The following is a 72089-nucleotide window of genomic DNA, read 5'->3' as shown; positions in this document are numbered from 1 at the left end:
ACATATCCTGTTTTAAGTGCAAGTGTTAATGAAATTGTTTATTCACACTAGTTTTGCATTCATTGTTGTGTAATAACAGCCAACTAGACCATAACATTGATTAGGGGACTGCGTTATAAACGTGGTCGGTATGAAGTTAACAGCTTCTTTAACTTTCTCCTGTTCTTTTTCCCTGTTTATCGGGGCCAGGGCTTGATGTCGATTTGCCCTAGTTTTACGACTACGTATTTCCGTGGTTAGTGGAAGTGTTTTGTGGTGCGTTCTTGTATGTAGACGATGCGAAATGTATTAATAGGAACACCAACATCCAGTTCCCGAAACAGAGGATTTAACCATACCTAGTTAAAATCACTGAACTGGTTGGGATCGAACTCAGGATGCTCATAACCGAAGACCAGTATGCTGACAATTGAGCCAATGATCGGACGCTAATTCCTCTATACAATTTATTGCTGCGATTATGGACAGCCTTCTCCTTCCACGGTCGCCTTCTCCGATACAAAACTCATGGACTTGGAGACGGCGTCACGGTCTAGGAAGCCTGCCTCCTTCAGGGGAGGAATAAAAATATTTAGTAGTAGTACGAGAAATATTATTAAGAATAATGCATGTTTCAGGCTTTTGAATATATTCACACAATCTGTTTGAACTTTTCTCCTTCCTAGTGCCTTAGCGTTGCACTAATGCATCGAAGGTTTTTTTGACGTAAGGATTAGAAAGGGGTAGGACTGGGAATGTATCAGCCGTCCCTTCTTTTCATGTACAGTTCCAGCACTTTTCTGGTGTGAACATGGGAAAATAGCGGGAAAATATCTTCAGGCGTACTGAAATTGGGCTTCGAACCCACCATCTCCCGAATGTAGGCTCACAGATACATGACTGAAACTACAAAGTAAAGTTGATTTTAATAAGGTTAAACTGTTAGACAACGAAGGCCAACGTATTTAGAACAACGGAGTTTAAATGTTAGAACAGTTGCTGGAAGATACCATAAACACTGCTGAATTTCACTAAATAGTAATATGGTTATTATTTTAATTCATTTTGTTGATTTCTAAATGATGTATGACCCTTCTAGTTCGGTGTCTCAAGTAAGGTATCAGAAACATGCATAGAAAGAAACCTGAGGCTCATACAGGTCACTAACAGTCATCGTTAAACTTCAAATTAGAATGCAACCATACTGAAGCCGGTAACAGTTATACGTAACTGCCTCCACAACAGTTATGCTACGAGTTGACATAAACGTTACGGGTACGGTCCATCAGAACCCCTTGAATTTATGTTACACGCTCTACATCGCGGAGGAACGGGTAGACGACACTTGCTTATAACCAAAAGAGTTTGTATTCTAACCTATTACAGCCTGAAAATTCGGCGTCTATCATCGGCATCCCAAGAAGGCTAAATCATTCAGATATCGACGTACATTCATATTTGTACACCCCGTTAGCAGATATACTGTACAATGCCTGTATAATGTCTATATACACATAAACAATGCACGAGACGTGGATACGTTATTGCACAAGGTGTTAAGAAGGGGATGTTAACGACTAAAAGCCTCGGTATAATTGTGAAAGAATGGGAGGGAAATATGTTGTGTACTTCCCTATTTTCTTGCAACAGTCTTGTTTGTACATGCGAGGTAATGACCAGGAAATTGAGAACGTAAATAAACGTCGTGCGCATTCCGCCGGACTGCGCGGCCGATGGGGGATGTCCTTGTTCGGTCAGTTGCGTACACGACGGGTAGGGCAAAGAGTTAAGCACTGATTTGAAATAAGCTGTCGTTAAACTAGAGCTTAATCCCTTAGACAGACTGGACGAGAAATAAACAAACCACAATCTACAGTGAATTGTGTGCTTAACATATTTCAGTACCAAGGCACAACAAAGAATTTGCCGAGAAGAACTAAGAAGAAAAAACTAAATGACAAATAAGGGCGTTTCATTGTTAAAAGAGGGAGGCAACATCCCACAATAAGTGCTCCAGGAATACTCCAGTTAATAGACCTAGAAAATGTGTCGAGAAAGAATATTTCCAGCCATACTGTTCGCAGAATACTTTCGAAGTATGGATATCACGGATGACGCGCAAGAAAGAGGCCGTTTGTAAGTCGAAAAAATTGAGTCACTCTAATAAAGTTTGCCAAGACGCATGAAAATAGCAGCCAACTCTCGCGGAACCAAGTTATTCGATCTGATGAGACCAAAGTTAACATTTTAAGACCAGATGGGAACAGCAGAATATGAAGGAAGGCAAATATTGTACGTGTTTTTAGTACTGAGCAGGGAGAATAAGATGAAGTAGTTTGATAACGATGCTCAGAACCAGTATCAAATAATTATTGTAGAAATTTATGACTTTCCCAAATGTAAGTGAAAATTCATAGTCAACATAAATTTGGTTGCAAAATGAACAACTTATTGAAACACGAAATTCAATTTCTCTTTTTTCCACTTTCAATTCACAGAGCAATCACTTGATTTGAGTTCTTTTATTACGGGCGACAGCAGAAAGATAATTACTGTGGCCTGTGGATTGGGGGATGCAGCTGTGCTACGGTAAAATAGGCTATTTTGTGAAAGTTAGCCACGCGCAGGGGTAGCTCTAATTAAAACTCAGGAGAAAGAGACACTCATATTCATTGCCTTTATTACAAATCAACACAGAAATATCGGCCTTTCAAATAATTTTCGTTCTTCCAACTTCGTTTTATTTTTCTGTTTTCGTTTGGAACAATCAAAGAGAAATGTACAGCCTCTGCGTCATTTCTGTCACATGTTCGTATCGGAATACGTTACGACAGTGGCAGTGTATATTTATTGTCAGCTTGTAATCGCTCGCTTCCAGGCATACAAACTGGCCAATAGTTTGTAGTAATGGGTTCGATTCTCTCTCTCAGTTAATGAAATATGGTTCACGCAGTCCAGTATTCTCTTACTGGGAAATTAGTGGTTTGGTGTAGTTAAATTATAACACAAATGTCAGTGTTTTAAGTGTACTTTCAGTTTGAAATACCGACATGTTGGACAATTATTAATATAATAGTAATGTTGAGGGGCTGCCTGGCCGAGGCAGTAAAGGTGTGCTCGGTTCGCCCGGAAGGACGTGGGTTCGAATCCCCGTCAGGAAGTCGTAAAATTTAAGAAACGAGATTTCCACCTCCGGAGGTGCACATGGCCCTGAGGTTCACTTAGCCTACACCAAAAATTAGTATCAGGTTAATTCCTGGGGGGGGGGCAAAGGCGACCGGGCGTAGAGCTTACCACTCTACCCCATCACGTGCCGAGGTTAACAATGGTGGAAGCCTTTACCTTCCACTCCTCCAAAGGCCTTCATGGCCTGTACGGAGGTGACTTTGCTTAATAGTAATGTTCCCTTATATTTGGTGACATCCTTTGATTAGCTGAGTCAAAACCATGATTGGGATTTATTTATTTATTTATCGTCTGACTTGAGAGATACAATACATAAGTACATGAATTCGGAAAGCAAATTGTATCTTAATATCCGGGATGTTTATATAAGTAATTGTTTCAGAAAACGCATGAGAAAAATCACTGATGTCGCCACTGTACTCGGTAATAATATAATATGTCCGATGGTCTACTTGAAGGCACTGCAATCGCAGTTAGGTATAGAAATTCTCTTCCACTTGTAGTGGAAATGTGCCCATCGTATCCTGTTAAGATTAGAGCAGGTCGTACGAGGAATCTCGTTTCCAGGTGGCGGCGGCGAACTAATATTTAGATATAAAGGCGAAATCTAACAGCACCATCCAAATCCTATGTTATTAACGAATACATCGCAATTGGGAAATATTCTGATGGCAATGATCACTTACAGGTCTGTGATAATAAACTAATAACCAAACATCAACAAGAATAAACAAGCAATTCCATGGGAAGAAAATATTACAAGATATACAACCAGTTCAACATTCTAAATCCAGTATCATCTTACACAAATTCACACACAACTCCCAGTGGTTAACACTATGGCAGGGCCTTTCAGGGGGCATGCACCGATGTATTGCGCGGCGCAAGGTGCATAAGACGACTTCGCTAGGTTGAGCAGAGTGCAGACCACCACTCCTCGATTTTGAGCAATAGCGCTGTCTCTGTCTTTCCCTACGCCTGTCTCGATCGCTCCACATGTCTTCCCCTTCCTCACATTCTCCACAGCGCTCCACATCCGAGCCGTATTGATCCGAGCTTAGTCGAGCCGTCCAGAAACAAAACGCTGGTCCGAGCTCAGGCGAGTCGGACCGATGCACGCTGCAGAGAACCTCTGCGCCTCGGTTTGCGTCCGTGAGATTTTGGGCGTTTGTGAGACCCTGCACTACGACTTACAGTACTACAGGTTGAGCTTACTACTAGCTTTACAACTCTATCATATACAAATTCATATGTAACTTAAGTATTTCAAAATGTTATACTATGACTTTATTTTTTTTTGGTAAAGTTGACTCAGGCCTAGTATCGTGTCATCCATTTCATTCTTTAGTTATGCTGAAGTAAGTATTGTTAAATTCTATTATTAAATTCTATTGATGGACTTGGAGACCTTAGACGATTCAGATGGTCTTCTGCGATGCTGCCATGCATTGACAATTGGGTATTATTAATTGCTTTCTTGCACTCTCTGAGGAGAGCGTTTTTAAGTCGAAGATCTGATGGGGAGATATGGCTGAGAATAGGTAGAAAATATGTGGGTGTAGACCTTACTGTGCTGCTTATGGAACTCGTCTTGTTGTTGAGGTTGGTGTGAGGGCTACTCAACCAAACAGGAACACAGTAATCGGCAGTCGAAAACACAAATCACAAGGCTGTGCTGTGCAAAGTAAAGTTGCCGTTGAACTACAAGTTGCACCCCAAAATTCTTTATTACATTGTTGCGAGTTCTTACATTGGATTGGATGTTATGAAGGTGTTCTAGAGTGTTCTATTTAAAGTGACATCTAGATATTTCTCTCCTGGTCAAGATATCATATTAATGATTGGGATGATAGTTTAGAGCAAACACCCTTCAGGTTCTTCAGTATGGAGCAGAATGAATGAATCAATGAATGAAGAATGAATGTAGGCATGAATACTCTTCGTTCTCAGTCACGGATGACCTCCAACTGGGGGAGCGTGTTCATTCATCGTAATCATAATTGATGCATGCAGTTAGATTTTCACACTACACAATATTAAAGATAATTCAACTAACAAAAATATTTAAGAACACAGTGAAAATCCACAGCCTGTTTCCAGTCATTTGCCCGGATCAGGAATGTAATGAATGAAGCTCCCATCTAGCGGCGAGGGTAGGAATTATGCCGGCTGCCGAAGCCTGTCGCACTCTTCTGGGGCAATGAATAATGGCTGACATATGAAATGAAATTATATTGGAGAGTGTTTCTGTAATGAAATATGACAGGGAAAACCGGAGTACCCGGAGAAGAACCTGTCCCGCCTCCGCTTTGTCGAGCGCAAATCTCACATGGAGTGGCCGGTATTTGAACCACGGTATCCAGCGGTGATAGGCCGACGCGCTGCCGCCTGAGCCACGGAGGCTTGAATTTAAGTACACAGTATTGCCCATAAATAGTAGCTGGACGTACGATTATATACACTTAGCATTTGAGGTACTTCCTAGACTTTAGCTTCGTCATAGTGTCTAGGTTACCTGCGCAAGCATATTATTACTACTACTACATGAATATTCTCTGTTTTCATCTTCTTCTAATTTCTTTCCCCACACTCATATTATAATATAGTTCTCCTGTTCCATTCTCTGTTTAACATCTTAAATGTAGTGTAATGTTCAGATTCATTTTAGACTTTACCCATCTCCTTCCCATCTCTCCCATATTTCTGTCTGCCCTTCCTTCTTTCCTTACGGTACAGCCCTTTACTAGGTGGTCCACTTATATACCTTTATTGCATAAATTGAATTTATTTTCCTCATCTTTTGTGATATTCTTATGTACTCCCACCAGCCATCAATTTATACCGCTCATTTCCCTCTTTGTGAATATTTCAGACTTATTGCCATATATTTTACTTATTTTACAAAATTCAGCACGTGCTCTGGTGATATTATATTCTTTCCTTATGGTTTGTCTCTCAATGTCTTTCACTCTTTGAACCACAGTTTTACACAATCCCTTGATACATTTATTTTCCAATAGTACCCCCTGTCATCCAGTAGTTTCTTCACTCCATCCACCCAATAAACCTAACTTGGATGTTTCAGCATTAAGGAGTAAAGTACGATAAGTAACTTTATTTCACACTGTGAGCACGTTTTCCAAATAAATGTGGAACTTCATGATACTGTAGTTACTTGCCGCACTCAGCGTCTAGCAACTTGATTCGGAAAGTGGTAGAGTGCTGGCCTTCTGAGATGAAGTTGGCGAAGAAAACTTACTTACTTATTTTTTATGACATCTAGCTCTTTAGTTAAATGGTCAGTGTAGTGGCCTTCGGTTCAGATGTTCTTGGGTTCCATTCACAGCCGGGCAGAATATTTTAGCCATGTCTGGTTAATACTTCTTGCTCGGGGACTAAGTCGTTGAGCTACTCCTAATACACGCCTCTTCTAACGCAACACAATAGTAACCACCAGAGAAACACGCGATAGTGAATATATCGCTCCATATGTGGTTGCCGTCAAAGAAGGGCATCCGACAGAAAAACATTATAGTGGACCTCAAGTTATCAAAAAAATGCAATGAATGTCACGTATTCATTTACTTTTTTATTTATTTATTTTAAAGTGGCGAATTTTCAACAAGTAATGTCTGATTCCATGGCTAACTTGTTATTACGGCCGAGATTCGAACCGCTGGAAAGTCACTCCCAATCTCACTCGCTTATCGCGGCAACATAAACCACTCTAAACATTCAATTCACAGCCCGGAATCGAATCCGGTTCAATAAAGCGGGAAATTACCAGTTCTTAGATTATGATGATGAACGACAAACGTTTAAATAATCTGTGATATACGTTAAAATATTACCAAGATTTTTGTACGAATGGAATATCATGTCTGTTCGTTAAATATATCTCCTGATATTTGATAGGTTAAATCGATGAACTCAAGACCATTCATTATGTCATAACAAGGGAAATACGTTCGGAACATTATTAAGTCCTTTAATTAATGATCAGCGCAACTCATTAATCAATAGAACTGTTATAATATGCACTAATTATTTCGAAATTGATGAGCTTTGGATGCATTCACTAATTCATGGAAACACAGGTATCTGGTGTCAAACTATATTGGCATATTAACAATAAAATGCTTAATTAATGTACATTCCAGCAGCCCCCACCGGTGTAAAATATTAACATTAATACGGAAGTTATTACTGGCTCTCATGTTATGGTCCACTGTTCACACTAGTCCCTGCTGGGTGAATACCCTCTAAAAAATGTTATCATTCGCGGAAATATGTTTATTTATAACGTCCATAGGCTTAACGCTTTCCAAGTAATGATTTTAAAATATTAGTCAATATCAACATCAGAGAACTTCGCTACACCTGTAAATCTCAATGAGTTCTAATAAAAATGCGGTGAAAATAATAATAATAATAATAATAATAATAATAATAATAATAATAATAATAATAATAATAATAATAATACTTTCTTAATCTGTTTACACTCCAGGGTTTGTTTTCCCCTCGGACTCAGCGAGGGATCCCACCTCTGCTGCCTCAAGTGCAGTGTCCTGGAGCGTGAGAGTGTGGGTTGGGGGATACGACTGGGGAGTAGGATCAGTACCTCCCCCAGGCGGCCTCACCTGCTATGCCAAACAGGGGCCTTGTGGGGGATGGTAAGATTGGAAGGGATAGACAAGGAAGAGTGAAGGATGCGGCCGTGGCCTTAAGTTAGGTACCATCCCGGCATTTGCCTGGAGGAGAAATGAGAATCTACGAAATTCACTTCCTGGATGGCTGAGATGAGAATCGAAGCCCCCTCTACTCATTTGACATCCCGAGGTTGAGTGGACCCCGTTCCAGCCCTCGTACTACTTTTCAAATTTTGTGGCAGAGCCGGAAATCGAACTCGGGCCTCCGGAGGTGGCAGCTAATCTTGCTAACCACTACAGCACAGAGGCGTACAATAGTAATAATAATATTAATAAAGTTATTGGCTCTTCGTTCCACTAACTACTTTCACGGTTTTCGGAGGCTCTGAGGTGCCGGAATGTAGTCCCGCAGGAGTTATTTTACGTGCCAGTAAATCTACCGACACGAGGCTGACGTATTTGGCACCTTTAAATACCACCGGACTGAGCGAAGATCAAACCTGTCAAGTAGGGACTCGGAAGGCCAGCGCCTCAACCGTCAGAGCCACTCAGCGCAGCATGCGAGATCTCCGTTGTTAAGCAACAACAGGTGTGGTCATCAATTGGATGAGTAGCCACGTGCTTTTGACTAGAGGACGGGTGGATAGGATCTGGCCACACTACCGCAAGGAAAATCGCTCCTTAACCCATCTGGGGCAATGCCTTATGTCACCAACCTCCAGATGTACGTATTTACCGTTCTTATTTCTTCAAGTGAAAATGCAGGTGTTTTGTTCTCCTCCCACTCCCCAAGTCGCTCAGCCCGTCATATCCCATTCTCTGGTGCCACGTTCCAAGTTTCTAGGGTGCTGAGTGTGTGAGTCACTAACAGAGGGTACCCGAGCCCGCATGGTTAGAATCCTGGTGACTTTTGCATGGAATTTTCAATAGGCATAACGCGTTGCAAAAGGGAGTACATCCGGCATAAAATCCTAGGAAGGTGGTAGTGTAATAGAAAACGTATTTTTTATGGGATTTACGACATTCTCCCTTGAATATTCGTGCTGTTATGAGATACTTCCTTGTGCATTCAACTATATTCCTATAATCTTAATCTATAAACATTTCTGGGATTAACAAGTTTTGGATGAATCATCTAACTAGACAAAACACATTCAATCCAGTTCCATGCAGAAGACAACGATAATCCCTTCTTCTCGTATTTCTGTTTTATTCGTGTACAATACATCTCTATTAGTCACAAGATTCCTTTTTCCTTAATTTCTGTTATTAATCTATCAGGGCTTATTTACCAAATCTCGTTTCTTTTGTATTTATGTGATTTGTATTACAGGTTAGGTTTTCGTACCTACGGTGTGTTTTGTGATATTATTTTCCGCTTGTATCTAATTGAAACATAATATAGAATTGGTGTACCTGAGCGGAAAGGAGAATATTAAAAAATTTTAACGAAAAGAAATAATTTTGGACGGACTGTTTTGTGATGTACAAACCCCTTAGAGAGAATATGCCCAGCCTTTATTACATTTAATTGGAGGAATACAATACGGCTCGACTGCGTTTCGTTGGATTCGTTTGGATAATCCCCACATTAAATGAAAATAATAACTGGAGGCTATTACCAATAAAGGAAAAACAATTCTACTCTAGCTTCAATTAAAAAGGACGAAAGAAAGCTCGCATGGTGCAACTGAGTGAATTAAAAGAGAAAAATAAATGAATGTCACGTATTTATATTGACTTACCGCCATTCCGCGGTCACATCTATGGGCTAACGAGAGAGATGAACTCAGATCAGTTGCTAGTTATCTGGTGAATGTCTTTTGTGGTCTTTCCATTTCAACTACTGGATTATTCACCTTTCCTCGGCCGGCTCAAGCAAATCACTTGGTTATGTTCTTCTCGCTGTACTTGATCAAGGATTCAGGTTAATTTCCTACCCGACCAGCGCTCGCAGTTATCTGAATGAGTGTGGAGGAATTCAGTCAGCGGTTTAATAGGCTGAAGTATAATTTCCTAAGGTGACCTTGGTAATTTCCGACTTCCTTTCCTTCTATCCTTGCCTACAATACTTCATTATATCTATCTTCTTCCATGGTCCGTACATGGGTAAACCGTCGGAGTGAATACCATTTTGTGCATTCCAGTAGAAAGTTCACTGTTAAGTAAGTCGTAGTGGTTAACGATATCGATTACTTCCTAGTAGTCTACAAATTATTCCCAGGGGAAATGAGGAGAGGTCAAGTAAGAACGTAGGCCTGCATGGTTCTTTTAAGAAAATCTGGTGACGGTAGTTTTTTCTGTAATACTCGTCCCTAATTCTGGTGGCTCATCACGCAGACGTCGAAAGGATAAAATGACATCTTACTCCTCGAAATAACGCTTATTGTATAATCCAGACATTACTGCTCCTAGTAGTAACCCTCGACCAGTCTTTGTACTGAAATTAATAAATATGAATAATTTCATTATTTATCCACTAAGGAATAAAAGTATCGCGTTAACGAGAAACTAATGTCTTCTTCTTCCTCGTCTGATTCTTCTTCTTCTTTTGTAGGACCATGGGCAGTTTTTCATAGTTTGGGTTTTCTTCTCGTCCTACCATAACCTCTTCATCGTCTCGTTCTCTCCCGTTCTACAGCTGATATTTTCAGTGTCCTTTCCTCCTGTCTACCCCACTGGTGCTTCTCTATCCTTTCCCTGTAATTGAGCTCTGGCATTTTGGTTTGTGTATATTTATTTCTTCAGTTTTCTGTCCATTCCACTTTGATCCCCATCTCAGTCTAGACAACTCACTTAGTTCCCTACTTATCTCTCGTCCTACCCCTTGTCTCCCATACCCTTCTAGTCATTCTCTCCTAATCACATGTAAAGGAAATCTTGCTCTTTTGAGTCTTATTTGATCGTCCTCATGTTTCGGTTCAGTTTGTACCTTGATCTTTGTTCCCAACTTTCACCTCTTCTTTTTGGTCCCAGTATATTTCTCAGAATGTTTCTTTCTTCATTCACCAGTTGCACTGCCCCATGTCTTCCTCGGCCGCGTACAGTACCTCGTTCCTTTCTGTTGCCTTGTGGTACCTGATCTTTGCATCTGTTGATAAGTTTCTTTCACTGAACACTTCTCTGGTCGCTAGATTCTCATTTTTTCCACACTCTTTTATTATTATTATTATTATTATTATTATTATTATTATTATTATTATTATTATTGTTATTATTATTATCTGTATAGTGAAAGAGTTTACGAAAAGAGTTTTGGTGAATCCGTTCGTCCATTCTCCTCGACCGATTTACTTCATTTTTGTTTTATTCTCTCCGAAATTACCTGCTGGTGAATCATGAGACTTTGATAGTTCTCTAAGTTGAGATAACGTTGAATAATCATAAAATCAAATCATTAAATGATTACGCCAATAACTGCAGACGATGGCTTAGCCTAACTCGTACACATTCTGTACTTAGCGCGTTGCTAAGCGACTTACACCTTCATTAACCGATTGGAGACGTAAGCCGAGCACTGCCTGTCCTCAGCTCCTAACTGTCGTAATGACGATAGACGGGCGCTGCCCGTACGCCATTTAAATCTCGAATTTCTTGTTGATAAATGTAGATAGTGCTGACTTCTAATATCTGTAGTTCCGTAGCCACTATCGATTATTTCACGTAAGTATTTAATCTTCGGTGGATATATTTTCAGGTACGGGTGTGGGGCGGCGCCAAGGCCTGAATGCAAGAAAGTCTATCGAAGCTAATAAATTTTATGAGTGGATGAACGAAGGTCTAAATGAAATAGACTGTTATATAAATGATTATGAAATCAGTAAGGATAATTTTGATGACAATTTGAACGAAAGTTAGTGCCGAGTGTGTAAACGAAAGCAATGTATGCGCGAGAGATTGGGCCTGGATTCACGAGCGGAATAATCGAGTAAAATTCCGTTTCATCAGTCAAAGCAGAGTCAATGATTTTTACCAGACAGACGGCATGATGACGTCAGAATGGATGAATTCTTACTACGATCTGCGGCATACCGTAAGGCGCTCCTTGTTAAATGTTCACAAGACCATTGAGAAGAGCAGGCAGAACAATATGACTATGACAGGCACATCAAGATGAGTTATCTGACCTATATATAACGCATTCTCCGGCGCAGCACTGATCGTCTAGTTATTATTATTATTATTATTATTATTATTATTATTATTATTATTATTATCTAAGTAAAATATTCCAAGCCTCAATTCACCGTGTGTTGGCAGGGTATAAGGGAAAGGTTCATAGTTCAGTCCACGGGCGAAGTCCGTTGGAGGGTTAACCGAGTGAACGATTCTCCTTGTTGGCTTATTGTATAACATGATCACCTCTTCACTCAACATGTGTGAATTGAGTTGATATTCGGGAGGATAGAAGGGGTTATGAAATTCATTAAAGGACTGTGAAAAATCTGTCACATGGGTTGCACTATACAGCGTTTACAAAATAAATATTGAAATTGCAGGGAAGTGAAATATTCCGTCTAATCAATCATCATATGTATAAGGCTTGCGAAGTAACGTCCGTTCCATTACATGTCTCGAATTAAGCATGCGATGATATCATTAATCAAGAGGGTTGACCATATGAATGGCCACAAGGTGACAGATGATCAATAATCGACTTTTAGAATCGTTTAATACCGCTCTCGATATATGAATATTTCAATGGTCCTTCTCCTGGTCGTGAGAGGGGACCAATATTTTTTAAAATTATTTTTGGACGTCACGTTGTAATATTGTGCTACCTGGCAGAATATGACGTCAGTGTAATCCGCCTCTACGTATACACCCTCACTTCGTCCCAAAATACCACATGATATTGTTAAAATTTAAGTTGTTTTACGTGGGATGGATCGTTCAGCTGTAACCTTGCATTCAGGGGATAGTGGAATTAAACTCCACCGCCACAGACCAGATAATGCTTTACTGTGATTCTGTGTTTTCACATCAGGCAAATGTAGAGACTCCATCTTAATTACAGGAACGTGGAAGAATTCCTGTGAGACCAAATTCCAACACCTTGGCTTCTTCGGAAAGCATAATTGTAGTAAGTGAGACGTAAAACTATTGTTGTTAATTTAGAATATATCATGAAATGTAATTTTCTTTTCTTGTCTTTTCTTTTCTTTTCTTTTCTTTTCTTTTCTTTTCTTTCCTTGCCTTGTCTTGTCTTGTCTTGTCTTGTCTTGTCTTGTCTTGTCTTGTCTTGTCTTGTCTTGTCTTGTCCTTTGCAAATATTTTCAAAGCAACAACACTAAACGGCAGAAACAACTTTCATCAAGTAGAATTTAGAAGGCCCTGTACAACTAATGATAGGGGATATGTTTACAATTAAAATTCGCGTTTACATTTCTCTATTTTCTTGCGTAGTTGAGGAGGTAAGGACGTGATAGTTTTGTCCGGCTCCATGGCTAAATGGTTAGCGCGCTGGCCTTTGTTTCAAGGGGACCCGGGTTCGATTTCCGGCCGGGTCGGGGATTTTAACCTTAATTGGTTATTTCCATTGGCTCGGGGGACAAACAAAGAGAGAATTAGAAAAATAAGAACGTATATCAGTAAACAAGTCTAAAAATATAATATATGAAAAATATTTTTAACAAAAAAGAATGTCCACGAGGAAGGGTATCGATTCTCTGCCCAGAAGTCGGAAAATTTGGAAAAAGCGTTTTCGACTTTTGGAGAAGCATATATTTCTCAGGCTCATATAATCGACACTAAAGATGAGTTTCCACTTAATTTCTCGAAGATACATACACAGACATGGACCTAACCGCTTCTGCCCACTTACTGCCGAGTTTATGAATAATGGAAGCCTTTACCTTCCAGTCCCGCAAAGACCTTTTCGCCCTGTGTTCTGCTTTAACTTCATTTTTGTATGCCGTATTTAATTATAAGTTTTAAATATTAACTTTTTATCGAACGAGTTGCTTTTCAGTTGAAAGATGTTCTAAGTTTTTAGGAATAGTAGGCTTTTGAGTCTACGGTGAAGATGGTGAGCAATCCACTTTTTACTTACCCCTTCCTCTTTCGCAACTGTTAGCTGCAGTCCCTTAAGTGCGGTCAGTATCCAGTATTCGAGAGGTAGTAGGTTAGAGCCCATAATATGGTTTTCCATGGTTTCCCATTTTCACACAGGCAAATGCTGAGGCTGTACCTTAATTAAGGCCACGGTCGCTTCCTTCCCACTCCTAGCACTTTGCTGTCCCTTCGTCGCCATAATACCGTATCTGTGTTGATGTGACGTAAAGCAACTTGTAAGAAAAAATGCCATCTCTCTCTTCTGGACAAGTGGTGGAGAGGAGGACAACGTAGCTTCACTGTGGGAGAGTAGCTTCTCCATTTTCGATTCCGCGTGGCGTCTGTCAGACAATTAACTGTCATTGTGTTTTTATTAGGCCGACAGATATTGTTGTAGGATTTACGATTGAACTGTTGAGTTTCAAATAAATAATTGCACTATCCCATGAGGAAGAATATCACCATCCTCAGAGAAATATTGAAGCTAATAGGTTCTGATTGCAGAGAGAAGATACCTTTGACCATAACATCAGGGAATTGCACAAATGATCCTTACCTCATGAAGATGACGTGTACAAACTCTAGTGATGATACTAACTATGCGGTTGAGAGGTTCGTGTGGTGTTCACGAAACCACAGATAACAAAACATTGAAAAATTATTTATAATATAAATCTGGTGTAGGCTTTATTTTTAAACACTGAAACAGAACACTTTTGCAGATAACTTTCTACTTTATTTATTTTGTAAGGGGCTGTAATATATGACACAGGGTACTATACTTCACACAATTATCTTGTAGATGTTTAGATTCGGAAAACGTTGCTGAATTTCATGCTGGCACGAACTGCGGAGATTGACGAAGTAAGCAATCCCAGTATGCAAATAGCCGGGATTATGTTCATGTGCTGCACCCATTATCACTCCCTTTCGCGCCGTGTACAGCTCTTTGGTGCATGCAATCTCATAATTGTGTCCTGAGTGCTGAGGTATGTATTCAAATCCCTGGTCGCATGCTCTTCTACTTAAGTAGGACACTACATACTTTTCTCCATTGTAGATTCCAGACGTGAGATGTGCATGGAATTACGACCCCTGCTTTACATTATATTATTCTAAACATATATCCTATTATTTACCACAAATATGTTAATATTGTGAAGGGGATTTGAAGGAGGGTCATTTTACAATAATGATATAATAAATGTATAATAAGATTAAAATCGGTATAAACAACAATATTAAGTATCAACATTAAATTAATAACAATGTAACAAGAAAGGCAAGGATAACTGGCAAAGGTCGGATACAGATATAGCAAGAAAAATGATCATGGGTTGGAAGAGTGGAAGAAAATTGAAGTCTTTTAATTTTGTGTTTGAAGGTTGGGAAGTATGTGAATTTGTTAATATCAGGTAGTGAGTTACTTAGAGTTGTGAGACGGTGGAAGTTAGAGCGTTGCTGTAAGGTTAGACGCGGACGGGCCCCATGATGGGTATGCGGGTTGCGTGTTGGGCGGGCGAGAAGGTGTAGAGGGAAGTACAGTATATTGCAAGATATTGCATTTGGTATAGCCGTTGATTATTTTATGAAGGTAACATAGATCGGAGAACTGTAAACAACTTCTCAGGTTAAGTATACCCAGGTAGTTCACAATGTCAGATTTAGTTTTTTTCTTAAAAACAGGATTGCTAGTCGTAACAATGAAAGTGAAAAAGATAAATACTGTTTAGTTGAGATATATTTGTGATAGCACATGAGTACCAAATAGTGAACAAAAGTCAATAGGAGAACATAGGAGACAGAGTATAATTTTAAGGCTTCAATATCATTAATTTCAGTGAAGCGGTAAATAATGGCTACGCTACGCATAGTTCGAGATTTCATTGATTCAGTATGAGCATAGCAGGTCAGTTTACAGTCGATTATAACACCTGGGTCTCTTACCTGAGAAGCTCAGTGCATTGTATTTCCCTGGGTGGTACAGGCAGTGTTCATTCCTTTCTTTAGCAGTGAAAAAAGACATTGTGTTACAATTCTTAATATTGGGAGAAAAATTCAGTTTCTTAAACCGGTCACTGCACGAATTCAAAAGTGTGTAATTTCTAGAAAATTTGTGAGCATGTCTACGTAGTGAAGTTGTGAGCATGTCTACGTAGTGAAGTTTTAAGAAACTCGTGTCATCCTACAGCCGATAATCCATCGCTATTGCATTCAAGGAGAAACGTGTTCACCATAATGAAGAGCGTCGTTTTCCATGTCTATCATGAAAACCTATTTGATGTAGTTTTCTGCTTTTATAAAAGAGCTTGGAATATCGTGTTTAAATTCGTGGCCAACCGGCTGAAAAACAATGAAATTAATGATGTATTACTACTGAGCGCCTGGGGTGGTAGGTAGAATGCAAAATGCAGAATGTTTTCGTCTTGTGGGCTGCATAAATTATTGCTCGACGATTAATCGAGCCGTATCTAGCTTTTACGAGTAGTCTGTACTATCGTATTACAATTATGAAATATTAGCAGGAAATATTTATACATTTGTGGATCGCGAGAAATGAGGAAATTCATCATCAGGTTACATAAAAATTAAGAATAAATATTTGCGAATTCTTATTTATTCGTTGAGTTCATACTAGGATTGTTTCACTGCAATGCAATTTTCACTCCTCAAATTAATTATTGAAAATATATTATTTCCGCCCCTGTGGTGTAGTGGTTAGTGTGATTAGCTGCCACCCCCGCAGGCACGGGTTCGATTTCCGGCTCTGCCACGAAGTTTGAAAAGTGGTACGAGGTTTGGAATTGGGTCCATTCAGCCTCGGGAGGTCAACTGAGTTGATGGGGGTTCGTTACCACCTCACCCATATTCGAAATGGTTTTCCGTGGTTTCCCACTTCTCCTCCAAGCAAGTGCCGGGATGGCACCTAACTTAAGAACACGGACGCTCCTTTCCTTCTTCCATACCTATCCTTTCCCATCTTTCTGTCCCGCACAAGACCCCTGTTCATCATAGCAGGTGAGGCCTCCTAGGCGCGGTACTTGGCCTCCTCCCCAGTTGCATTCTATCAAGCGAAAGTCTCACGCTCCAGGACACTGCCCTTGAGGCGGTAGAGATGGGTTTCCTCGCTGATTCCTGAGGATATTTATTTCATAACATTGATTTAACGATTTCTATATTAGCAATGCTGAATATTTAACATTGTGGCTTCATTTAGAACACCATTGAAATTCTGTTATATTGTATTTGTTAAACCTCAGGAAATCCATCTCAGTTCTATACTCCGCACCAAAATAAAAACAGACCAACTGATGACATATACGGCCTCCTCTGAATGGGGCAGTAGAATAACCACAGTATCCCCTGCCTGTCATTAGAGGTGACCACAGTTTCCCTAGCTGAGTGCGTGATTACTTCCATGTACTTGTAGCTGGCTCCTCGCTTTCATCTTTCCTGGCTGACCTCACTTGTACAACTCTCATTCTTTTCCGACCTCGACGGTACTTTACCAATAACTTCTTTTTACGAACTGCTGGACCCCTTGCATCATTTTCCCTCCAATTAGTGTTAATAGAGGACGGCTACATAGTAGTATTTCTTCTAAAACAATAAACACCACCACTACTATAACCACCCATGAAGCCACCGTCATTTTGGGTCTTGGTGTACCAAGTGAACGCTGTTCAGCCAGGAGGCCTGCAGATTACGAGCTGACCACCTGTGAGTGCGGGACGCAGACTAAGAATACACCCACTGTATCCCTTGCCTGTCATAAGAGGCGACGAATGTGGACGACCAACGGATGATGATTTAGAACCATAAGACTACTTGTGATTAGTACCACCATGTGAAGTTCGCCTTGCATCTACCTTACCTAAGAGTGGTACCCTGGTCCTGGGCATTGCCTGTGGTTCCCTATCGTGTGTATTCCACACAGGCGAGTGGGGGAGTGGGGGGGGGCGGGCATTCGGCTGCGCGGACTAGTGCCCATGTGCCGTAACGCAGCGATGGAATGTGTCGGTACCCCTGTGTTCAGAACGGGTCTGCGCTACCTATGAATATTACCACTTTCTGTGAAACTCCATGGATCTACGTTGCCTGTGAGAAACAGCACGGGTTTGGCTGGCGCTCGTGACTAATACCCCTATATGAAGAAAACCATGGGAGTATTCCATTTTGTTAAGAACGCCATGGAATTTGCTACCTGTAGGATTTACCATAATGTGTTATACACCGTGGGTCTAAGGTGCCTATGATTAGTACCACGAGAATACCGGCGCCCGTGATTACTCCCACTATGTGAGGAACACCATGGACCTACGTTCCTTGTGATTAGTAGCAGTAAGGTAGGATCACAATGGTTCTGCTTTTCCAGTGATTTGCACCATTATGAGGGGACGGTGACCTGCATTTTGGTCCCTTTAGATATTATGTATCATCTTAGTAACTAAGATATTGTGAACTAGATCCACTGATTGTTTTTGCTTCAAGAACATTTCTTCACCACCATTCGTTTTACATTCTAGTCAATGGATATATTTTGAACTTTGAACTTTCATTCCGTTGCACCTCGTATCATTAGGGTCCGATGACCTAGCTGTTAGGCCCCTCTAAACAACGATCATCATCATCATCATCGATTACGAGATGACGCGATGAATCCTCTCGGCCGTTATCCATGATATCCTAGACCTAGGTCGCTACCTCACCGTCAGATGATAATACCTCGAACCAACCTTGAGGTTCAAGTAAAAATACCTGACTTGGATGGGAATGTAGCCCGGGACCTTCGGGGAGACGCAGGCTGATGACTTCCAGGATGCATCGTAGTAATCGTGTCCTTCACGAACATTTTTCAACGTCTGAAGTAAATAAGACCAAAACAGAGCAGGAAGAAGAAATGTTTGAGATAAATTAAATGGCGTATGTATTTTAGTGCCGGGAAATCCCAGGACGGGTTCGGCTCGCCAGGTGCAGGTCTTTTGATTTGACTCCTGCAGGCGACCTGCGCGTCGTGATGAGAATGAAATGATGATGAAGACAACACATACACCCAGCCCCCGTGCCAGGAAAATTAAGCAATGATGGTTAAAATTCCCGACCCTAGCGGGAATCGAACCCGGGAACCCTGTGACCAAAGGCCAGCACACTAACCATGTAGCCATGGAACCGGACATTTTTGAGATGTATTTACATTTTATAATTTTGAAGTTACTTTGTAATTCTCGAAGAATTTGCCTCAGAAATTATTATTGAGGAATGAACTGCATCCTAAGAAATTCATAAAATTTGAATAAAAATAATTACTTAAGTTACTCTAAAGGTTCTGGGACCGAATATATTTACATCAGTTCAACGTTTGTGAATACTTCAATGTGACACATGCATGTCAATAAATGTACTTGTACAACCGCCTTTAGAGCTCAGTTCTTTCCCTCCAATATCTATATGAAACAAACTGTAGTGGAAGGCGTAAATATACAAGCAGGAAGAATAGAGTAATATAGATATTGAAACAATTTAAACCCTATAATGACGGGGATTTGAAACTTAGGGATGATATTCAAATCGATTCACGTGAGAAAGTCAGTTATATATTTGGAGCGTGTTCTTGGCACGGTAGCTCTTGTACAGTGGGTGTTTGTGGGGTTCCCCATTCTCTTCCCTCCCCTCTTCTAGCTTTAATTACCCGGCCGGTGCCGTCAGCCAGGAAATTGTGCGGTGATGTCGGACCGCACCCCATTGTAATAAGCCAGTCTATTACCGGTAGCAAGACACGGCCATTTACATAAGACTCTACATGTGGTGTAAGATATTGATTATGACGTAAGATTTACTACGCACAGCTCCAGTTCTCAAGGAAACCATTGCGTTAAAATGACTGAATTTCCTCTATTGAAAAATGTAGCTGTAGGTCAGCTGACTATGGCTAAACGTTTACACGATTAGAATCTAAATGTCTTAAAAAGTAAGAAGGCTCTCATGGAAACCACATCACAATATTTCTATTAGTTCTAAAATAAAGACAGACAAGAAAAATGTCGGCAATAGATTTGCAAAAGTTAATTAAAAGTATATGGTGCAGAACGCCTCTAATGGTGTTTCATTTTCATGCAAGCGTCTTCATTACCATTAAAGACACGATGCATATGACTGTCTAAGTTTTGAGTTTTACAATTTGTATTAGGTTGCTGCCATTTTAGGCAGTAATAGGATAGAATACAGACTTACTGAAGCGAGTAACAAGTCACAACTGCCTGCACAACGGTCAAGCTACGAGATTTACATAAATATTAGGGGTACGGCGCGTCAGAACTCCTAATTATGTTACTCTCGCTATATCGCGGAAGACCGAGCTAGATGGGATATCATAATGAGCAAGTTGATGGTGATGATGATGCTTGTTGTTTAAAGGGGCGCAACATCTAAAGGCATCGGCCCAATAACCCAATTAGTTCGTAATCTAACCTATTACAACCTATAATTCCGGCATACAGTGATAACGAGTGCTTTGATAAAATCTAAAAACAAGAAAACAAAATATTTAAAAGAAATACCTCGTAACACCATGCACATCACTGAAATTAAAATACAGATATTCATGAAACATCTTTAATGGCTTTATCAGATATTAGTAAATGATCCAGGAGAGTGGAACCTACAGTAGTTCGAAAGATACGCAGCTTCATCCACACTGGGAGTTTAAGTTCAGTATCCGGCTTCGAAGTTCCAAATATTATATCCTCGACTACTGCTACTACTTATATTGACCAGAGTATTCCCGACTAGTTCAACAAATGGCGTGTATGGATCAGGGCTATGTTTTGGAGATTTTAATATCAAAGAAAAACACATTAAAACAAAGAAAATGAACACAATTTCATTGATTTTGCGGCAATAAATTGTTAGTGGCATTCAACTCTTCTGGTTCAATTTATTGTGGTCTAGCGATTCGAAATTAGTGTCACTTTCAAAACTAGCACTTGCCATTTTTTATTGCTGCTTTTAAAGCTTGAGGACTGTCCCACGAACGATATTAAAACATGCCGGAAATGGTTAGTTTGAAATCGGTAATTGGAACAACAACAGTACTTTAGAGAATGGCAGTGCTTCAATGTACAGAACCTATCGAAAGTTGAAGAACACCAGCGAAAATCAGTTAAGGAACTCATTGTGCTATATTTACTGTACCTAGTGGTTTGCGAAATATTTTATGGCCTATTTGTGTTGATTTACACAATACGAAAAACAACCCTACCCACTGAAGGTGGGGGACGGACATGAATAATACACCCACGCTATCCCCTGCCTGTTAAAAGAGGTGACTAAAAGGGGCGACCAAGGGACGGTTGAATCAGAACCATGAAACTACTTGTTATTAGTACCATCACACGGGTAAAATCATGGGTCGCCTTTACTTGCGAGTAGTACCACTATGTTAGGTACACACTAGGTTTGTGATTAGTAGCAATGGTGGGTGGGTCACTATGGGTTTACGGTACCCGTGATTATTACCACTATATGCGGAACGCCTCGGGCTTAAGTTACCTGTGATTAGTACCCACTATGTGAGGAACTCCACGGGATAATACGAATCCCTATGATTACTACACCTATGTGAGGAAAACTATAGGTTTTCGTTCCCTACTATTGGCGCCATTATGTGAGAAATACCATGATTCCACATTACTAGCGATAAGTACCATTATGAGGGGCCGTTGACCTGGATTTTGGACCCCTTTGAATAATAATAATCATCGGTTCAGAATCGAAACCGACTTTCAACCTATTAGGTCGTGTTACGTACATTTAGTACGCGTGGAAGAGATGTTAAGTACAGAACAAAAATGGCCAACCAGACACCAGTGGGATCCGAGCCCAAAACCAGACCTGTAGCTGCGATCCTTCCCAACAGAACAAAGATGGCCTAGGCCACCATAGCTCAATTCGAAGAGCAACCGACGCGAAATCGGGAGGTTGTGGGTTCGGATCCCACTGGTGTCTGGTTGGCCATTTTTGTTCTGTACTTAACATCTCTTCCACACGTACTAAATGTACGTAACACGACCTAATAGGTTGCAAGTCGGTTTCGATTACAATGCGGTCGTGAAAGTTCAATATTCATCGGTTCAGAATGTTGCTTTGTTAGCAGCCCCTTGGTCGGCAATACTAATTTTTCAATATAGTTTCTGGGAAGGTGAGAAATTGCGGGTCGGATCCACGGATTGTTTTAAGTTCATAATCATTGTTCTTCATCTTTTTTAATTATGGCCAGTGGATTGATTTTGGAATTATTTTGAACTTTCAGTGTAGTGAGTTGGTTCCGCTGAGCATTTCATTCTTCATCGTCACGTTTTAAATTCTAGTCAGTGGATGAACCTTGGACTTTTAAACTGCCATTGAATTCCCTCTCATTTCGTACGATTAGGGTCCGATGACCTACATGTTAAGCCCCTTTAAACAACAAGCATCATCATAATTAAAAACGACCGTTGAAACATGGAATTTGAGGTATCATTTTTCAAATATTTTGAGAACCTATAAAAATCATCCTCGTGTGGGTTGAAGACCATCCTGTTCAATAAACTACAGAATATATAATGGCTAATTTATTTTCTATAAATAACTATCCAATATAGTGTATTGGTAGAAAGGACGAAAGATGAAAGTATCATACGGTCGTTTCTTTTCTGTACATATTATTTCATACACCGTACTTTTTAAATATCTTTTGAATGAGCTACTGTCACCGAAATTGCATTCCTCGCGTAGTGTAGGTTTCGCTCTATGGATCACAGAGGTCGATACACGACACAAATTGAGAATTAACGCTGACTAACATCCTACTTTTGAGCTTACAGTCGCCGCCCGAACTGGGATGTGAGTATCGTGAAATATGCAGAACAAAACGAGCCAGTGACACTTCCTTCTTCGGGATTTCACTGAATTGTATACTCCAGTGGATAGGAACTTAAAGAAAGATTCATCATCCATTATACCTGCTGTAGGTTAGTGAGAAGGGTGGTCTTTACATCCAAAAGAAGAGTACTTTTATCGGTTCTCAAAATGACAACACTTAAACTTCATTCGATATTTCAATGGTTTTCTCATAATGTGTATATCAATACATATTAGAAAACAATATTTTCAGACCAATTCGTACCATAAATGCAGCACTGGTAGTTCAATGACTGATTTTGGCTGGTGGTCTTTTGTAGGCACTGTAGTGTATTAGTGTATTACAGTGTGGTCGGACAAAAAAACTTTACGGGGGGTATCGAACCTGTTGCACATAATAATTAACAGGTGAAACGTCAAACGTGAAACGTGAACTTCCGGAGAAAAGATGAGAGTAGAACTATTGTTATTTCTTACGTAAGATTATTTGCATATTTATTCTTCAAATAATGATACCGAGTAAATGACTAGGATTATTCTTACAATAATTACAGATCCTTAGCTGCCTGCCTTCCAGCCGGACTGCCGAGAACCGTATCCTGATCGGTTCCAAGCCGGAGACAGCACGTAAAAACTAACATGACTTCAGGAGAAACATTACAATTACCTAAATTTAGATCCGAAAATCACGATGAGCCAGAACGTCTCAAGTGTCCAAATAAATAAAACCCATAAATAGACTAAAATTTAAGGTGTTATTATTATTATTATTATTATTATTATTAGTATAATTGCAAATGTGTAGATGAAGGGAATAAAAAGTAATAGGATGAGATCGGTTTACACGCAGAATTGCCTGCTTAATTGAAAGGAAGAGTTTATTCCGCTTCAGCCCTTTGAGCTTTTGACTAGAAGATCATTTGATGCTAAAAACAGAGAGAGCTAATTACGGAGGCTTGTTCTGGGGTCGTGTTTTAGAGACTACAGGTTAATTGAAGTGTCTCCTGTGCTCGCACTGAATTCATTACATTTTCAACAGCTGAAGGAACGTAAATACCAATAATAAATATATGAACCAGAAATAAATGCAGTTAATAATGTCGATCACTTCCAGGTTACAGCTTTCCTCCATTTCGGCTGGCTGCACAGTTTAGTCTAGTGAGACAATTGTCCCCCGTAGTCAAGTTTGCAAGATCAAATCGGGGCGAAATCAATTGACATTCTGTTATGCATTGTTTGCGGGAGGTACATTGTCAAATTAAAAGGCAGGTTTCCGAGTGAAATTTTGGCATTCCCGTGTCTTCTTGAAACTATTTCAATCGTACACCTCATTCTCGTAAAATACAGTCCATGAAGGATCTTGATTTTAAAAGCCAACTACTGACAAACCAGATGTCCCGGAGATACTGGTGTGTTACGTGATTAACGTAACTTCAACCTCACCTGTAACACCAGGCGCTCTTGACTTACCCCGTGCTTAGAACATGAACTCCTCACTTGACATCCTCATTATTATTATTACTATTATCATACTAAATAACAAGAAGTCTATTGGAAATTAGAGAAGACACTCTTGTATATGATGAAGGAATTGCAAGTAACAAAATTGATTTGAGATATTCAGAGTAACAGCAAAATCAAATTAATTAAGCGGGCAGCACAAAGTAATATCTTGATATTATTTCATAAGAATAACACAATTTCCATATAATCATCTAAATATTATAAGAAATACAGTGCCAAATGTCTAACACACCATGTTGATAAACATGCTCCTCGAAGTTTCATGAGTGTATATAACTGTGTCTTATCTTCGAATATTAGTCACATTTTTAAGCACTAATTGAGGATAACTGACCAAATCAACACCGTTTTCGTTAAAACAAGCTGAATAAAATTTATACTAGATCCAAAAATTAAGTGCTAAACTGGTCGCAGCTGGTGTACCTCAGGGATGAGTTTTGGGACCCACTTTTTACAACATCTCTACCAGTGTTATTCCTACACCACTATTTGCCAACATCCCAATGAATGGTGAAAATACAGCCCATGTTACGTCATTACGTATTTACTGCTACACAGCGACTGCAAAGGGCCTTACAAATACTCTGCACCTGGCTAAATAAATGGAGAATTGATGTAAAAATTTCAAAGTGGGAAGTAATGATCATGACTCTGCGCCGACCTCAGACTCCACTCCCACTCTCTGTGAACTCTATTGACACCGCATGGACTTCACCGACATTTAACGTGAATTTTTCACAGCATCTTGAGACTCAATCTTGCCCATTCTAGTCTAGCGGAATTATACTCACCATTCAATTTGCAATAACCTTCGAAACGCGAGTTAAGTTTCTCTTATACAAGTCACTATAAAGATACTACTCGCATAAAATGCTTCTCCTCAATGGGATGCAGCGGCTAAGAGCAAAATAAACAAAACTTCAGTGCTTCCAGAAGAAAATACTCCACATCACAGTCAATGTCCAAGGTTCGTTCGTAATACCCAACTACTGTACATCACGAATTTGAAATCAATATTATTTAGAAGTTGATTTACGTCGCACCGACATAGACAGGTCTTATGGCGAGAATGCGATAGGAAAGGACTAGGAGTGTGAGGGAAGAAGTCGTAGCCTTAATTAAGGTACTGCCTCAGAATTGGCTGGTATGTAAACCACTTTCAGAGCTGCTGCCAGAAGGGTTGGAACCCACTATCTCCCGACTGCTAGTTTCATACAATCCACGACGCCACTCTGCATGGGCTCCGCTTGTTCGCCTGGCTCCATCTTGTCACGATTCTGATTTCTTATTAATCAAAGTGAAATTCTAACCTTGTTTTATTGATTATCCAGGTTTCAGAAGTACATGGAAAACTAGTACGTGATCTATAACAGCAGAATGTAAGAAGTAATACTCATTTTGAGTTCTTACAATCATGATACTCAAATAGGTATCAGCCGCACAACAGTGAGCGAGTTGTGAAAACAAAATCTTGACATGGAATTACGGATTGTCTATATAGCAATATGAATTAGGAACTGGACGAACTCGTGCTCTTTCTTCAAGCAACTCTGCATCGAGCAATTCAGCGATGCGGTACCTTCGGGAGATGGTAGGTTCGAACCCCGTCGTCAGAATCCCTGAAGATATTTGTAAGTTTTAAATTAAGCAGATGTTTCTTATGTCCACAGAATAATATCGGTCGAAAGCTAATTAGCATACTTGATATAATATTGTTATCGTCATCCCCGAAGGTAATTCTCCCGCCGGAGGTGATCGCTAATTGAATGCCAATTATTCGTAATTCATAGATTTTTCATTAAAACAATTTTATCATAATTGTCAGTTGCACAAAGTTGATCTGGTTTGTTTTTCTCTCTTTTTTTTTTTTTTTTGCTAGATTGCTGATGTTAGTATTAACGTTATGTCGTATTCATGAGGCATGCCAAATAAAAAGATAACATTGTTAACTGTAATAAATAGTTAATTTGTTTATATTTACTGAAATCCTTTGTACTTTTACTATGTTGTTTTCATATCAAAACAATTATATCTGTATAAGCTTTATTTACTATTTGCTGGAAACGGCGTTGAGTAACATGGTGTGATAATTTGGCTAATATTTCAAAGGAAACTCTCGCCTAAGTCTGTACTATTCTGCTAGAGAGTATGCGTCTCCTATCATACAAATCACCTCATGTAAGGATAGTCGATACAATCCTCCTCAAAACGTACTGGGTTCATTTTATTCGAAATACGCAGTCTTTTACTGCTGGTCTTATTTAAATTCCACTTAAGGAAAGACGGCTACACAATCACACTAATATATTTCAGAGGAATCGCTGCCAGGAATAAGAATCACATAAAAACAATCAATTTTCTTTTCTTTAACACGCGAGAGGTCGCGCGAAGGCAAATTGCTCATGCTTCATATTTTAATGAGCTGCTATTTTCCTTTGGCGGTGAATGCTCTAAAAAAATATAAATATGTACCCTGTGTAACTGCCTTTCGACTAGTACTAACATAATTACCCAGTAACAATATTTTCTCAATGTAAAAAAATAATTTTGTCGCAAAATCTGGTAAAGTTACGAGAGTTTTTAAAGAGCGCGAGAGGTCGCGCGTGAGCAAATTGCCGCAACGTTTCAGTTTGTACATTTCAGTGAATGATTTGCTCACAATTCAAGATAAAACTACAGCACTACACTTCGCTGAAAGCCACCAAAAACCTCATGAACTTTACTTAAGAAACTTTCCTGGAAATGCAGTCATGTAAGAATGCACTACGCGATGGTTCGCATGAAGGCAATTTGCCGCGGCTGATGCGAGAGTGAAAGCAAACTGAAACTACTCCGGAACGCAGCAGGCAATAGACTGACGATAATCAGCGTCAGGCGAAAGAGAGGGAGGGGAGGGATGAAACGAGAGCCCTAAGCCCTACAGTGGCTAGCAACGAAATTATTAACAAATATTTAAAAGTGCGGCAAATTGCCGCGGGTGCGCCCTCTCGCGTCTTAACCAATTCACATTGCACGCTGGATTCATAGATTCACTTTTGAATACTCTGTCTTGAACAAGAAACTACGGCCTTTATGATTTAATGAACACAAACTCCTCATCCCTGTGGTAATCTATTGGCAACGCCATGTGCTAAAAGAACGCTGTATATTAACCCTGAATATAAGCCTACAAGATGAAAATGTAAACGAATTAAAGGCCTGTAGGTATACATTAGTGCTGAATCTGCTAGATTATAATGTAGATGGGTTGCGATGAAATAATTAGTTTTCCGCTTGCGCGCATCCAAAAAATAACTCTCAGCGTATTAATTTTATTTTTAAACTTTAAAATAGACCAACAGACCTCTTTAGCGACTTGCTAACTTCTTTAGTCCACGATGAATCAACAGAAATATTTTGATTCATTATAGGAGCATAATTTTTTAAATATTAAATGAATGGAATTATATACACCTCGGTAAAAATTTGGAATATTGTTGAATTACGCACGTCATGAAGTAGATCGTGCGCAGTCCAGTTGTTAGTGGTAGAGAGCGCTGCATACACACAAGCAATTACCGGTATATTGTTTGTTTACAATACAGTAGATGTCACTGCCTAAGGTTTGTGTTGAGCCGGAGGTGAACTATTCGATTTCAGGTGAGAAATGGAAGTGGTGTATGAACTATAGTAAGAGCTAAAACTAGTTTTTGTGTTTCATGTTCCACCCGTATTTCCCAGTTTAAGCAAGTCAGAATTGTGGCATTGATCAAGGTGGACATACACAAGCAACAGTATAAGACATCATAGGGGTTACCCAAAGTGCAGCGTCAAAAACGTGAAAATGTACTGTGAAATCGATGATGTGACTGACAGACCGAGGGAAGGTAGGTAGTGACGCCACGTCAATATCGGCATATCCGCGGAACAGCTCACAGAAGAAGAAATTTGACCCAGCGAAACCGAATCCGTGTATCCACCCAAATTGAATTCAGTCGGTTGCATGGTCATTAAAGTCGTCCCGATCGCTCTGCAAGTTCCATCGTGTTGGGAGGAGAAGATGGGCCATCTAACATCTTAACTGAGCGTTCGATGAATGGCGTAATGTAAAGTTTGCAGATGGAACACGGATATCACTTAGGCCAAATACGCGATGACAAATGAGGTGGTGGAAAGTGCTAGTATGTTCAAGGGGAGCATCCATTTGGAGATTGCGATGTAACGTTTGGCTGGGATTATGTATGGACGTCGTTCGAGCGAAGTTACTTGCCCAGTGGTGTACCGATGAAATTATTTAACCATTTTCACAACCCGTTAGGGATGAATACGGTGCAGAATGACAATGCTCGCACTCATCGGTGAAGGACTTCCTGAGAGAGGCAGGTATCAAAAATATGAATTGGCCATCTAATTCACCGGATTTGAATCTTATTAACCATGAATGGAACAAGTTTAAAACGGCTGTTTTAATAGACCATAACCTACACACACACACTCCAGACCTCATTTGAATTGCCCAGACGGAATGAGACAGAGTGAACACGAGACACCTTTCACTAAAATTAAACTAAACAAACTGTAAACTTATCCATGTTTATTTGCGTTAGGTATTGGAAGAAAAACATTTACATTTCCAGGTTGAATGTCTCTCTGATAAAATAAACAGCATTCTGTAACTTTATTGTAGACACACGATAGATATGAATACTTTTGAATTGTATGGAAATAAACATGGATGGTAGTAGCTTACAAAGAAAGAGTATAGAAGCTTTTGAGATCTGGTATTACGGAAGAATTCTAAACTGAGATGCGTAGATCGAATCATTATGTAAGTGATGCTGAATCAAACTGGTGAGGGGAAAATGATTTGGCTAAACTTGACCAGAAGAAGAGAGGGAATGATAGGATATTATCTTAAGACATCCAAAAGTTGCTCAGTTAGCATTTGAGGGAAATTTGTGGCGGTAAGAACGGCATGGGTGAACCAAGGTTGCATATGACAAACAGATTAGAATAGATGTAGGATGTAATATTTCACTAGGAATGAACATGTTAGCACAGTATAGGGTGGTATGGAGCACTGCATCAAGCCAGTCTATGAACTGAAGATCCAAACAGCAATACTCACTGCATTGCATTCTAGGTGTTCTAATCCTCTATGGGAGAGAGAAAATTGAATGGAACTGAATTGAATTGAATTGAAATGAATTGAACTGAATTGAATTGAATTGAATTGAATTGAATTGAATTGAATTTATTGATAATTTTCATGCCACTGAGGCTGAAAATCCCCTTTATGTAGCGGCTTATTATATTAATACACAGGTTTATGAACACACTAACTAAATTTCTATAATATTAAAATATTAAGTTAAACATTGAACTTTGTAAAAATTAAAATACGGCACCAAATCTTCTAAAAAAGAGAGAAAGTGTGCATATTTATTATTTTAGACGACAAGAATCTGAAGCTAAAAATGAGAGTAAAATAATTTGCTAAGAAATACACATATTTCTGATTGTTAGACACAAGAAAGCCTGATCTCGACCTCCACAGGGGGAGAGATAGTTTAAGATGCGCATATTAACTTCAAGCTGGTAAGAGTGGCTCAGAGGGTTGAGGCACTGACCTTCCGACCCCAACTTAGCAGGTTTGATCCTGGCTCAGTCCGGTCGTATTTGAAGGTGCTCAAATAAGACAGAATCGTGTCGGCAGATTTACTAGCATGTAAACGAACTTCTGTGGGAAATATTTCTGGCACCTCAGCGTCTCCGAAAACCAAAAAAATAGTTAGTGGTACGTAAAGCCATTATTACTATTATTATTATTATTATTATTATTATTATTATTATTATTATTATTATTATTATTATTATTATTATTATTATTATTATTATTAACTCAATATTGTTGAATCCGTATGTCATTTCCTTCGTGTTCTTTGAAGCACTTCCTGATTTCTTTGGAGTCTCCTTTAAAGATAGAAATGAAACATTTTTTGTTTATGACCGAGAGCTGCGCGGATGTTCATGGTGTTCTTCATTGTTTCATTGCCATCCTAGTTTTATTTTCATCTCAATGTATACGTACTGCCCATGGTATCCACCACACATTAAGCTCGGGTCGAAATTAAAAATTACTCTCTTTCCTCTATACCATACTGCCATGCCATAAGGAAACTTCAAATACACCAACAAATATCTTTTGTTAAATTTGCTTTACGTCGCACCGCGCACAGATAGGTCTTATGGCAACGATGGGATAGGAAAGGGCTAGGAGTGGGAAGGACGCGGCCATGGCGTTAATTAAGGTACAGCCCCAGCATTTGCCTAGTGTAAATATGGGAGACTACGAAAAAAAAATCTTCAGGGCTGCCGATAGTGGGGTTTTAACCCACTATCTCCTGGATGCAAGCTCACAGCTGCGCGCCCCTAACCGTACGGCCAACTCGCTCAGTAAATATGCTTTTTAATGCAAAATATACTTAAACAGACTAGGCATTAAATGTTATAAGTAGAACGAAGATAAATACCTATGTTCTCATGACTCGTGTGACTATTAAGTAGGCCTAGAAATTCTTCATGGTTTGCGTCCATCTTGCAAGAGATCCTCAAAAGACAGGTCCAGAACCCAGAATGTTTGCTTTCTTAACACCACTCAGGAGTTATTTGCAGGTTACTTCACACTGCAAACGTGAAGCGACAATTGCCTCAAACACTTTGTGAGAGAGTGTCATAGAAGAGTACATTCTGGCTGAAAATATACTTGTACTAGACTTGATGAAGGCCTTGGACAGTAAGATATAACTGTAAAACGTTTTTCTGCCTTTACATGCTTTTTATATAAGTGTCATACGATTGATAACTAAGTAACGAGTAGGTACATAGTCCAAGGATTTGAGTAACTACGTACTGCATGAATGCTCTTTCCCTCGGTTACCTATGATAGACCTGATTTTAATCCCATCCCGTCAATAAGGTGCTCAGATCTCTGTAATGGTAAGAAAATTTTAAATCGTGAGCCACACAATTGTTCCAGTGTGGTTTCATGGTCACTGAATTGTGCATTGTAACATTGTAACTATTTTAAATTAGTTCTCTCGGAAGTAATCTACCGACTGAAAGCGAGACGTAGCTTCGGTGCGGATTTCTGATACTGATGTCCCAGACTACCCCAAATTTTGTAAAATGGTAAACTCATGGTCTCCTCTACCAAAGGTTGTTGAATCTGGCAAACCTCTGTCATAGGAAAGGAAGGAAAAATTATTAGCAGGGCTCAGTAGGTGCTGAGAGCGAAAGCGAGCATCCAAAAATAACCAATCATAAGCGCTCTCTAGTGCGCTGAAATCAATAATAATGGAAGAATGATATTCTTACAGCACATAATAGATATTGACATGTGAGATAAATGTTACCCACTTCTTGTGTAGTTTCTCCAGTAGCGAGTCAGGCTATTCCAGCTGTTTAGACCTCCTTGTGTTTCCTGTAATATATAACGAAATTTAATCTCTCACAGTCCTTTATTCTTACCTTTGATCTCCTGTATCTGGACCAGAACTTCATCAGATCCCTGTACAGACCGAGGCAAGGCTACCAAAATTTCCTTGTAATGCTCCAAACCCAAACACGTTCCTTTGATCACGGCGTATATTCTTTTCATTATATATTTCGTGCATATTTATCGTGCTTCTATTCACTCTCCACTTCTTCAAACAATTATGGACTTCTCTTCGTTATAGCTACATTTTATTTACACACCATTGATCCCACAAGCCAAAATAAATATTTCTCACTTTTTCATCTCACGATGACCTTTATAAAAGCAAAGTTCATGTTCCGTTTGAAAACTTCGCCTTTTTGATGGTACTGGGTAAGTTTAAAATATTTGAGTGGCTGTGTTTCAGAATAAAATTCCTGCATGTAAATCTATATAAATAAAATCGTAACGACCGTGTGTCTGTACATTGATTATTTTGGCGAAATTTCCAGACAGTTATCCGTTTCAGGTGTAATAATGACCATCTGCATAATTTTTAGCTTTGTGTCTGTTTGTTTGTTTGTCTGTTTGTCTGTTTGTCTGTCCTTCTATAACTTGAAAACTACGGGATATATTTCCACCAAACTTCATATTTAGAATCCACCTGTCCTAGGATAGGTTTTAGGGCAAATATTGTTTCTAAAACCCTGAAGTAATTGGGGGTTTATACGAAACCGAAACCGCGATTTTGCACTCCCTCAAAATATACACAACCAAACTTAATGGAAATCTACCTGCCTTAATGGAAATTAATTTCTAAACGTTTTTTTTCTCATGCGCATCATTTCGATACCAGGATTAATAACGGAAATATCATTAAAGGACCGTTTTTGGGTACAAGTCCCACCGGACTTAACGCAAGAGCGGGTGCGTGTAAAGCGTATTTCTTACAACTTGAAAACTACTGAAGATATTTGAACCAAACTTTATATATAGCATCCATCTGTCCAAGGGCAGGTTTCGTTGGTGTCTGTTAGTAAGTAAGTAAGTTAGTTTGTTTGTTTCTTCGTTTGTTTGTTTGTTTGTCTGTTGGTCTGTTTGTCTGTCCTTCTATAACTTGAAAACTACTGGATATATTTCCACCAAACTTCATATTTAGAATCCACCTGTCGTTGGGTAGGTTTTAGGGCAAATATTGTTTCTAAATCCCTGAACTAATTGGGGGTTTATACGAAACCGAAACCGTGATTTTTCACTCCCTCAAAGTATACACAACCAAACTTAATGGAAATCTAACCTGCCTTAATTGAAATTAATTTCTAAACCTTTTTTGTCATGCGCATCATTTCGATACCAGGATTAATAACGGAAATATCATTAACGGACCGTTTTTCGGTACAAGTCCCACCGAACTTAACGCAAGAGCGGGTGCGAGTAAAGCGTATTCCTTACAAGTTGAAAACTACTGAAGATATTTGAACCAAACTTTATATATAGCATCCATCTGTCCAAGGGCACGTTTCCTTGGTGTCTGTTAGTTAGTTAATTAGTTAGTTAGTTAGTTATTTAGTTAGTTAGTTAGTTAGTTTGTTTGTTTCTTTGTTTGTTTGTTTGTCTGTTGGTCTGTTTGTCTTTCTATAACTTGAAAAGTACTGAATATATTTCCACCAAACTTTATATTTAGAATCCACCTGTCCTTGGGTAGGTTTTAGAGCAAATATTGTTTCTAAATCGCTGAACTAATTGGGGATTTATACAAACCGAAACCGTGATTTTGCACTCCCTCAAAATATACACAACCAAACTTAATGGAAATCTACCTGCCTTAATGGAAATTAATTTCTAAACCTTTTTTCTCATGTGCTTCATTTCGATACCAGGATTAATAACGGAGATACCGGGCGAGTTGGCCGTGCGCGTAGAGGCGCGCGGCTGTGAGCTTGCATCCGGGAGATAGTAGGTTCGAATCCCACTATCGGCAGCCCTGAAAATGGTTTTCCGTGGTTTCCCATTTTCAGACCAGGCAAATGCTGGGGCTGTACCTTAATTAAGGCCACGGCCGCTTCCTTCCAACTCCTAGGCCTTTCCTATCCCATCGTCGCCATAAGACCTATTTATGTCGGTGCGACGTAAAGCCCCTAGCAAAAAAAAAATTACGGAGATATCATTAACGGACCGTTTTTCGGTACAAGTCCCACCGGACTTAACGCAAGAGCGGGTGCGTGTAAAGCGTATTTCTGACAACTTGAAAACTACTGAGATATTTGAACCAAACTTTATATTTAGCATCTACCCTTCCAAGGGTAGGTTTTAAGGTTTATACCATTTCAAATTCCCGGGGTTTTATAGGGAACCGAAATGGTGATTTTTACTCTCCCACAATATATAAAGTACAAGACCAACCAGACTGGAAATCGATCAAACTGTTTGGAAATCCAATTCTAATTTCTTTTTCTCATGTGCAGTTTTCGACGGGAGGATTAATAAGGGAGATAACAGGAAAGGTCGATTTTCAGGCTAAGTCTAGCGGACATTGCCCAAAAGGTGTACGTGGAGCAGATTCCTTATCTATCTAGATCAGAGGTTTCCAAATGGCGGCTCGGGGGCCACATGTGGCCTGCGAAGCCATTTCTGTGGCCCGCGAGAGCACGGTAAGAAATAATGTGTAGAAAAGTCAGAAAAATATTTCTTTGATCGTTCAAAAACGTGTTAATATTATACACCATATAGACGCAAAGGGGCTGCCTGGCCGAGGCGGTAAAGGCGTCCTCGGTTAGCCCGGAAGGATGTGGGTTCGAATCCCCTTCAGGAAGTCGTAAAATTTAAGAAACGAGATTTTCACCTCCGGAGGTGCATATGGCCCTGAGGTTCACTCAGCCTACAACAAAAAAGAGTATCAGGTTAATTCCTGGGGGCAAGGGCGGCCGGGCGTAGAGCCAACCACTCTACCCCATCACGTGCCGAGGTTAACAATGGTGGAAGCCTTTACCTTCCACTCCTCCAAGGGCCTTCATGACCTGTACGGAGGTGACTTTGCTTTTGCTTTTATAGACCCAAGTCAGAACTAATTATTCTTTAATACAAGTTCCTCTTTTCAAGTATTCACTTGCTCTCAACCGATTACTTTTGATTTTAAAACATATAAAATCCAAATTTCAAGTAATAATGTTATTACTTTTTCGTCCCATCGACTTTGGATGGTTTTCGGAGACGCCAAGGTGTCGAAATTTTGTCCCACAGGAATTATCTTACGTGCCAGTAAATCTACCGACCGAGCACGATAGCTGCAGTCGCATAAGTGCGGCCAGTATCCAGTATTCGGGAGATAGTAGGTTCAAACCCCACTGTCGGCAGCCCTGAAAATGGTTTTCCGTGGTTTCCCATTTTCACACCAGGAAAATGCTGGGGATGTACTTTAATTAAGGCCACGGCCGCTTCCTTCCGACTCCTAGCCCTTTCCTGTCCCACCGTCGCCATAAGACCTATCTGTGTCGGTGCGACGTAAAGCAACTAGCAAAAAAAAAAAAAAAAATCTACTGACCTACTGACACGAGGCTGACGTATCTGAGCACCTTCAAATACCACCTGACTGAGCCAGAATTGAACCTGCCAAGCTGGGTCAGAAGGCCAGCGCCTCAAACATCTCAGCCACACAGCCCGGCTCCGAATTTCACTCTTTCATGCAATTTTAAAATTACGTTTTAAGCAATTAAAATGATCAATCGCTCATTTCAATTGAACTATGCGTATTATTTCATAATGGTGCTTCTGTACTAATTCCAGAATTTTATGAAAATTGGCCCATTCAAGTGCGGCCCGCGAACATGACTAACGTTTCCAAAATGGCCCTCGAGCCCTTACAAATTGGAAACCCCTGATCTAGATAAATCATATCGTAACGACCGTGTGTCTGTGCATTGACTATTTTGGCGAAATTTTCGTACAGCTATCCGTTTAAGGGGTAATAATGACCACCTGCATATTTTTTAGCTATAGCTTCCTGGAAGTCCTAAATTTTACCCCCCACCCCCCTCGCCCAAAATCAAGATTGCCTCACAATCTGCCACACGAGCTGAATAATTGAAATTAAGCAAATTTATACGTTTTAGCAGGTAACCTACGGAAAACTTCCAAGATCTTTAAATATTTCACTTTTTATGCCGAATAAAATCAAAATATAGCCAATTTAATGACGGTGCAGACCTTCGTTACGAGGTATTTCGCGGCTAAACGGTAAGTCCTATCACAAAACGGATGGCACGATCTCCGTTCAATTTCGAGTGATCTACAACTTTGTTCCTGTGATATTTTGTCGTCTCTCTCCCTTATAGGGTAGATTTGGCTGTATATTTCGATGGTTCGTAAATTTTGTGCTTTTTACACGTGTATTACTTAGTTTGACACACTTATAGGAAAGGTAGAGTTATCGAATTTGGCACACACATTGACACGACCAATGGCTATACGCGAACCCAATTTCATGATTCTAGCTTCCACATAAGTATGTGAAAAATAATGTAAAATGATGAAGATGTACCCAAATTTCACCCTATTCAAATATCGTAACTCAATCGAAGCCATAAATATGGGAGATACGAGAAAATGTTTTAACACCAAATAGAGCGATAAAAGGGACGTCTGAGGGTACAAACCGTTTCTTGGTATGATGTATCGTTTAGGAGCAGTAAATCTAGAAATGAAGGTTTGCACTTTCAAACGTGCCCATGCTTATCTGTCATCTATATAAATATAATCGCAACGACCGTCTGTCTATACATTGGCTATTTTGGGGGGATTTCCGTACAGTTATTAGTTTCAGTTGTAATAATGACCATCTGCGTATTTCTTAACTTTGGTGTCTGTTTGTCGGTTTAATTGTATGAGTTTTTATAACCTGAAAAATACTGAGTATATTTCTGCCAAACTTGATATTTAGAATCAACCTGGCCTTGTGTAGGTTTTGGGGGCCAATATTATTTCTGAATACCTAAATTTACTGGGAGTTTATCCGAAACCGGAACCATGATTTTGCACTTCCTCAAAATATGCACATCCGAAATTAATCGAAATATTCAATCCTTAATGGAAAACCATTTCTAAAACTTTTGTTCTCATGTGAATTTTTCGACAGGAGGATTAATAAGTGAGATTCCATGAACGGTTAGTTTTGCAGGTTAAGTCCAGCGGACGTCGCCAAAATGAGTTGTACGTGGAGCAGATTCCTTATCTATATAAATAAAATCCTAACGACTGTGTGTGCCTGTACATTGACTATTTTGGTGAAATTTTCGTACAGATACCCGTTTGAGGGGTAATTATGATCGTCTGCATATTTTTTGTTTAATTTCCTGAAAGTCATCATTTTTACCTCCTCGTCCAAAATCCACATTGCAGCATAACCTGCCAGACAAGCCAAAAAATTGAAATTGGGCAAAATTATACGTTTCAGCCTCTAACGAACGAAAAACTTCACAGATCTTTAATTTTTTAATTTTTTATCCCCGTAGAATATCGAAATGTGGAAGCAATTTTAATGATGGTGCAGACATTCGTTTCGAGGTATTTCGTGGAATAAACGGGAAGTCCTATAACATAACGAATGGCACAATCTTCGTTGAATTAGGAGTGATCTTCAACCTTGGTCCTACGACTTTTTGTATCTGTATCGCTTATACATTAGATTCGTCTCTATTTCACGATTTTAAGTAAATTTGGACTCTTTACCTATATAATTCACACTTTCAATCACTTACAGGAAAGATAATATGATCAAACTCTACACGAACATTGGCCCACCCAGTACTCATATGTGAGCCAAATGCTATGTCACATAATTATCCGAAAAGTAATACAATGTAAGAGAAGCTTACACAAATTTCAACCTATTCAACGTTTCTGACTCGATCTGACCCATGAATAGGTGAGATGCGAGGAAATATCATAGGACCAGCCATTTAGATCGCTAAATACTACGCCTTACGGTACAATCCTTTGTCAATATGACGTACCGTTTAGCAGCAGTTAATCTGTAAATGAAGGTCTGCAATATTGTAAACATGCATATACTTTCGTATATATATCTATATATATTCATTGATGTCGATTTGTAGCGGTCGAGAAAGGGTGTGTCTGCTATTGTAATCAGTACTCCCTATACCGACTTTGGCTGCTGGCAGTAGGAATGGGGCCTTCTCCAACTCCTGTGTAACTGGCATTAGTAAGGAGGGCCTACCATTTTAATGAGGTATTCTCGATTTGTCTTGCAGAAGGCAAGGGATCATGCAGTTTTGTTCGAAAGTCCCCTACCCTATTGTGTTTGGCTCTAGGCCAGGGTGCCCGCCATTATAAACAAATGTTCCAATCTAAAATTTGACTAGCATTAGGCATAGTGGCGTGCTATGGAACTCACTAATTCTGTGTGACTGGCAGTACGCTGGCTGGCAGCAGTAAAAAGGGCCTGTCATCATAATGATAACTGCACAACTCAGTTTTGACTGGTGGTAGGGAAGTTGCCTGCTATTATAATAAAAACTCCTCAACTGTAATCTGTCTGAAAGTAGGAAATGGGTCTGCCATTGTAACTAAAACTCCCCGAATCGATTGTGACGGCGCAGTAGGCAATGGGGCCTGCAATTATAATGTAAACTTGTCAACTCGATTGTGAATGGCAGTAGGCAAGTGAGCCTGCCGTTATCATCACAACACCGCAACCCTCACTTTACATTGGAAACAACGTATGGGGACCTCCCCATGCTATTTCTCGGATAAGGCTAAGAGACATGCAATTTTAAAACAATCTCATTTACTGCACGCAGAGTATTTACGTCGATATCCTTATACAATGTAGAATACCGTAGCGAAGCACGGGTACATTTGCTAGTAAATAATAAATATTTACATATCATTTCAACTACATTCTATTAGTTCGTAAAACGTAAGAAGTTTTCCTGTACAGGATGGTCTGAAACAACGTGAATGGCGGATATGAGCGATACAGGGTTGGCCATACTGATAAATAATTTGAATAAAATAATTCAGTACCTCGTGTCGTCATTTTATTTACTACAAAATTACCCAGTACAATAGCTTCTGCGAGGCATTGTTGCTAAATGTAAGCATGGCTTGGAAGCCGCGCCGGGAAATCATTATCAAACACACCGCGGGTTTCAGCCAGTGACAACGTAGCGCGATCCTGTCAGCTTGGTGGTCTGTATTCGCATCCCGACACTGGCGAAGTTTTTGCTTCCATTGGAGCTCTCAAGCCTGACCAAGTCACGTGCAGCTTTAGCAACACGCCTCGCAAAGTGAATTTGAGTTCGCCTGCGAAGTGATCTGATAGGCAACTATTAATACAACGGCGCGAGACATCGAATTATTTTCACGAAGACTCACCTTCCTCGACAACGAGTGCATCGTGGAAAAGACGCTTTTAGTGTTTGGGTATAACGCGTAACTCGCCGAGATTATAAACTTACGACTATGTTTAATGTCTCAATTAACAGACAGAAGAGGAGGCTGCATGTTGCAAAAATAAAACTGGAAATCCGAAACGTAATTGTCATGATATAGCGCTTCAAATATGTGACATCACACGCATACTCAGTTACAAGATGGCGCTGTGTCGACTCGCGCGCTCAGTTGGAGGTTAGCTGTCGTTGTGAATACATCGTAGTCATATCTATAGAATAAAAAATGTTATAATGGAAAAGAAAGCTTTCACTAGGATTCGGCAAAATCAAGAAAAAGAAGAGTTGAGCTAGAAAAGTGAATGATGAAGGAATAAAAGATAACGGATTACTCGGCGATGACTGAACTTAGAGAACTGCCAATGTCTGATGATTCACCGGCAGGTAGTTTCGCAGAGAATAAAAAGGGAATGAAGCAATGCAGTCCACTAGAACGGACGGACGAACTGGATAAATCCGTTTAAGTAAACTTTTTTCAAATGTGTAGAAGAAAATGAAAGTGCATAAATATGAAGCAAATCAAATAAATAGTGGGCGAGTTGGCCGTGCGGTTAGAGCTTGCATCCGGGAGATAGTGGGTTCGAATCCCACTGTTGGCAGCCCTGAAGATGGTCTTCCGTGGTTTCCCATTTCCACACCAGGCAAATGCTGGGACTGCACCTTAAGGATGAAATATCCCTTCTAGTAAATCTAATCCATTTTTCACGATTAAAATCCACCACTCCAGCGAATCATTCCTGATATTACGCTGCTGGAATTGACCTGGAACCTATATAATTGTTACTTTATAAACACGCTTCAGTAGGCAGCTTACAAACAAACAAACAAACAAACAAACAAACAAATTAACAAATACATGGGAATGATGTCCAAAGACGTTCCCATTTTCACTATTAATCAAGTAGGAGAGCTCGTTATCTGTAGAGTTCTTAGTTTCTACTATGAATTACATCGAGTTATCTCTGTATGAATGTAGCATTCCATACGTTCTGCAGGATGGATATAACGAGCCATTTGTGAGAACACTAACAAAGGAACTGCAACATAATTGTACATCTCAAGTACAGTGGTTCGTCTACCATTATTCGTGGTACTTTTCAAAGTTATGGAGGTTGAATTTCAAGCTGGAACACGCCTTGAATCTTTTATGAGCTGCTGTGTTTGTATGCATTTTTATCGGGTCATGAATTTTGAACTAAACACAATCCACGTATCAGTCAGAAGCGAACTTGGAATTCTTTTTTTACTGTGTGGGATTTCTCGACAAATTATTCAGTATCTTTGAGTATCAATCGGAAGATCATTACTCACTCTATGATCCTGCTGAGTAGTGAATATTTAACTGCTTGAAAATTAAAATCCACAGCATGCCGCCAGTCATTCGACCGGGTCAAGAATGGAATGAATGAATACCCCTTCCAGCGACGAAGGTAGGAATTGAGCCGGCTGCCGAAGCCTTTCACACTATTCAGGGACAATATTGAATGACAGAGATTAAATGATACTGGAGAGGGTTACTCTAATGAAAATTGGCATGGAAAGCTGGAGAAGGCCTACCTGCAGAGAAATCTGTCCCCCTTTGCGCTGTGTGGCCCAAATCTCACATCGAATGCCTGGGATTTGAACCACGCAACCCAGCCCTGCTTATGGATCTCCGTCACGCACTGCAATGAGGCCTGCCAGATATTCTTCGCACAGCGCCCCCCCCCCCCCCAGTCTTGATGCATAGACTTCCACAAGGTAAGCCTGCCTTTATCTGGAGATTTCTCCAAGGGCTGTGATGTTTGGAGGGAACTCTTCCGAAATTTGAGCCTGGACTGAGGCAGTTGATAGCTATGTAGGCCCTACGGGGTGAGCTTGGATGTTCTCAGCCGTAAGTCATTCGCAATCCCCTTCAACTTCACAAGGAATACTTGGAGGGGCCATTTCACCTATTATAGCTCATTTGTTTTCCACAGCAGTTAGTTTTAGGCACCCTGTGACCAATTGACAAGCCTCAATTACAGCTGGGTCCACAGTTTTGGCAGTTATACCACTCGGGGAAGTCATATTCTGCAGCAAAATAACGGAGAGGTAAGGATGTGATTTTGAGTATTGGTGGCTTTGCACCCCAGTTGATGCTTCTTAGTTTCAGTACAATATTGTTCCCGCGCTGATCTTCTGCTTGACGCTATAACGGTGTGTTCTGAATATTATAGAAAGGGCCAACGTAAATAATAAGTACTGTGAAGTGTAACAACGGTTCAGAGGAGTTTTATTCCAAAAAAAGAAAAATCCGTATTGCCTCCATGTTTCTAAAATGAAAGGCAAACAGTTGTGTTTTCGATGGATTAGGTTTCAGGTAGTTAGCCTTATATTACGTGATAAGCGCCTCTAAGACATTACTGATATTCTACCGTTCCAAATCTTTCACGTTGGGAAGTCAGGGCAAGGTCGTCAACGTAGAAGCACCTTCTTGCGTTGCAAGGAGGTGGCTGGTCATTTGTGTAGAAACTGAACACCAACGGTGCTAGCACGCCTCCTTGTGGCATTCCTGTTTTCTGGGTTCACCATTTACTATTTTGCATTTTCTGGAACAGAGTAGAAATCAGTCTGATGAAATACGATTCTCGATAAGGCCAAATGCCTCGCCGAGCAGTATGCGATGGTTGACTGTATCGCATGAAACACTCAAGTCAATAAATGCTACTCCTGCATAGGTTACATAAAATGAGCAAGAAGCATATTAGAGTAGGAAATGAGATAGCTACTTTTGATGTAGTGGAGAGAATTATAGTAATTCTGTCAGATTAAAGGGGATAGCAAATCTTTCAAGTAGTAAATCGAAGTTAAAAATACGACAATTTACCCACAAATGTGTACTTGCCCCCTTACAGCATGTGGTTGTATGGAGATTCACTTCCACCACCTTGAACACACAGCTTAGCTCTACAGGGACTCCTATATAAGCTAAGACGGAACGCACAGTGCTTGTAATCTGCGCTACGGCAGCTGCCTCAAGCGAGCGGCCGCTCTGCTCTAAGCGTGTACAATCTTATATGAAACTCACCTTGTAAAAATGCCGGGAAGTGTCGTCCTTCCTGGGTTATACAGGCATTGCATCCGGTAACCACATTCTGCCTGACGCCAGTGAGTTCAGCCACTGTAAAGTTTCGGATTTCATTCGTAATATTTCAGTTCATCCGATGTGTGAGGATTTGTTGTCGAGGTCACGAGGCTAATTGCTGGCAGTCCCAATGATACTTGGAATGCAGCACATCATATCTGTTGTGTGACGCGAAAACACGTACAACCTCACTTAAGTTATTTTTATTGCATGTCTGAAAGGATCGTCTAATTCGCAGAAAATATGGGATGCAACAAGGACAAAATTTCACCCGAAACTTTTTCAAACTTTAAGAACTTAAAAAAAAAAATGTAAATTAAACACACAACAATAATTGGAAAATTACAAAAGTTCGTAAAAATTCAATGTCGCAAAAAGAAATCCTAACAGAAATTTTGAAAAAAGTACCAGGGCAATGCATGGGGTTATTTCATATTAAGATACGTTATTTGAATAATAATAATAATAATAATAATAATAATAATGTTACTTGCTTTACGTCCCACTAACTAATTTTACGATTTTCGCCGACGCCGAGGTGCCGGAATTTTGTTCCGCAGTAGTTCTCTTATGTGCCAGTAAATCTACCGACACGAGGCTGACATATTTGAGCACCTTCAAATTCCACCGGACTGAGCCAGCATCGAACCTGCCACGCTGGGGTTAGAAGGGCAGCACCTCAACCGTCTGAGCCACCCAGCCCGGCACACATTATTTTACCTATTTATAATGCATGTTGCGGCGCAGTCGGGATCCTCTAGTACAGGGACTCTCAGAGTGCATCCACTGTGCACGGTGCAAAAGACGACTTCGCTTGGTTGACCAGAGTGCAAACCCCCACTCCTCGATTTGGAGCAATAGTGCTCTCTCTCTCTCTATTTCCCCACGCCTGTCTCGCTCGCTCCGCCTGTCTCCCTCTTCCTCACTTGCTCCGTAGCGCTCCATATCCGAGCCGACTTCAGCCGAGCTTAGCCGTGTAGCCCAGAGACAAAGCGTCGGTACGAGCCGAGCCGAGAGGGACCGATGCACTGTGCACTGGAACGCTGCGCCCCAGTTTCCCCGCGTGAGATTTAGGGCGTTTGATGGGCCCTGCTCTAGTAGAAACCCGTCTTTTTTTGCTAATTTTATGAGTAATTTATTCGGTGCCTCCCCGCTGTTTTTGTGAGCGGTGAGCCATTAGTTTCAAACTTATTTACAATTAAGTTACGTGAATCTGTGCTCGTGGAGGTTTTCAGTTCACCAGGTAATTGCTGAACAAATGCATCGCGTACCCGGAGAGTCGACTAGTACTTAAAATAACATTTACATACGAAAATACGGTGCTGCAATGATAACTGTCTCACCATGTTAACAGCTGAGATTCAGACTGGCGACTGATGCTTGCGAGGTGGAGAAAATCAAGAACTATCCGCGTGCCTCCAGTACTGCAGCTTACGTATCGGAGAGTAAACGCGCCGCGTGGACGCTCTTAGTTTAAATGAGAGACCCTTTTTGTACCACCTCACACAATTACTTGGTGAGAGGTGCGAGGTCACATTAGGTATGCATATTTCTGCTGTATTTGAATGCGGTCTCACCTGTTTTCTTGTGACTAGCCTTACAATAGGTCCGCGTTTATGGGGATCCCTGTGGCTGGGAGGCGCAGACGAATAATACACCCACCGTATCGCCTAACTGTCGTCAGAGGCGACTAAAAGGGGTGACCAAGGGATGATGACATTAGAACCATAAGATACTTGTGATTAGTACCATCACATGCGGAACACCATGGGCCGACGTTACTTGCGACCAGTACCACTTTGCAATGGGTCTACATTACATAGGAGCAGCATCATTATGTGAGGAATACAACGGGTCTGGGCGTTGTTTGTGATAAGTGTCATCGTGTGCATTCCACTGTGTTCAGAATGGGTCTTCGTTACCTATGAGTGGTGCCACTTGATGAGAAACACCATGGGTCTAAGTTGCCCGTGATTGGTACCACATTGTGAGAAAAATGACGGGTTTGGCTGACACCCATCATAAGCACCACTATGAGATTAGAACCATGGGTCTGCATTGCCTGAGAGTAATACCATTATGTGAGCAACACCATGGGTATACGTGGCCTGTGATTGGTCCCACTATGGGAGGAACACCATGGGTCGGCGTTGCTTGTGAGTAGTACCCTTATGTGCGAAACACCATAGGTTTGTGTTTCATCTGAGTGGTGACAAAGTGTGTGATATATCATGGCTCTACATTACCTGTGATAAGTACCACAATAGGAGGAACACCATGGTTCTGCTTTACCAGTGAGTAGCACCATTACGAGGGGACGGCGACCTGGAGTTTGGACCCCTTTGGATAAGCATCATCCCAGTACATAAGGCATTGTGAAATGGATGCACTTATTTTCTTGTCTCACGATCAAGTTTTCATCATCATTTGGTTTAGATTCTGGTCAGTGGATATATTTTGAAGTTTTAATTTTCACTTCGTTAATCTTGTACCTTTACATAGCTGTAGGGCCCCTTTAAACAACAACAATCATCATCATCATCATCATTTATGTGGACATATAGCATCCCCATACATTTTCACGATTTCTGCTGATGTCCGCAGATTTCTTTATTTTTGGGGAGTAAGATCTTTAAAATTTTGTTTCCATATCGTATCATCAAAAAGTTATATATTTTATATCTATTATTGAATTATACTGTTTTCATTAGATTACAATCGATCTGGTGTGCTAATAAATCCGAAAATATCGACTTGCATTTCTTACAATCGATGTAACGATCTTTTTGTTTAGCTTGTAGACACCTGCCATAATTCTCCTTTCTCCGGGTTTTCACCTTGCAGATGTTTCACGGAATTATATGGGAGAATCTATCAAAAATATGTTGAATACAAATATTGAAATTGATGATGAAAAGTGTTTTGATAAATTTTCAAATTTAAAAATTCACAGCCACATATGGTGAAAAATGAACCAATGCAAAATAAATTTCGTAAGTACATTGAGTCGTGTAATAGTGAAGAACAATTTAGAGAATTACTTAAAATTGCGCAGTTCTTATTTGCAGTGCCAGCCCAAAACGCTTGTGTTGAGAGGTTGTTCTCCATAATACCAGCACAGATGACAATGGAGAGAAGTAGACACATTTGATTGCATAAAATGGATTACAATGGTAACATTTAATTTTAGACATGTGATTTGCAAAAACTATTTAAAATATTTGAGTCTACAAAATGAACTGTTAAGAAAGATTCAGTCAAGTGAGAAATATCCAAGAGACATGGGCTCTAAAATGTGGGTATGTGTGATGTGTGTAATCATTTTTATTTTGTTGTTACTTATGTAAATATAGTTATTTTACAACATAAAATTGAACTAATTTGTTTCATCCTGGAAACAGCGGTCCTCAGAGCGAATTGATCAATCCAGTTGAGTATGTCCTCATTCTGGGGTTTCACAATATGGTAACTCTACAGGTGACGCATGATAGTCTGTGTGTGGGAAGCTTGTAGCTTCGAAAAGTTACCATTATGAGCTGTTCAAACAATTATTCCGTGTCGGTCGATATAGACTACATTTACTCGCGAGGTACTCACCGTGGTGGACTCACTTAAATATGAGCTAATGATCAGAATACTCAACATTATTTCATTTCAGTCGGTTGGTGGACATGTATCTACAGTGTCAGTGTGTGAACTGATTTTGTACGAAGCATAATATTCCTCCTATTTATGTTTTAATGGAGCTTGAAGGTTAAATAACATTTTCAAGTTCATAATTCTTCTTTTGGATTATCACGTGTGTCTGTCGATATATGGACTCGCAAGGTACTTACCATGGCAGACCCACTTAATTATGAGCTAATGATCAGAATACTCAACGTGTTTGATTTCAGTAAGCTAATTGACGTTCGGACCTATAACTACAGTGTCACTATTTGTACTACAGTATGCATTACACCCCTTTTACTTATGTTTTAATTGAACTTGTGTATTATCATCATTTCCTCTTCTAGTCACCGCAGGAATGATGTGATACGGCGCGATGAGAGTCTCACATGTAGAGCGCTGCTTTCCTGAGCCCATGTTGTCGGATTCGATAGTATTTAAAGATCCTCACATCACCTATTGTTGGTCGATTCACCGGTAAGTAAAAGAGTTCGTACAGGATACAATTTGACATCTGGGTAACCAATAAGAGCATAGAAAATAGTTAGTAGGGCGCAAATCCAGTAACGTTATGTTATTAATTGTGTGATGCACAGAACATCTTCAGAGTTACTCCATATATTTTGCATGTGATTCTTTTAATTTCTCAAGTAGTGTGTTATTTGGTAGTTGTCTTACATCAGGTGGTCCGCCAAGGCCGTACTTCCTACTTATACTTGTCCCGCATGCAGTAGTAATGAATGGGACGTCTAATCACTGATTTTCGCAGGGGTAATACAACCTACAGGTAGGTTACAATAGAATACGAAGAGATAACCGAGCGGTCGCTCACTTCATGTTCCTTAGGTGTAGACTACGTGTCGGTACCGTGTTTTACCCTCTCCTTTCCTACTATGATATACGAGGGCTTATTTTTTCAACATCTGATGGGCTATAAAAGAAATACACATTGATGTTATAAAATTTTCCTATCACTAAATGTTTAGTGGTTTCATTCTTATATATTCACATAATCGCCAAAGGAATTTAGGGATGTGTCGAATCATATCACCAACTTTGCGGTTCTCTCCGCAAAGAAGTCTTCCTGCAGCGAGGTATTGTTCGTCTGGACAGCCTCCTACTCCATGAAGTCCACCAACAAGACAACTTTGTGGTCCCAAAAAGCGGTAGCCATTATTTTCCTTTTGCGCAGTGCCAGTTTAAACGTTTTTTCTTATTTTTTTATTTTTTTAGATTCTTTTTTTTGCTAGTTGTTTTACGTCGCACCGACACAGATGGGACAGGAAAGGCTAGGAGTGGGAAGGAAGCGGCCGTGGCCTTAATTAAGGTACAGCCCCAGCATTTGCCTGGCGTGAAAATGGGAAACCACGGAAAACCATTTTCAGGGCTGCCGACAGTGGGGTTCGAACCTACTATCTCCCGAATACTGGATACTGGCCGCACTTAAGCGACTGCAGCTATCGAGCTCGGTTTTTTTTGTTTTTTTATTATTAGATTTATTGATCAAGTAAATTACAGATTTTTTAATGTTACATCTTCAAAGAAATACTGTAATTCTGGTACGGACTGGATTGTCTTTTTAAAAATGCTGTTTACGTGTTACATGTTAGACACACCTAAGAAGTGATACAAACTAGTTTCACAGAGTATTCTAGACAAAGACATTACTGCACTGTGTTCAAATTTCTCTCTGTTGAGGTTTTACAGTCCGTAATGTATCCGAAATTCCTGTGGCACGTTCGTAATTCCTGTAACAAAACCAACAAAGACGTCAACAACAAAGTACTACTTATCACAAATCACTTAGATAATGTCCACACACGTCGTTGACTCGGGGAGCAACAAACTTCCATCTTGTTCGCTTCAGGTATGCACCGTAAAGTTCCTTGTCCAGCTGTCCATCAGTAGTCATTATAAAATGGATAGTGTGTCCAATTATCCATAGTGAAGAATTGTGCTTTGTCCTTGGGGTAAGGAGGTAATCTGGTCTGATGAATTGGTCATCTCTATTGATTGTGAAGTTCAGTTGGTGAAGAAACACTATATACACCGGTCTGACCCTCATACAAGTGGTCAGGCTGTGAAGTATTGAGTCATGTTGAGTACAATATGAGCAGGAGTCCGAATCAGTCATTCGTATTCGATATAGCCGTTCTTTTGTGGGTACAATGTCATGGACTACCATATACCATGTAGATCGCACTTTAGCAGGGAGATGAGGGGCACTAATGTTTTTCCAAAGTTCTTTAAAGTCGGTGTTTGAAGGCACTTGTTTAAATAAACGCATAAGTGGTGTAGGTGTTAGACGAAATAAATCAGTATAAACCCGAGGTGTTAATTGTACTTCTGATACGAACTTGGCTTCCGTCAAATAGCACCATTCTTGCAAATAAATTCGGAGATACTTCAGGGCAGACGGGACAATCCGAAGATCAGGTGGATTGCGCAAGTCCGTCACAGTAGACCAGTGTTTCAGCCAAGCAGATGAGAAGCTCCGTTGGTTCATTTCTATTTTTCTTCCACGACTCAAGAAGAGGGCTTGACATTTAATGATGACGTTTACCAACCCAAGTCCACCAGCTGTTGGTGGAAGACACAAGGTAGTTATCGGTACTCGGAAGATATTGCCATATGTACCAGGAACTAGCACATATTATCTGTCTAGCAAACGTTGCAGGCAGTGGTAGTACTTGTGCAAGATACCAGCATTGTGATAGAAGGTATGTGTGGACAGTCCAGATCCTTTGGATTAGAGAGAGGTCTCGGCAGTAGAGTTCTTTTGCATAGACTTTTATCTTGTTGACAACAGGTCCCCAGTTTTGTTGATTCATGTCACTGGTCTTTCGAGTGTAATGTATTCCAATTATCTTGTGTGATTCTACCGTTTGTAGCGGTGGGAGTTGAGGTAATGATGCCCAGTCTCCTAGCGGAATCACTTTCGATTTACGATAGTTAATAGACAACCCAGATACTGCACTGAACTGTGCGAGAGCATTTCGCATGTGGAGTATATCGTTATCCGATGATAATATTACACTGACGTCATCCGCGTAAGCAGCTACCGCGAGCTTTGCACTTCCTTGTGTTATTCCTCCTATTTCTTTATGCAGCTTGCAAATGAGAGGATTTATGGCCAAGGTAAACAGCACCATCGAAGCCGGACATCCTTGTTTTACTGACCTCTTAATGGGAATGGTTTTAGTGTGAAAGCCATTAATTTGCAAAATCGCAGATACGTTTGTGTATAGGCACTGAATGTAAGAGATAAATGTGGGACTAAGACCATGCCACTTTAAGCAGTTTAGCAGATACTGATGATTCACACTGTCAAACGCACGCTGGTAGTCTAAGGACACTAGTAAGCTCTGCGAATGAGTGCGTTCCATGGACGCCACGTAATCACGCAGCGAACAGGTAACATCAAAAATTGTTCGTCCAGGCACTCCACAGTGTTGTGCAGGGTGAATGATGGAGGATAATAATGGTCGTAATCTGTTGACGAGAATTCTGGCTAATATTTTGTAGTCGTAAGTAAGGAGGGTAATTGGGCGATAGTCATTGACAGTGATAGCTGTAGAGAACTTCTTTATCAGTACAACAATCCCTCGACGATGTGATTCACAGAGTTGTTTCCTCTGTAACACAGTGTTCAGGACGCAGGTGAGGTCTTCTCCAATTATCGGCCAGCAGGTAGAGTAAAATTCCTGAGGTATTCCATCAATCCCGGGTGTTCTTGAGCTCTTCCCTTGTCGTATCGCTTTTAAAACCACTTCCTTGGTTATGGGTCCTTCAAGGCTTGAGTTATCCTCTTCTCTGAGCGGTGGAGGCTTACAGTCAGCAAAAAAATTAATTTCATTGTCGTGGGTGGGCTCGGCATCAAACACTTGTCGATAAAAGGAATCGAAAGCCTTACTTATAGTCGATTGTGTTATGTACTCTTGTCCTTCTGGGTCCTGAACTTTCAATATGAGAGATGATCTGCGGCGCTTGAAGTCCTTCATTAAATGATAAAGATTGATCCGTTCATTTTCGATTGGTTCGTTGACCCGACTGCGTATTTTGAGTCCCTGCAGTCGTTTGTGATATATAGAAAGTATTTTTGCTTTATAGCGGCTGATTTTACTTCTTCTCTCTGGTGATGGCTGGTAGTTTTCTTGTAAGTCATAAATACACCTAAAATAAAGGTTTATTAGACGTTCTTCGTCTTGATAAAGTTCGTAAGATTTTCGCTTAAAGAAATACTTTATTTGCGGCTTTACATACCGATCCCACCAATCAGCACAATCTTGATATCTAATCTTTCTTTTACTCCATTCTGACCAAAGCAATTTCAGCTCTTCAAGGATACTAGAATTTTGAAGACAGGTTACATTCATCTTCCAGTAAGAGCGTCCTCTAGGTATAAAATTTATATTTAATCTTATACGTAGGATAACAGCTTCATGATCAGAAAATATGACTGGTACTACTTCTACACAACTTATGTCATTAGCTAAATTTTGAGGAACATAAAATCGATCCAGTCTTGCTGCTGAATTTGAAGAAAAGAAAGTAAATCCTGGGGTATTATGTTTTAGCACCCAAGGATCACACATTTGGAGATTTGTAACTAAAGTCTGTAAGCTGCTGCTCGGCTTAAAGGGACCTGTACAATCTACTGCACGCAGTACACAGTTAAAATCACCCCCATCACATAATGCGTAGGCAAGGAGCGAAGTAAATATGTTAAGTCCGACTGGAAGAATTCGTTCCTTTCCTGGCGTTTATTACTCCCAGATGGTGCATAAACATTGTAAAACAGGTAATCTTGAAATCTGCCACTCATTCCACGACCAGAGGGAAGCTTCTCTATGGATTGCAGTTCAATACCTGACTTAGTAAGGATAGCAGTACCTAGGTTATCACTACCAGTATTTACATAGGCATTATAGTTTAATACCGAAGAAAAATCATTGATGGAGACCTCCTGTAGCATTACAAGATCTATATCATGACACTGTAGAAATTTCAGCAGAGCATGCATTTTAGTTGGGGATGAATTATTGTTGAAGTTGACTGTCCCCACTGTTAGTGTGAGGGTCATGACACTACAACAGAGAGAAAAATAGAATGCAGTCCACATATTGATATTCTGTCAAACTATTTCTTCGTAGTCGGGGGAGGTAATCCTTGCTTACTCGTTCCTGTCTTATACGGATGGTTTCGTTGTTTACTAGCTAACTTGCTTACTTTTTGCTGACCGGGGTTACATTTTGTTACATCAAGCGATATTTCTGCTACTGGGTCCTCACTCCGCAATACTTCCTCCTCCAGGTCCATCTGACTGTTCCACGATCCGAGAGTGGGAGGATGCTGTTCAGTGATCACAGACCTATCCATATCAGACGAAGATAATGTACTTTCCGGAGGGCGCTGGCTCTCAGTTTCAGACCTTGTCAAAGGTTGAAGAGTGATGGGCATTGTATCAAGTTGTTGGTCTTCCTGTCTTAGCGTGTTTGTGATCGCGTTATTTTCTTCTATGGTTCTTTTATCTGATACGTGTATGTCCCTGATATCTAATGTCTCTTCTACTGATACGGTATCTGAGTCTGTACTGTCATTTGAAGGTAATGGAAATTGGTCCCCTGCAGGTGCGTTAGCTATATCCTGTGAATCGGCTGTTAACACTAGTGTGTTTACTATGTCCATATGTTCTAACTTATTGTCATGACTTGAGCCAGGTGTTGTAGGGTTGACGTTGCTATCTGTGCTACTTTCCACTGCACCGTTTGCTACCCTGCTCTGCACGGACGTTGGTTTGTTTACATCCGTGAGAGCGGGTTCTCTATCTGACCGCGCACTGTCAAATGAGGGAGGTTTGAATAGATCGCTCAATGTGAAGCGTGATCTAGATGCCGTCGATGGTTTGCTGTTAGTAAATCTAGTGGGACAATTAGTCCGAATATGAGAACAACTTCCACATGAAAAACAATGTTGCTGCTGCCCGGGATAGGTTACATATGCCTCATAACCCGCTACATTGAGGGTTGAAGGAATAGGCTTTTCAATTGACATCTGAACTACCCTTATTCCTGTATCGACTTGATAGCGGTATCTGTTTGACCATTTCTCGTTTTCTATCTGTTGTACCTTGCCATAATTCTGCAATACGTACTGTACCCGCTCGTTTGGTACTTCCGGCGGTACATTCATTAAGCGTACAGTGATAAGTTCTATTTCACCGGGCATGATTGTAACTGTTACTGAATCGCCATTCATTAATGTAAGAGAATTTGTACCTCTAAAGGAATGTAAGTACTTCTGGTAGCTTCTGTCATTATTAAATTTGAGATAGGCTGCATTCTGTTTCCAACTAGTTGAATTGTTTGTAGTTCATCATCACATACCTTTAGAACGTCTTCTATCCACTGGTGAATTTCGTGGGCTGTTGGTCTTTGTTGCTCCTTGCCAAATACAACTTTCAGGGTGTTTTGCCGTGTAATTTTGGATGCCATGTTTCCTAACTGTTCAATAACTACAACTTCAAATGAACAAACACTCACACTACCGTCCTCGTCAAGTTAGCAGGGCCCGGCCAGACAACCTGCTTGGCCGGCTGTACAAGCAAGACTGAACGTTTTGGGGCTCGTTTGGACGGGAAGGACGTATCAACTGCTTGGACTGTTCTTTGGCTTCTGGAGTGTCATACAGAACTGAAGTTTCATCGTCAGTTACAATAGACCTTAAAATCTCTTCCCCATCACTATGGTGAAGTGTGAGAAACATAACTGCTGACGTCATTCGCTGAGTTTCAAGATCGTTAGTTAAAATTGTTGGGACCCTTCGTGAACAAAGTTTCAGGACGGAAAATACCTTGAAATGTCTGGGATTGTTGTAGAATGTTCACTGAGCATAAGCCTCCATTTGTGGCGGGCAAACGAAGAACTTCAGTGGCTGACCAGACGCATATTACCTCACTGGTGGCAGACTTATTTGCAGAGGGCATTTGAAAGCTGATGTCACGATACGGTAAATGCCTAGACCGTTTTGGCCATTATGTGGAGAAATAAGTATCCAACTACTAAACGTTTAGTGATAAAATCATTTTCTTATGTCAATTTGCCTTTTTATCCCATCGGATGTTGAAAAAACCAACCTTCGTATCATGGCATTCATTTCATTGCATTTCATTAACTCCTCTGATGAGATTGATGTCAGGAAGGTCATCTGGTAGTAAAAACTCTCTACGAAGAGTCATCTCACTCCATACCCGACCACGTACAGTAACGAGACAAGAATTGGACATATATACATTTTTATGTAGGCTGAGGGAAAGCGAAAGTCACGTTTCATTCGAGTAGGAGAAGAGTCTTCTTTAATGTGTTTCTTCCTGGCAAGGAACCGAACCCAGGTCCTTGAAAGTGGAGCGAGCAAACATTTTCTACCTCAGGCAAGCAACTGTTCAAAGTCAGATTCTGTCCGGCTGCAATGCGCTGGCCGAGAACTGAACTTTGGATATGCGAATTGAGAGTCGAGTAGCTAAGCTAATGCACCAGCACACCTTACTTCGTGGGGAGTCTCCATTAAATTAATGAAACAAGCCCAGTGCCCTTGACTCCTGTGATGTAGACCATTTGCCCTTCTAATTCTTTTAAACAAGTGTGTAAAATGCTAAACCGTCACTTACATGTGTTTAAACATCTACACGTACAAACAAAAGCAAACTCTTTCAGCACCTTCCTCGTGTGTATACAAGCCCGTGTCAACATTCACACACGAACACAAGCGACGCGAATTCATAAAGGCTTACTGCACAAGCGGAGACCAAATACAGAAACACGTCCTCATATTGAAAGCTCCTTCCATACACAGAGCAGACACTTCATTCACCGGGACAAGGGCACGTATTCACTGGGAGAAAGAAAGCTCTTCTGCAGAAGTACCAGCTCACATAATACTACACTTTTGCGACAAACTTTGAGCATATCATTATTATTTTCATTAATGATATTTTCACGCGCCGATGAATTTACTGACACGAGAGTGGCGTATTTGAACACCTTCGTATACCACCAGATATCACGGGATCACAGAACCCAGTAATAATAATAATAATAATAATAATAATAATAATAATAATAATAATAATAATAATAATAATAATAGAATTACTTCAGCTACAGTACGGAGACAATTTAATGTGACTCCATCTGGCTGTCTGCTCGTCAATTTCAACGTTCTGTTTTCCTCAAGGCGTACTACGTAGCAGAGTAAAGCGAATACCTCCTGGGCGTCACCAAAGATCTTTTACATGCCGATATCGTAAGACATCGAGTTTTCAATGGAGCTTCCTCTGTCCTTCAATAAGCCAGCTACCAATGCCAGGTTTGAACACGCTATCTTGTGATACGGAGTCCTATACAATACTAGTGATCTGTAGAGGCAAATAATAATAATAATAATAATAATAATAATAATAATAATAATAATAATAGGGAAAATTAAAATCCACAAGCCAGTTTCTAGTCATTCGAGCGATCCAGGAAAGGAGTGAATGAAGCCCCATCTAGCGGCGAGGATAGGAACTGTGCCAGCTGCCAAAGCCTGTCGCACTCCTCTGGTGCAATGATTAATGACTGAGAGATAAAATGAAATGATATTGGAGAGAGTTGCTAGAACTAAAGATCGCTGGGCTGAGTGGCTCAGACGGTTAAGGCGCTGGCCTTCTGACCCCAACTTGGCAGGTTCGATCCTGGCTCAGTCCGGTGGTATTTGAAGGTGCTCAAATACGTCAGCCTCGTGTCGGTAGATTTACTGGCACGAAAAAGAACTCCTGCGGGACTAAATTCCGGCACCTCGGCGTCTCCGAAAACCGTAAAAAAAGAGTAGTTAGTGGGACGTAAAACAAATAGCATTATTATTATTAGAACTAAAGATCTGATTGGGATACCCGGATCAAAACCTACCCCATCTCCGCTTCGTAGAACAAAATTGCCCATGGAGTAACCGGGATTTGAACCCGAAACGCTGCGGGGGTGTTATTATTATTATTATTATTATTATTATTATTATTATTATTATTATTATTATTATTATTATTATTATTATTATTATTATTATTATTATTATTATTATTACAACGTACAGTGTTTGAAAGTCTATAATAATATGGGTTAAGGAGACCTCTTATTGTACAAAGCTATTATTATGTTCTCTACATTAAATGATTGAATACCGGGCGAGTTGGCCGTGCGCGTAGAGGCGCGCGGATGTGAGCTTGCATCCGGGAGATAGTAGGTTCGAATCCCACTATCGGCAGCCCTGAAAATGGTTTTCCGTGGTTTCCCATTTTCACACCAGGCAAATGCTGGGGCTGTACCATAATTAGGGCCACGGCCGCTTCCTTCCAACTCCTAGGCCTTTCCTATCCCATCGTCGCCATAAGACCTATCTGTGTCGGTGCGACGTTAAGCCCCTAGCAAAAAAAAAATGATTGAGTAAGCTTTGTTATAATGACTGCCAGTGGACCCGTGCGAGAAATCTCGCATGTTCATAAACCACACTTTCCCGTATAGGTTTATAATTATATACTTAAAGAAAAAGGTTGTTATGTTCTCATTTCGAGCAAATGATTATAGAACACTATATACAATTCTTTTATGTCTATATTTACAGTACCTCCTTAAATACAAAATTTGAAGTGACAATGCAGTCTTCCAGCACAACTTTTTTGAACAAAAGGCCTCGGTTATACAATATTATACAGCAATGCATGGCACATGGACAATGCCGAACATTCTCGCACGGGTCCATGCGAAATGACAGAAGAAAAACCTGGAAAAGAAATATGTTTTAATAGTTTAAAGGAATAGACGACAACACTGATAATTACAGCATGTAATAATGACATAAAACAGGTGTCCCAGCTGCTAAAATGTGAAGAGGACACCAATGATGGCGCGTACATTCCTACAGCAGCAGTATTTGCAAATCGTACACTTCGTACAATTTTCGATATTTATGGCATTAGAGTGCAATTCGTCACTGGTAATGCCTATTCTCTTTCTTTTGAATGCTCATTTGTCACGATCGGTTACTTGAGAGCGCCGCAAAAGGGATCTGAACTACTGAAATAACATGTATGATGTTGCTGATATACAAGGCACCGAAGACTGCACTGTGCAAGAGTAGTTGAACGCTCTGTATCACTTTAGAATACAAAGATTCCATTAAACCAGAACATCTCGTACAGCTTTAGACCTTAGCGTATTCAGCGGCGCTAGAGACAATAATATTTAGCATGTGAAGGTGCTCCTGCGACGTATTTAACAAACGTGTTCCATTTTCAATTTTGTGGGTGCGTACTCTCGCGGAGCTTGTCTGCATGCAAATGCGTTTCCGGGCGCATACAATAAGATTCCGGTAAGTTAAACGGGTTTCTCGAGAAGAGCTTTGCAGTGTACAACAAGCTATGAACCTGGATTTCATTTACGTCTCCACTTGAAATGTGTTTTCCTTTTTGATGGCCTCAGACTTTTCGTTAGGCGATCAAATTTCATTTACATCTCCATTCCCTCACCCATCATTCTCCTTATGTTTGAAGTCATATGTTTGAATTTTAGTACCGAGGAATGTCTGATTATTTTCCAACATCTGTGTTCCATTATGGTTCTAGATTTAATTAAAGTTAGTTTTAGCACTTTCTATACGTTTCTAATGGAAGGTTTAATGTCCCATTAAATACAGGATTATTAACGTGCTTTTCGAAGATATGAGCCTGTGAATGTAGCCTAAGTTAGGAATCGTCATATTATATACGTATGTATTAGACGCAGTCGTAATAATTCTGAGTATTTAAGTATGCTGTGATTTAATCAATGAACGGTTTCCCTTTTTCAATTTTAGGTCTTATTGACACATTTTCTGGACGCTCAATAATGCGCACAAAATAAGTTAAAATACATCAAAAAAATTTAGGTTCTTTAGGTAAACTCATTTTGTCGTAGATATTCGTATATCGTATTTTCTTTCCATCTTGTGAATCTTCCCTTCTACAGCAGATTTTTAAAACCATTTTATTGTTATTATTGTCTATTTTTTAACGTCGCCCCAACTCAAACAAGTGTTATAGCAGCGACATTATAGGAGTGGGAAGGAAGCGACCGTGGCCTGGATTCAGATACAGCACCGGCATTTGCTTGGTGTAAAAATGGAAAACCCGGGGAGCCGTGTTTAGGGCTGCAGACACTGGGGTTCAGACTTACGATAATGTGTGCAGAATGCACTATGTCCCCTAGGATATGCTAGATTCTTCTTTTACTTTCCTTTTTCTATATTAAACAGAAAGAAAACTCACTACCGGCACTTTAAGCATCAAGCTTTTGCTTTCCACATTGACAGCACGTTTTCTTACACAAGACTTAAAGTTCAAGTGTCTTTATATGCTCCTCGATTTCGTGTTTTTGTTTATGTTTATAACGATAAGACATGTTAAGATTATTTCTTCACAGGAATTTTAGTTTCATGTTTTCGAGGATTTTACAAAAAATTGTATTTTATTTATAAGGCTGAGGAAGAACCAATGGGATCAAAACATGTACCTACTGTGTGACTTTTGCTTACGTTTTATTTTAAACCTTGTACGGGCTGTGGGAAGTACTTTTATCTCCTAAGTATTTATTTTCATGTGTCCATGGGATGCCTTCTTACCACCTCCAGTTTATGTTGCTGTATCCTCGAGAAGTACCCTTCCCACCTGTGGAGTTGGTATGAAATCATGGCATATAGCAACGCCCCACCGTTGAGGAGGAGAGTGCAAGATTGCTGCTATACAGCTAACCACGTTTCACCTCGTGATATGCAGGCGTTCCGGCTGCGCATTAATCAGTAGTCACTGGATAAGCCAAGGATCGTCAGGATGTACCGCCTGCTTCCCGTGACGAATTTAGTGATAACTGTAGTTTTCACTTTGGTTTATATGATGAGAATATCACGTTACTTCTAACTAAACCTCTATGAATGCCAAGAGATGATCTGTGCACTTGCGTATCTGTATTTATATTCATGGGCTAAACATGGAGTAAATTAATTTCCAAGTTAAGTGAGTTGGGTATGCCCTCTAAATATCATTAGTGCGGATTTTTAGGCTGTAGTACGTTGGAATGAAAACTAATTTGGTTATTAGCAACTCTACGTAAGAGAAAACTTGTAGCCACAGCATCTTTGGTGACGAAGGCCTACGGCAACGACTAATGTGACGTCACTCACGGTACACTTTCTGTTTGAACACACACACACTATTTATACAAATCCACAGCCGCGGAATCTTTGGCGACCAAGGCCTACGGTAGCGACTATTGTGACGTCACTCACGGTACACTTTCTGTTTGAACACACACACACTATTTATACAAATCCACAGCCGCGGAATCTTTGGCGACCAAGGCCTACGGTAGCGACTATTCTGACGTCACTCACGGTATACTTTCTGTTTGAACACACACACACACTATTTATACAAATCCACAGCCGCGGAATCTTTGGTGACGAAGGCCTACGGTAACGACTATTGTGACGTCACTTCTGTCACACATGTTTTCGCGTTACGTTACAAAAATTTTCGGTTAACTCCCAATCATAATGCACATCCATTTTTTTCGTAATCTGCGGCAGTTTGAGTGCTATGAACTGACAACTAATATAAATGATGTCCTAATATTCTAATTGAGCCCTTAAATATATTGATGACATCTCCGTTAATTATGAGCCTACTGTACAAGTCGACGAACAAAGACCTAATCGTGCGTATGGACCAGACCAGAAGTCCCACAACTTTAACTAATTTTAGTGATATTTATTAACAAAAGAATTGTGTGTATCGTTCTACTCGCTGTGCCGCATGAGTATCGAATCTGACGGCTGGTTCATTGCATTCGATTGATTTTATTGGACATTTTTGTTCGCACTTTTTATTCTCTGTGTTGAAATATTCGTGTTTGAATACGTCACTGCGAGCTGCTGGTAAAGAAGGCAAAGTTTGATGTAAGGCTCTTCATGCGTTATGTTCTCGTCTACACTCATCAGAATGAGATGTGCCAGGCCCCTCCCACTATGATGAGTCTAGTGTTAGGCCTAAGACGAAACGCTAGTTTATAGAACAAACGGCTGATAACTTTACATTTAATTTTGAATTGCTCTATTGGTGGAAAAAGTATCTAAGTCCCTCAACGGGAACTTTGATTTTCCATTAGAAGGCAAATCCTTAAAATACCCAATCCATTATAAATTACTAGTCACCGAACTGGATAGCTGCAGTCGCTTAAGTGCGGCAAGTTTCCAGTATTTAGTAGATAGTGGGTTCGAGCCCCACTGTCGGCCGCCCTGAAGACGGTTTTCCGTGGTTTCCCACTTTCACACCAGGCAAATCTGGGCCTGTACCTTAATTAAAGCCACGGCTGCTTCCTTCCCACTCCTAGCCATTCCCTCTCCCAACGTCGCCATAAGACCTATCTGTGTCAGAACGACGTAAAACAACTTGCCAAAAAATATATATAAATAAATTACTAGTCATAGGGCTTCCGAGCTTGTTTGTAGTGGTACTCTAAGGCGTTTCTTAGTGATTTATTCCTCTCCTGCTCATGTGCAATTTGGGTCACGTAGCTATCAACTTGCATTCGGGATATAGTGGGTTCGAACATCACTGTCGGCGCGAGTTTTCTGCGATCTCCCATTTTTACACTGTAACATTCCCCTGGAAGTTATACTATACTTTATTTAAATGCTCTTATTATGGACTGCTCGCTTCGTCAACCCTCATTCTCCTGAATGCTGCAACATCGCCAGCAGCCTTCATTCAACTGAACGCCGTAACACTCCATACGTCACCTTCTCGAATGAACTGTATGTTTAAATGCTTCCAGCACCAGCTTTCAGTTACTCGGCATGCTATTGCATCTTTTCGCCTGGATTCAGATGCGGCACACTTCGTGAGCAAAGACTTTGTTTATTGGGACTTTGATTCCCACTGCCCTTCATTCTTTGATATCTCGCCTTACCTTTTTTCTTTTCGTGTAGATGAACCAATGGTTATGAAGTTTCTGGGAGTAGTGGGATCAATCGTCCTATATATTGAAGTGTACATTTTGGAGACTCGGCGATGACAGGTATTTGGGCCATTGAGAACATTCCTTTCCGTCAATTAGTAAATGAGTATTCCAAATAGTGCTGCAAGGTCCTTACCCTTTTAACGTTTTCTTGGCAGGATGGATCCCTCGCATCGCGTTCCTGAGTAGAGCCCCTCTCCTTTTACATCATAGGGTTCCATTCTTTTCTCAGGTATCAATTAGTTGTTCAAATTTATAAGCTGTGTATTTAATTCCCTGCCTTGCTGAGAAACTTAATCGTAATTCAGTGGCTGGCTCGTATCACTGTTGTCTCTTTTCGAATGTGCTTTTCTCAGAGGTTCTTGTTGTCATTTTAAATTTTGGTCCTCCTCTTATTGACATTGTATTTGTATGATTGTAAACACATCTTGTTAAAGATCGTGATTTCCATTTACTACGTACTCACCACGGAACCTCTAACTTTTCAGTCACTTCCCTGGCAAATTATTATACCATTACTTTTCAAATTTCAAAAGGTTACTATTTGAATAAAGAAACTATTCATTCACAAGAGTGTTACTGTTCGGTAGCAAAGTTCTATCTCTTACTACGATTATTTGATAATCATCTACTACTTTATTATTATTTGTTAATATAAAAAAGCACTGTTAAAACACCAAGCAAATGCTGGGACTGTGCCTTTTAAGGCGACGATCATTTCCTTCCCACTCCCAGCTCTTACCAGCCCCATTGTCGCCATAAGGTTTACCTGTATCAGTGCGGCGTAAAGAAATTTGTTTAATTATTCGTCTTCTACCTCTTTTCTCTTTTTCAATTCCGTCAAATGTTCATTCCGTGTCACATACACGTACACACAGATGGACGCTATACTGTGTGGTGTGAAAGGAATATATTAAATCCCTGCATTCACAGACGTGTTTGATGGAGGTTATCTTTTAAATGGAGTTGGTGTGGCTGCTCTCTCGTTCAAAGGCAGAGCCGGTCCATTCGACCGCAACCCACCTCACTTCTAAGGATTTTTAATCTTAGAAAGTCATCTCGATTCGCTCACTGTGGAGAGGTGTGCTAAGCCCGGCTCGAGAGCGTCTGCAGCCGTCTTCCTCCGACATGTGCAGGTTTATAAGGTGCCAGGATTCCCTTACAAAGCTCCGCACTTAATCCCTGATGTGAAAAGTGGTGTCCGTAAGACTTTCGTGACCTGAAGCTGCTGAAATGGAACTCGTGAGCTCCTCGTTCATCACACAGGACAGAATAAATTTCTAGCATATTTGATTAGACATTCAAATTTGTTGTGAGATGCACAGCTCATTAGACTGTACGGGAGGTTTAGTTCGGTAAGCATGTCTCCGTGGTCTTCCTTGTTCGTTTGAGAATAAGGTTCACCTTTGACGAGCTTAAATTTAATAACATTTCATCACACTTCTTTACATGTCGGTTTAAGGGCAGCCTATTATATTCATATTATCATATTATTCATATTATATTTTATAAAATTATTCAACTGTGGATTGAACATGTAAGAGTAAACCTGCAGTTTCACGTTGCTGTAACAGTGAGGATCACGAAGTTGATGTGCGAACAGCCATTGTAATAATTTGCTGAAGTTGTATTCAATTTCCGCATTTAATAGTTTCTACTAGTCTCATTCGTTAGAGATTATAGCTCAGTGCGTTGTGGTACAACTATATAGTGTATCATACCTATCTTTCCTGCTTTCCTTTTTTCTCTCTTTCTTACTTTCTTTCTTTATTAATTCCTTTTTCCCTCCAGGGTCGGTTGTTCCCTCAGACTCAGTGAGGGATCCCACCTCTACCACCTCAAGGGCAGTGTCCTCGAGAGTGAAACTTTGGGTTGGGGGACACAAATGGGTAGGAAGACCAGTGCCTCGCCCAGGCAGCCTCACCTGCTATGCTGAAGAGGGGCCTTGTGGGCGGATGGGAAGATTGGAAGGGATAGACAAGGAAGAGGGCAGGAAGCGGCCGTGGTCTTAAGTTAAGTACCATCTCGGCATTTGCTTGGAGGAGAAGTCGGAAACCACGAGAGTGGCTGAGTAGAGAATCGAAACTCTCTCTACTCAGTTGACCTCCCGAGGCTGAGTGGACCCCTTCCAGCCCTCGTACCACTTTTCAAATTTCGTGGCAGAGTCGGGAATCGAACCCAGGCCTCCAGGGGTGGCAGCTAATCACGCTAACCAATACACCAGAGAAGCGGACGTGTCAGAACTATACCGACAAAAAGTCAGGGATGCCCTTCGTTTTATGAAGGATGGTGCATTCGGATTGACGGAGACTGAGATTACTTCGTTATTTCCGGACGGCTTCCATCTCGGCTGTGATCGGTGGAAATCGTCAGGCATTCTATCCCTATACAGTAGGAATGGAGATAATTTCATTCTAAATCTATAAATCTGATACATTTCTAACATAAGCACACTTCTCCCTAAATTCATGAATGACAGTAAATATCGAGGAAATAATTAGATGGCCGTGCATTTGGGGATTAAATACATTGCAATACTGGCCGAGTTAAGTCGTTCAGAACACCTGCTTATGGCACCGATGAGTCAACGCTTGCTGTGAATAAATTATCAGTCACCAGGAAGAGCCGAAGAGCCCTCTAGAGTAAGAAAATGAGACACTTCCTAACCAGATTTCATCAAGCACTACAACTACTGGAGTAATGTAAGATACCATATGGCGAGATAAAATTGGCTACACACTATGCAAATAGACAGGATTACTTGTCCTTGTAAAGCACTTTCCCGTCATGATATGGACTTGCCTCGACAACAGGGGAGGATGGGAATATGGATGATAAGTAGAAAATACGTAGGTTAAAATTTAAGCTGGAGTTTTTAATAAACCAAAATTATACCCGTAATTATGAACTCTTTATGCCTTTTATGTTGTGATGCACTTGGGTAGTCATTGTCCTATTGTTGCGGATGTGAAGTGTTCGATTCTGGATGAAGTGGGTGGTAGTCAAGGGTGTAAATATATGAAAAACCCGAATCGTGAGTGGCTTACGACTGGTTAAAGAAATCCTGTGGGACAACATTTTGACTCTCGATATCTATTACATTGTTTTGTAGTTGGAACAGATATTAATCTATTATTATTAGACCACACTACATGACAATCATTACAACACTGCGAAATAATCGAGGATTGAACAGAATCACATTTTCCATTATAGATTTGTTAAGAAATGAGATATTTTCAATCGATGAGCACATTAAATAAGCTGTTCGTTATTGTGGACAAAAGACATAAGCTATTGCTACTGCGAAAAGGCATTTCGAATCATCGTCTGCATGTCAAGGTTTATTTGGCCAAAGGCCTATCAGAACCTCTCAAATGTATGTTACTCTTGCTACATCGCTGCAGAAAGGTCTAGATGACACTTCCTAATAACCAAGTTAGTTTGCATTCTAACCTATTACAGGCTAAAAATGCGGCGTCTAGTGTCCTACTTTAACATTCACTTCACCTTCGACTGCAAGCCAAGGATATTCTTAACATTACCTAGAGAGTGTATAACTCGCAGCATTACTATTGTCATTTAATGCGGTATTCAGATCTTTTCCAGCACATATTTAGTTAACGTAGATGACTTTTCAACACATATGCCCTCAGTTATATTTCCAAATATTCGTGCTCTAGAAAAAGAAACTATCCAGTATTGCATAACTTATGAGGCAGAAGAATGTAACATTCAGCTCCCACCAATACTTCTACTGTACCGGAGCAAACTTTGCATTCGCTAACAGTAATTTTACGCTTCCAACTACAATATTATAGTAAGAATGATCGTCAGTTGAAGGATCTCATCTGCATACCGCAGTAGACTGTTTCAGAAACCGTACCATTTGTCAAACGGAATGGCCCTGGGTACGTAATGTTCTCAGCTTGTTTAAAATTGCAGGAGCTCAAAGCACAAAAAAGGAAAGAAAAGTAACGGACGTGCCATGTAGAAACCTATTTCCTTGAAGAGGAATAGAATGAGAAAATAAAGAGGGAGATGTCTGGAAACTTCTTCACCGTCGACTTCTGTTTTCCTCCCTCAATTACTCGTGAGCCATAATAATGCTGTTCGTAACACCTCTGTGCTATATTAACTCTTCAACACGGTTATTCATCAAAGAAACATTTATTAATGCTTTTCCTCCTCTCTTTGGCACGAAGCTACAAAGTCAGTAAATACAGGCTGAACATAAAGTCTTCCAACAAACTTCTTGCGATGAGTAAGGCACGCTTATCCACACAATACGTGGTAAGGATATATGCATGGGAAGCAATTTTGCTTGCTTGAGGCTACTGATATCTTTATGCCAAAGCCATTTGAACCATAGGCTATCCCTCTTCTTTAAATTCGAAGTCGGGGGCAGAATTATTCATCGCAAGAATATACGGGTGGAGGATTTTGGGCAACGGAGATCTGATGCAAATTCATATAAATGAGAGAAGTACTTGTTCTTCTTAAGGTAAATATCATTATTAGATATTTGAACCTTAATTTATGTTTATATTATTATATAAAATTATACATTCCTATCCACTGCAGTTTGTAACCTGTAGAGTTTTATTCTTGATTAGAAAAAAGGGAATTAATAAAGTTTCATTTAACTGATACTGTATGCATTTCATGAAAATGAATTACGTGGTTGTTGTATCGGTCATCACCGTCATTTAGAGATAGCGAGTGTGCCTATTACCCGGAATATCCGTGTCCGATACCAGGGAACATCAGGGTGGAACTGGGTTCGCTAGTTCTGTGAGTGGAACTAGTGACAGGTAGCGGAAAGCTGAGCAATAAGGCTGAAGTTATTGTCACGTTTAGCAAGAGACACTCTAATTTCTGCAAAGCCATTGGCTAGCCAGCAGTCGCCATGGCAAGCCACGGCCTTTAATGAGCCGTTGCGCGAATGATTTTGTTTATTTGTTTTAATGTGACCGCCTCTGTGGTGTAGTGGTTAGCGTGATTAGCTGCCACCCCCGGAGGCCCGGGTTCGATTCCCGGCTCTGCCACGAAATTTGAAAAGTGGTACGAGGGCTGGAACGGGGTCCACTCTGCCTCGGGAGGTCAACTGAGTAGAGGTGGGTTCGATTCCCACCTCAGCCATCCTCGAAGTGGTTTTCCGTGGTTTCCCACTTCTCCTCCAGGCGAATGCCGGGATGGTACCTTACTTAAGGCCACGGCCGCTTCCTTCCCTCTTCCTTGCCTATCCCATCCGATCTTCCCATCCCTCCACAAGGCCCCTGTTCAGCATAGCAGGCGAGGCCGTCTGGGCGAGGTACTGGTCATTCTCCCCAGTTGTATCCCCCGACCAAGAGTCTGAAGCTCTAGGACACTGCCCTTGAGGCGGTAGAGGTGGGATCCCTCGCTGAGTCCGAGGGAAAAGCCGAACCTGGAGCGTAAACATATGATGATGATGATGATGATGATGATGATGATGATGATGATGTTTTAATGTGTGTATTCCTCACTGCATGATAAATACGTTTTACACCTTCAAATTTCATAAGGAAACTTTTAATATATTTAAACTAAGCCCGTGAAATTTAAAATACAGCCATGTTAATGTTTTATTGTGTCTTATTCTCAGTTAACCTTCATTATAATAATTGTTTGTTCATCGAATTTCTGGTGCATAAGTCCGACTGGCTAAGGCGGCAGAGCGTTGCCTTTCTGAGTCCGGATTAGCGGGTTCGATCCCGGTTCAGTCTGGTGGTATTTGTAGGTGCTCAATTATGCTAGCTTCGTGTCGGTAGATATGCCAATGCTTGAGATTATATTATTATTACTTAGAGCGAATGATTAGCATAGTAAGTTAGCTGCTTTCCATCCGGATGGCTGAGGTTTGACTACCTGTCGATACCGTGCTTGAATTTTCACCAGAAAAGTTATGTGGCTTCACGAAGGGCATCCGCTCTTGAACCGCTGACCAAATCTGAAGTGAGCCCGGGCGGCTTGAGCGATCCCGAAAATACCTGGGATATACTGAAAGAAGATTTTATTCTACCATAATATTAATATTTTATTACACATTTCTTTCATTCTACATTATATTTAAAAATCCAGAAATATTTATAATATGGCTACTAAAGAAAGAAATTCAATTCTAGAAACTATCTTGTCTACATTTTTTGGTTCGTTTTGGCCTACTAGGGACCACGGGGCTCGTTTTAACTCTTACCTATGGTCTTCCGCTTTTCTTTGGCCCAGTACGCTTTCGTTTACTGACTGTGTTTCCGCCTTCTTCCATCCGTTGACTTCGGTCTGGTGGTGGTTTCTGTACTCTGTTTTACTTGTAAGGGACAGTGAGTATACTCCCTGTAGGATGGCCTTTCGGTAATGAGATCGATTCTCTATGTTTTCTAATGGGATCTGTTGTTCCTCTGGTTCTTGTCTGTATATTTAAAATGTGGTTCCCTTTTCCTGTTTGAGAAATTATCGTTAGTTCATGAAGTTAGTAGCCTAAAATAGACTAAACTTGATTGGTTCAGAAATGTAAGAGAAGTTTGAGGGTTTGAAATACGATGCATTTGACCAACGAACGAAGATTCAAAAGTGGCATTTCATAATAATATTAACAATAATAATAAAAATAATATATGTACCATAGATAAGGGTACTTTCCATGCATTTATACAGTTTCGAAACTTTCAATTCCAAACTCGAGAGAAAAACAGGGAAAATAGTGACGAACGATAACATTTTGATATTAAACGTGGCAGACGGAAAGAAGCAGATGAAGGAGAGAATGAACGAACTGGAGGCAGGCAGGAAGCACGTTCCAATACTGTGTATGAATATCTCGAGCTCGCACTTCCTGCTTGCTCTCCTGGTGTCAGCAGAGGTCGCCGGCACTCTTACAAGGAGAAGGAGGAGTCCGTTCATTTCTTAGCGAAAACATGTGAGGAGAGAGCGCTTTTAAAATGGATATATCACCTCGAAATATATATAAAACAGTATATCATTTTAAGGAGGCAGCTGTAGGCTTATATATCACCCTAACATAGCGCGGTTTCACAAGTCTTGCTTCCTGCGACAGGAATATATCACTATCTCTCCAAGACAGGCTTCTTCCAGAGAACGCAATAAAGGTATTTGCGCACCCTACACTTTTGGGGAGGTAACAACAAAGGAAGAATATACTTCTTCCCATGGACAAGGTTTATATCAGCAAATAATAGTATAACTCATACGACAGAAAGTAGGAGACTATGGAAGAGGAAGATACTGTTACTATTATTATTATTAAAAGAGTTTACTAAAAACAGCTTTTGCAAATACGTCCATCCGTTCAACTGGACGGATTTGACTCACTTTTTACTTCTCTCCTAAATTGCCTACCGGTGAATCATGAGACATTGATAGGTCAACTTCGCGTAATCACAAAATCAAACCACTATATGATCACTCCGATAATTGCAGGCGAAGGCTTACACTAACCCGCAATACATTCTGTACTTAGCAGGTCGCCAAGCGACTAACACATTCATTAATACTCTGATATATTATTGTGATTTTCATACTTAGTATTGTCGTTACATGCAGCCATGTTTGATTACTACCTGTTAAGCCAGAGATAATACACTTCCTCTAATCACTGGAGAATACAATTCACCGGGCGAGTTGGCCGTGCGGTTAGGGGCGCGCGGTTGTGAGCTTGCATCCGGGAGATAGTGGGTTCGAATCCCATTGTCGGCAGCCCTGAAGATAGTTTTACGTGGTTTCCCATTTTCTCAGCAGGCAAATGCTGGGGCTGTACGTTAATTAAGGCCACCGTCGCTTCCTTCACACCCCTAGCCTTTCCTATCCCATCGTCGTCATAAGACCTATCTGTGTCGGTGCGACGTAAAGCATCTAGCAAAGGAATACAATTCCGTGATAGATACTCTTTAATCCTCTAACTTTTCTCAGGTTCCAAATATTTCAACAAATAGCAGAGCATTCCTCCAACTGACATGCTGTTAAGAGAAAAAGTCTGCGTTCAAACAGACCCATCATGACATACGTCTTAGATATTATCTGGAAACACCTGTCGTGGGATAACCTAGCTACACTAGACAGAGTGAAGGCCATGCATGTATCTTACAAAAGTTATCTGCCGGTCAAAAAGACGCTCCTTCGACACTAACCTTGTGTTCACAAGACAACTGTTGTATTTAGAAGAACTGAGATTAAGAATACCAAGCCTTACATGAAGAACTGCAGGACAAAAGAAGCGTATATATGGATAGTGTTTTACGAAACAGACGACACGATGCATTCTGACTACGAACCGCGGCATACCATAACGCGCTTCTTATTAAATGTTAACAAAACCATTGAAAAGGGCAGCAAAACAATATGACTAAGGCAGGCAGATAAAGACGAGTTGTGTGACCTACTTATAACAAATGTTGTGGAGCAGCGCGGGTCCTCTAGTTTTATTATTATTATCGTCTTGGCCTCCTGCTTGTGCTTTAGCTGTGTTGTTGTCGATGTTCTGTTGTTCCTGATTGTGGGTTTGGCTCCTGCTTTCTTCTTGGTACATTGAGCTTTCCTGTTGGCCCAGCAAACCTTCATTTTCTTGCGTTTCTCGGATCATTTCCTCGTCTCATTGTTGTTATATTCTATAAAGGATATTACGAATGGTCTGGATTTAAGAGTTGAACGGTAGTTACGGCATAATTAATACTTACATCTCCGATTTCCTTCTCTACCTGCTGGATCCACCGTTGCTGTATACTCTGAAGACCTTAAAGGACAGCTGCCCAAGTCCATTCTATACAGGTGTCGGTAGAAATCCCGCCGTCTTCTTCTGATGGCATCTGAGGGTCTCTTGGTGTTGGTTGGGTTCACGGTTTGTATTGTGCATCGCCTTCCATTTGATAGGACACTTGCTCCTACAATATTTCTGAGGAACTTACTTTCTTGAAATTCGAAGACTCTTAGTGGGGTCTTCTTCTTCTTCTTATTCCTGGCCTTTTCTCAGTTTATTGAACCATTATGCTGGTCATACGGCTAAGGATTCAGACACACAAATGAAGATCATTTTGAGAAATACCTACGAACTCTCTGAAACAAAATTCAAGACATAAATATTACTATAAATCTAAAATTAGCTGTAATAATACTTAACAGAAACAATATCTAGAACTAGGCTTTCGAAAATACAGAAAAAATAGAAGTTGTAAAGGAGATTCTTAAACACAAAATAGAAGTAACAGCAGATGAGTTCATATTTCTCCTGAGTACAAACAGAGAGCTGTACAAAATATTTGAGAACATGTCAACTGACGTAAAGGGAAAACTGGTTTTTCATGGATATATTAACAGAATGGACCCAAAAAGAAACGCAAATAAGATCCTCACTTTCACCGAGAACAGAAAAACGCAAAAACGTAAGTGAAGGAAGTTCATGAAGACTTACAAGAACAAAGACGTTGAAAAGAGAAAATGGTGGGGGAAGTAAAGAAGAGAATGATCTGTCCGAGGAGAAATCAAGACCAACCAGGATATTCTCGGAAGAAGATTGAGCTGGGATGAGCCAGAAAATGAAGTATTGGAGAAAGAGAGGGAAAAGATGAGGTATACGTAACAGAATAATGGGTTAGTGTAATCGTAGTTCATGTCTGGCTGAAGCGAGTACATTGTAATTGTACAGCCTCGGTCAGCGGGGTGCTGCCAGCGACCGGAACACTGAGAAATCAGGTACTCTTACTGAACTGGGCAACCACTCCTCGCTATCATTAATGACATGGAAAACTGGAAGAGTTATCTTCCCTGACGGAAAGTGAATATTTTCTGCAAAGGAGTGGAAGTTTCACTAAAAAGTAGTAACTGAAATACTACATACTGTAGACTTAGCAAATGTCGAGTGGTTCATGAGTTCATATTTCTCCTGAGTACAAACAGAGAGCTGTACAAAATACTTGAGAACATGTCAACTGAAGTAAAGGGAAAACTGGTTTTTCGTGGATATATTAACAGAATGGACCCAGAAAGAAACGCAAATAATATCCTCACTTTCACCGAGAACAATCTAATTTTATGCGACCCATCGCGTTTAATACAATTCTGAAATACATCAATCCCTCTCCCTCAACCGGCTTAATATAACGAGATGTGTGGACAGCACGAGCCGTGAGTTCCACTTATTAATTCATTTTTGGTGAACCTAATGAACACGTACCAGTTGCACGCACAAACCCGGAGCAGGTATCGTGTATGTCAAGACTTGCAATACCGGGCGAGTTGGCCGTGCGGTTAGGAGCGTGCAGCTGTGAGCTCGCATCCGGGAGATAGTGGGTTCGAACCCCACTGTCGACAGCCCTGAAAATGGTTTTCCGTGGTTTCCAATTTTCACACCAGGCAAATGCTGGGGCTGTACCTTAATTAAGGCCACGGCCGCTTCCTTCCCATTCCTAGGCCTTTCCTATCCCATCGTCGCCATAAGACATATTTGTGTCGGTGCGACGTTAAGCAAAATAGCAAAAAAAACCTAATAAATTCATTAAATTCTTTGTCAAAGACAATTTCCTACCAATAATTTAGTATTTGTAAATGTAAAACTTTGTACTTTTCTAATTTCTTTACTGTTAGTTTTACGTCACACCATCAGAGGTTGGTCTAATGGAGACAATGGGGTTCGAACCTAGTATATCCCTAATGAAAGCTCACAGCTGCGCGATCCTAACCGAACGGCCAACTCGCTTGGTCTTCTATTAATAGGTATCCAGTTGTTTTTGTTTGAAGGTTCCTGTAGAAATGTAATGAGCTGCTGAATAATATCAAACTAGGAAGGGAACATGTGCGTGAGTAAGGAAAAAGTATGTTAGGACATAAAATACAATGGCCATAGCTGCTAACAAGACACTTTATAACGATACACGTGACTCTCCGTCGTTATCGCTTCTTTCTCCCTTATTTGTAGCACACCTTTTCTTCTGTGCCTTTCATGGTCGTATTTCTTTGTCGCTGTGTCGCAGAAAGCACGTTTCCAGGAATCTGGGGCATTCAATTTTGCTTATAACACACCCTTATTCTGTTGCGTAAGACGAAATGCCTAATACGATAATACTATTGGTAGAATTATCCACAAGAATGCAGACTGATTGAATAAATCACAAAATCACACGAGATTTCCCTTGATATTAACAGCGATATGTACATTGAAACTTTTAAAGTAATATATTTTCTAGTGATCATTTTGAAAATTATCATTTTTCTTCCTCTCAATTGTAATCTTACTCTTATGTCTTTTCTGTGATTTTGCGTGAGATGTAAACATCTTACAAGTCAATATTTTGGCCGAGATGTATTCGTCTAATAGGTCAACACCAAGATGACATTACTGACAATTTCGAAGGGAGGCAGCGATATTTAAAGGGAAAATCTAATTGAGAGAATATTTTGGTATGGGACTTAAAGTGGCTTTATTGAAGAGAAAAAATTGTTTTGAGTGAATGAACGACCATCAGCTTGAGGACTTCTTTTCTAACAGTGAGCGGTCCTTCCTTATATTATGAGTATCTTACAACAAAGCAGTAGGATAAATACGCATGGGCATGTTTAGAGGATGGAAAGGGGAAGGGAAGGCCAGCATTAGCTGATCAATATCTACTAGAAAATATTTTCGCTGGCTTTGTAACTCGCACAACGGTTCTGCAGTGTGATTTGCATAAATATCAGTGATCTGAACTATCGGTACCCCTAGGATTTATGCAACTCGCGGACATAACTGTAGAGCGGCTAGCTTACACTTGCGCGCCTTGTTCAGATATGTTTCCATTTGATTCTATAAGTGCTTGAAAGTCCATTCCGTACTAATTATATAACCATATGTATGTAGAGTATATACAGGTTCGCTTCTTTGATGTAGTAGTTAATGTGATTAGGCGCCACCCCCAGAGGCCCGGGTTGAATTCCCGCCTCTGCCACGGAATCTGAAAAATGGTACGAGGACTAGAACCGGTCCATTCAGTATCGGGAGGTCAACTGAGTAGA

This window comes from Anabrus simplex, chromosome 6, assembly GCF_040414725.1.
Source record: "Anabrus simplex isolate iqAnaSimp1 chromosome 6, ASM4041472v1, whole genome shotgun sequence".
NCBI lineage: Eukaryota > Metazoa > Arthropoda > Insecta > Orthoptera > Tettigoniidae > Anabrus > Anabrus simplex.
Note: the sequence above shows the minus strand (reverse complement) of the source record.